The sequence below is a fragment of the Rhinoderma darwinii genome, chromosome 5 (assembly GCF_050947455.1).
Source record: "Rhinoderma darwinii isolate aRhiDar2 chromosome 5, aRhiDar2.hap1, whole genome shotgun sequence".
Taxonomy (NCBI): Eukaryota; Metazoa; Chordata; class Amphibia; order Anura; family Rhinodermatidae; genus Rhinoderma; species Rhinoderma darwinii.
Genome location: NC_134691.1, coordinates 222754325 through 222826413, shown reverse-complemented (window position 1 = coordinate 222826413; position 72089 = coordinate 222754325).

Here is a 72089-nt window from a genome sequence, read left to right as displayed (position 1 = left end):
AGAAAATTCAAAACCAGAATCCTAGAACACCTTGGTTATATCAGGAATCAAAATCTCACAAATATCTCCAATGCTGCAAAACATTTTATAACAATACACAATAGATCAATCTCCACATTCAAATGCTATGCAATAGAAAGTGTCACCACCCCTGCTCGAGGTGGTAACATAAAACATAAAATCCTTGCACGAGAAGCGTATTGGATCTATACTTTAAAAACAAGATTTCCCACAGGTTTAAACCTCAGACAGGAACTAATGTTCCACTACTAATTGTAACTGTTTTGTAGGTCCTACACAAGGTTTAAAACAAAATAAAATATTATGAAAAAGGTAGAATAATTTATTAATAATTATAACATTCATGTAGCTCATAGAATAGGGTTCAAACAAACTCATCCAGACATACCTTTAATATATACACAGAAATTCAGCTCTGCACACTTTGAACAAGTATGACACATGACTTTACAAGTAATTACTAAGTAATAAAGGTTCACATAATATCAAAATGCGATAATATAATCTCTATCCCAAGAGATACTCTAATAACATCAAATTCCCTAAAACCTCATCACTCTTTAAAGTATTGATAACCCACCGACCAGGTCTATATATATTGTTTTAAAAAAATGTTTACAAATTATATTGTTCATTCAAATGGATCCTTGTGATCCAAGCTACCATAGATTATAATTATGAACATTGTCTTCTTATTATCAAGTCCAAACATCGAAGAGTTTTTAAATATTCACACTATTATTGTTTTTGCACAGCTCCATGTATACTATTATCAGGATTTGTTCATGTTTTCTGTAATGACAGGGATAGGGAAACAGACAAGTGAGCCCTAATCTACCCGCCACTCAGTCCCTGCCTACTTGCAACGACCCGCCCTAGGTGACGGGGTACAACTGGGCGACGGTCCCTACACTCAGTAAGTGCACGACAGACAACCAGACAAGGAAACACAGAACAAAGGGAAGCGGGGCAGTTGCCTACAGCAACACCATGAGCAACAAGAAAAGTAAACGAGCCGAGTCAAACCAGGAGAGTACGAGGTGCCAAACGCAGAGCAGGAGAGTAGTGAACAAGCCGAGTCAAACCAGGAGTGTACGAGGTACCAAACGCAGAGCAGAAGAGTAGTCAGTAAGCCAGGGTCAATACGAAGCAGGGACAAGTAGTTCAAGAAGCTGCAGCAGGGCCAGGAAACCAACAGAGAAGAATCACAAGCAAGGAGAAACAGAGGGCGGGAGCTAGCTCCGTCTGGCCAGGCTGTGATAGGCTCTCCCACTCCTAAGCCTGCCATCCTGAGTGGTGGAAGATGGAGTCAGTCTCACAGACATAGAAGCAGGTGCAGGCTGATTACCTATGGGCGTGGATACAGACGCTGTGCCTGGCAGATCCTTAACATTTTCATTCAGGCTTACAGTGAAGGAAATAAGTATTTGATCCCTTGCTGATTTTGTAAGTTTGCCCACTGTCAAAGTCATGAACAGTCTAGAATTTTTAGGCTAGGTTAATTTTACCAGTGAGAGATAGATTATATTTAAAAAAAAATGAAAAAAAATCACATAGTCAAAATTATATATATTTATTTGCATTGTGCACAGAGAAATAAGTATTTGATCCCCTACCAACCATTAAGAGTTCAGCCTCCTCCAGACCAGTTAGACGCTCCAAATCAACTTGGTGTGTGCATTAAAGACAGCTGTCTTAGGGGGCGTGGCCTAGCGGTGAATATGAGAGGACGTGTGTGACCGGAGCTCCTGCTGTATTCATCCTGTAAAGTCCATATATCCCGTAAAATTCGGGGAAAACAGCTTCCCCAGGGTCCTACCAGAGTCTAGAGGTGGAGGAGCACGAGTGCCCGTCCATAATGATGCGCTCAAAGAAGCAGAAGTCGCCGCCAGCGAGTCCCGGGTCCCGCGCTCAAGATGGCGCCGAGGAGAAGGAGGGCCGCAATAGAGGCCTCCGGCAGGAAGTAGTGGAGAAGCTGGAGAGGTTCGCCCGCACGCCGAGAGCAGGGGGGGCGGCTGCACAGCAGCGAAAGTCGGCTGGAAATCAGGCAGCTGGAGGTTCATCCTATGGATCCAGGTACTCTCCTTTGGCGGGGGACATGAGAAGTGAGGAGGAGGAGGAGATGAGCGGCGCCATGCAGGATCAGCCAGGCGCTGGAGGGAAAAGTGGAGCAAGGAAGGAGGAACCCTCCTTAAAAGACATTTTGGCAGCGGTGAAGCAAAATTCTATGGTCCTTAATACTTTAGCAAGCCAGATGGGTGGATTGAAGGAGGACATTTTGCTGCTCAGGAACGACCTGCAAAAAGTAGCGGAACGCACCACTGCCGTGGAGGGGAGAGTCTCAGACATGGAGGATGCGATTCCTCACATAAAGCAGGATGTACAAGCGCACTCGCAGGCAGTGGTGACATTGCTGGCCAAGACAGATGACATGGAAAATCGGCTGAGACGGAATAACGTTCGCCTAGTGGGGGTTCCAGAAAGAGTGGAGGGAGCGAATCCGGATGATTTTTTTGAAAAGTGGCTGATAGACACATTTGGCAGAGAGGAATTGACCCCTTTATTTGCGGTGGAGAGAGCGCACAGGGTGCCGACCAGACCCGGCCCTCCTGGAAGGCCGCCGAGACCGGTGCTGATAAAGATTTTACATTACAAAGATAGAGACAAGATCCTGAGGAAAGCTAGAGAACGTCAAGACATCTCCTTTAATGGGGTGAAAGTGTCCTTCTTCCCGGATTTCTCTATGGAAGTACAACGGAAAAGATCACAGTTTATGGATATAAAGAGACGCCTAAGGGCGTTACAAGTGCAATATTCAATGATGTATCCTGCCCGTCTGAGAGTGGTGGCGCTGGGCACAACTTCCTTTTTCGAGACACCGAGAGAAGCGGTTAGATGGTTGGATAGCCATGAAAGTCAGCTGAGACCGGCGGAGGCAGAGGGACGGCGTTGATCCGGAACAGACCGGCTGACAAAAGGAGGCTGGGGATGCGGGACTGAACCAGGTGTCGTTAAAAATTGCAAGATATGGCATTGAGGGTTCCTGGTCATGTTTGGACTTGGAGTTGGAGGGCATGGTTGCGGTGAACGCGGAAGACCGGAAGCGGAGGAATGTGTTTATGGACATTGAGGGGTACAGATATGTTGAAGGGATGGTTGTTTATTTGCAAGGAAAAGGCAGCGGGAGGGATGGTCAGTTACGCGGGAAACGTGAATAGCGAGTTATGGCATTGTTGAATGTACGGTGGGCGGAGTTGGCCTGCCGACGCTTGTTATGGGTAATGGCAGATACGTTCTGTCGCCCCAACCCTTGGAAAGGGGTAGGTTTATGGGGGAGGTTACAGGGGGGGGGAGGGGAGGGAGGGAAAGAGGACCCAGCCGGTCGGATATGTAAAATTACGAGAACAGGAAAGGATGTGTTGGGATATGTTGAGGGATGATGGGATCACTTAATTGTTTGTCCTGGAATGTACGGGGCCTGCGGGACGCCAGAAAACGGCAGGCGATATTTGACTTTGTTAGGAAGCAGGAGTCAAGGGTGATAGGACTACAGGAGACACATATGACTAGGGATTCAGTCTCCATGATGCATAGGGCCTGGGTAGGACATAGTTTTCATTCTTACCATACTACATATTCAAGGGGGGTGAGTCTTCTCATACATAGGGCGGTGCCATTTATATGTCACGACTCCTTCCAGGATGGGAAGGGGCGGTATGTGGGGGTACACTGTACGCTGTATCATTGGAATTGTGTGTTGGTGGTGTTGTATGTCCCCCCTCCATTTTCTAGCGGATGTATCAAGAAAGTGGTGGAGGAACTGGCTAGATTCCCGGAGGTGCCGTTACTAGTGATGGGGGATTTTAACGCGGTATTGAATACTAATATGGATAAATTCGGCATGACAGGGGGAGGTTTAACAGCGTTTGGCCATCTTGTTGCTGAAATGGGTTGGCGGGACATATGGAGGGATAAACATCCACATAGGTTTCAGTATTCTTGTGTGTCTTCCACGTATCAGTCTCTATCTAGGATAGACCTAATCTTGTGCTCACCGGCAGCGGTACCCTTTGTAGCCCGGATAGAATACTTGCAAAGAGCTTTATCGGATCATTCTCCTTTGTTAATGAAGGTAGAGACGGAGGGGAGGACAGGGCGGGGGCAAGGGTGCTGGAAACTCAATGCCTTTTGGCTGAAGTTGATAGATCATAAACAAATTTTAGACCTCATAAAGGAATACTTTCAATTCAACTCGGGAACGGTACCGCAAGAGATACTGTGGGACGCGAAGAAGGCGTGGCTGAGAGGGGTGTTCATCCAGCACATTTCGGCAGTAAAAACACGGTCTAGACAATTAGGGGAAGCGTTGTTGGAAAGGGTAACAGAGACAGAAAGGCTACATATAGCAGATAACACACCAGACACACTGAAGCATTGGGTGGAGGCGCAGCGGTTGTTAAAAAAGCATCAGTTGGAGAGGGCAGATAACAAAAGGATGTTTTTAAAACGCCAATATTATGAGGAGGGGGAAACCACTGGACGGCTACTGGCAAGGATGGCGCAGGCTCAGAGGGAGAATAATTACATACACACTATTAGGGGGGAGGGGGGAAGTCGGAGACGGATACAGGACAGATTTTGAAAGTTTTTCAGCAGTTTTACTCAGATTTGTATGCCTCTAGGGCAGAGCACACACCTCAACAGCTGGAAGAGTATATAGGGGAGATCGACCTTCCCAGGTTGGGAGGGGAGGAGAGAGGGACATTGGAGGAGCCCATATCTCTGGAGGAGCTCCAGGCAGCCATAGGGATACTAGCCAGTGAAAAGGCGCCGGGGCCGGATGGTCTTCCGGTGGAAGTTTTTAAGGAATATGGGGAGGAACTCACACCGCAGTTACTGGCCACTCTTTTGGATAGTTTTGATAGGGGGAGGCTCCCGGAAACAATGTACGAAGCGACTATAGTAGTTCTGCCTAAAGAGGGGAAAGATCCCCAGCTCCCGGGCTCCTATAGACCAGTTTCTCTATTGACGGCGGATATTAAAATCATAGCAAAAGTATTGGCGCTTCGACTAGCTAAGGTACTGGCTGGGGTGGTACATGGAGATCAGGCCGGCTTTATGCCATCCAAATCGACGGCGGTGAATCTGAGACGGCTGTTCTTGAATTTACAAGTTCTGCCGGATAATAATGGGGGGAGAGCCATTTTGTCCTTAGACGCGGCTAAAGCATTCGATTGCGTGGAATGGAAATATTTGTGGTCAGTTCTGGAGAAAATGGGATTTGGCCCTAATTTCATAAAATGGGTAAAGTTGTTATACGTAGCCCCGACAGCAAAGATAAGGGTGAATGGGGTGCTATCGGATCGGTTCGCGCTGGAGCGGGGAACGCGTCAGGGATGTCCATTATCTCCATTGTTGTTCGCGTTGGCGGTGGAACCATTGGCGTGCGCAGTGAGACAACATGAACATATTCAGGGGTTGAGATATGGGGGGGTGGAGGAACGAATTGCATTATACGCAGATGATATGCTGCTATTCATGGCGGATACCGAGCGCACACTACCGTTAGTGATGGCCCTAATTAAGCGGTTTGGGAAATATTCGGGATTGCTCATTAATTGGTCAAAATCGGCTCTAATGCTCATGGACCCGGGGGTTATCCAGACTGGGGAGGAGGAGGTGGAGATACCGGTGGTCACGGAGTTTAAGTATTTGGGGGTTAGGGTGACGGCGAAAGCACAGGATTATATGTCCCTTAATGTAATGCCACTGTTAACAACGATAAAAGCCAAAGTAGAGGTGTGGAATAAGTTACCGCTATCGGCTCTGGGTAGGACGAATCTGATTAAAATGATCCTTATGCCCCAGGTGCTGTATGTCCTACATAACTCCCCGGTATGGATCCCCAAATATTGGTTTAGGAGGTTGCACAACCTTTTTAGGGACCTAGTATGGAAGAAGGGGGTACCTAGGATTAAACTGGAGAAACTACAACTGCCTAAAGAGGAGGGGGGCCTGGCTGTGCCCAATGCTTGGGTGTATTATTTAGCTGCCCAATGTCAGCATTTCTGGGGGTGGGAGCAGGAAGAGACATGGGGGTCCAGTGCGCGCATCCTATCATATCTGGGGGGGGGGGAAACCCGTTGGCAGGACTGGAAGCGCACAGCTATAAACGGATGGCGAGTACCAGACCCACTCTGCTTCTCATACACAAGGTGTGGTGGCAGTGCAAGCAATTGCTGGGGATAGGAGAGTGCACTAAATATACACCACTCTGGAGGAATGCTTATCTGGGGGAATTGGGTAAATTGGAAGGGATGCAGGGGTGGGAGCAGCAAGGCATAATACGATTGAGTCAGTTGTACGAGGGAGGCATACTCAAATCCTTTCAGCAAATAAGGGAGGAGTTTCAGCTGGACTCCCGCATGTTCTATCAGTACCTGCAGATTCGGCACGCTGTGCAGACACAAGCGGCCAGTGTAGATATGACAATACATGCCGCGGGAGTGTTGGAACATATTGCAAAAGCAGTAACGTCAAAAGGATTAATTTCATTGGTTTATCGCAGGTTATTGGTGGAACATCTGGGGGATCCTATGGCACCAGTGAAGGCTATATGGGAGAGGGATGTGGGTCCTATTCCGACAGAACACTGGGAGGCGGTATTGGCAGCAACATGTACTTTGTCCATTAATGTAGCACAACGAAGATCGCAGTTGTTTCTGATACATAGGGTGTATAGGACCCCGTGGGTGCTGAAACAAATGGGATTAAGAGCAGATGCCAAGTGCCCTAGGTGCCCGGAGGAAAAAGCAGACATCCTCCATATGTTCTGGACATGTGGGAGGTTGGGGATTCTGTGGACGGAAATATTGGAGCTAGTGGGGAGAGTGTTTGAGGTACAGATTCCATGGGATCCTGTGGTAATGCTGCTAGGGTATGTTGGGGATTTGGAGGGGGATAGGATGTCAGGTTTGGCAATCGCTAAAATACTATATCAAGTTAGGAAAGGAATAGCAAAGCACTGGCTGGATGCGGAGCCACCCTCAAAACAAGAAATCATAGGGGCACTTAACTCACAGGTTCTGATGGAATATAGGATATACTCCAAGAGGGGGTCCAACGTCAAGTTTGAAAAACAATGGGCTAGGTGGATTGATCAATCTGGGTATGCTTCTGTGGAGCTAATGACACTACGGTCACACGTTCAGGTATAGGGCTACTGACGGTGGGGTACATACGGAGAGCAGGCGTAAGATGGGGAATGGAAAAGGGGAAGAGAAGGAGATAGGATTGGAAAAGTGGTATCGAGAAGACCGGCTGGGGGGATACAAGGGGGAGTTGGGGGGAAGGGAATGTTTGGTTGGACATAAATAATTAGGTCTGTGGAAATTTGCTTATACACTGTATGAGAAAGTACAATGACCTGTAAAAATGTGAAGTTGTTGAATAAAATTGAACTGATTAAAAAAAAAAAAGACAGCTGTCTTAAATGGTCACCTGTATAAAATACTCCTGTCCACAGACTCAATTAATCAGTCTGACTCTAACCTCTACAACATGGGCAAGACCAAAGAGCTTTCTAAGGATGCCAGGGACAAGATCATAGACCTGCACAAGGCTGGAATGGGCTACAAAACCATAAGTAAGACGCTGGGTGAGAAGGAGACAACTGTTGGTGCAATAGTAAGAAAATGGAAGACATACAAAATGACCTTCAACCGACATTGATCTGGGGCTACATGCAAAATCTCACCTCGTGGGGTATCCTTGATCCTGAGGAAGGTGAGAGCTCAGCCGAAAACTACACGGGGGGAACTTGTTAATGATCTCAAGGCAGCTGGGACCACAGTCACAAAGAAAACCATTGGTAAAACATTACGCCGTAATGGATTAAAATCCTGCAGTGCCCGCAAGGTCCCCCTGCTCAAGAAGGCACATGTACAGGCCCGTCTGAAGTTTGCAAATGAACATCTGGATGATTCTGAGAGTGATTGGGAGAAGGTGCTGTGGTCAAATGCGACTAAAATTGAGCTCTTTGGCATTAACTCAACTCGCCGTGTTTGTAGGAAGAGAAATGCTGCCTATGACCCAAAGAACAGCGTCCCCACTGTCAAGCATGGAGGTGGAAACATTATGTTTTGGGGGTGTTTCTCTGCTAAGGGCACAGGACTACTTCACAGCATCAATGGGAGAATGGATGGAGCCATGCACCGTCAAATCCTGAGTGACAACCCCCTTCCCTCCACCAGGACATTAAAAATGGCTCGTGGCTGGGTCTTCCAGCATGACAATGACCCGAAACATACAGCCAAGGCAACAAAGGAGTGGCTCAAAAAGAAGCACATTAAGGTCATGGAGTGGCCTAGCCAGTCTCCAGACCTTAATCCCATCGAAAACTTATGGAGGGAGCTGAAGATCCGAGTTGCCAAGCGACAGCCTCGAAATCTTAATGATTTACAGATGATCTGCAAAGAGGAGTGGGCCAAAATTCCATCTAACATGTGTGCAAACCTCATCATCAACTACAAAAAACGTCTGACTGCTGTGCTTGCCAACAAGGGTTTTGCCACCAAGTATTAAGTCTTGTTTTCCAAAGGGATCAAATACTTATTTCTCTGTGCACAATGCAAATAAATATATCTAATTTTGACAATGTGATTTTCAGTTTTTTTTTAATATATAATCTATTTCTCACTGGTAAAATTAACCTAGCCTAAAAATTCTACACTGTTCATGTCTTTGACAGTGGGCAAACTTACAAAATCAGCAAGGGATCAAATACTTATTTCCTTCACTGTATATCTGCTCAACCAATCTATAGAAATTACAAAATTTTCATCTGTTCTTAAATTACTATATTTACCGGCGTCTGATAGACGATAAAACGAATTAACAAAATGTAATTACTTACCTTATTATCCTGGCACTGACTCTCACAGTTAGGCTCATTGTATATTACATAATACATGGTTGTTTTGCTTTCCAGTATAATTAAAGGAACAGTGTTACCACAAATTTTTTTTTTATATGTTAAAGATGTTAGTGCTTTATTAAAAACGTTTGGATTAATTTGTGTGTTTGTGTGTTACTTTTTCTTATTTTTACACTTTTTCTTCCCTATGGGGGCTGCCATTTTTTTTTTCCATTTCTGTATGTGTTGATTAACGACACATACAGACATGGAATACGGCAGCTCCAGTCCCATAGGGACTGCGAACGGGGCCCGTTCCATCCACTAACATGTACGCCGCTGTGTGGGAACGGCGCATGCGCCACTCCCACACAGTTCAATTTGAAATGCGCGCCGTCCGGCGCCATTTTCCTGTGGACCGGAAGTCGCGGCCGGACAGTAAGATTACTACTTCCGGTCGCGGCTTCCGGACTTGTGCACATGGAGCAGCGGCAGCAGACGGAGCGGATGGACCGGAGGGAGCGGCGGCGACTGGAGCAGGTAAGGGATTTCTATGTATGTTTGTGTTTCAGTGTGTGTTTACTACTGTATGTAAACCTTCTACACTGTGTGTTAGCTCAAAAAATGGCGACACACAGTGTAGGAGGTTAGACCGTTCAAACCCCTCGTTTCTCCCGTCACTAGCCAGGATAAAGGAGGGGGGGATGCTGAGAGCTCACTAGAGCGAGGGCTTTTTACCCAATTTTGCAGCATAAAGCAATGTGGTTGCTTTACCACATGCAATGCTGCAATTTTGGGAATGGCTCCATCTAGTGACCAGCAATGGGAAATATTATAAATTAGAATCCAATTGAATCCAATTTATAATATTTCCTCGCTCGTGAAAAAAAAAATAATAATTAGAACAATGTTTAATCACCTATACACTAATTGTTTAACAAAAAAAAAACAAACATGTTTTTGCTGGCAACACATTCCCTTTAAGCTGAACCGCAACTTACCTCACCTGTGATCACCGGATATAAGCCTCTGGTTGTCTGTATTCCCTCATTGACAAGCCATGAGGAAGGACGCAGTGCGCGTCTGAAACGTGTAGGCAAACATCCCTGATTCATCTCCCTGTACCTGGAAGCCATCTTCTGTTTTTAAGAAGTTTTGAATAAAATTGAAACTAATGTTTCATTTTTAAAAGTCTAACAAGCGCTGGATGATCGCCTCTTTCTTCTTTCTAGTATCAGTATTATATGTAGCTCAGTTGCGGTTGCAGCCCGCAGTGAGACTAATAATTGAAACTAGGAACATCACATTGCTATTAAAATCAAGATCTTGTTCTTGGATTTTAATATCAATGTAATGTTCCTAGTTTCAATCTGTACAGAGATTGTCACCATTTACATCAATTCCTGTCCACAGTAGGGCTCTCAGTCTAAATTCCATACCACACACATACACAGTAGAGCAAATTTCTTGGAAGCCAAGTAACCAATCAGTATGTTTCTTAAAGCACGAGATGAAACTGGAGTACCCATAGTAAAACCACCCAAACATGAGGACAACATACAAACTTCATTCAGATGTTCTCCTTGGTCTGATTAGAGCTCAGAATCCCAGCTCTGGTTAACCACAGAACCACCATGCTACCCCCAAGCATTAACCCCTCACTACCCTAAACCACCATGAAAGAAAGCACCACCTCATACCTCCTTAGATTTAAATCTCATATCAAGGGACATTTTAAGCCCATCCCACTTTGCTTAAGAAGGCCTTCAAAAGCCATACTCATTTTGAGTTTAGCTGGACAGTCCCAGGGACTGTTGACAGGTATGATTAATCCCTTCACTACCCTAGGACACCATGATATTTACAACTAAACAGTTAATTGTGTGAAAGTGTTGTTCATGCACTTAATGCCGGTATATAGCTTCTCCATGATTAGCAATTTTGCTCTCTTGTTTGACGTTTTTTATCACGAGTTGAAAAGGATCCCAGCACAATCTTTGCTTCTCCCTTGTGCTGGGTTCCATTCCTTCTTTTGGTTTTAAAAAGTACAGAAGAGCAGATGTGTGAAACCAGACGTGTTTAACCACTGCAAGGCATTATTCATTGTAGATAAAATGTATCTAGTTGAATAAAATCGTTAATGTGCATTGAAGGAGGGGGTACTTATCCTCTGAATAAGGTCCCCGGTATCACACTTCATGTACTTGATTCTTAACCTTAGTAACCAAAGAGCTATAGGCTCCTGTTATTTTTCATTAACTATTTTGGCCCATTTATAGATGGTTTAAAGCTAATGTACTAATCCATCCCAAAAATAGCTGAAATATTGGCCCTGTGTTAACCATATCTGTTATTTTTATTGATTAACCCCTTAGTGACCAGCCTATTTTAGGCTTTAATGACCAAACAATTTTTTACGTCTTTCCATTGTCGCATTCTAAGAGCTATAACTTATTTTATTTTTGTGCCAACATAGCTGTATAAGGACTTTTTTTATGTGACAAGTTGTATTTTTTAATAGCACCATTTTGAGGTACATATAATTTATTGGTAATATTTTGGAATACTTACAACTTTTTGATCACTTTTTATAAAAAATGTTGATGGTAAAATGAACAGAAAACAGCAATTCTGTCATTTTTTTTATTTTATTTTTTACGGTGTTCACCGTCTGGGTTAAATAATGTAATAATGTTATAGTTGGGGTCGTTACGGATGTGGCGATACCAAATATGTGTAAATTTTTTCTTGTTTTTTCATAATAAAGCATTTTGTAAGCGGAAAAAGTGGGTGTTTAATTTTTTTACTTTATTTTTTAGATTTTTAATTTACTCTGGCATGGTTTAGCAGGCATTCACTAAAGGCTGACCTGGGGGCCGTTCTTAGGCCGCTGGCTGCCATAAAAACCATCGGCACATACCCTCAATCCCATCGCGGGTGTGTCGATTGCGGTGAGAGAAGGAGCCCCCTCCCTCTAAAACCACTGAGAAGCGGCGGTTGCTACTGACCGCCACATCTGAGAGGTTAAGCGAGTGGGATCGATACTAATTTTGATCCCATCCGCTCGAGCAGGTCTGCTAGAAGCTCTCAGCTACCAGAGGTAGCTGAAAGCATGGAGCTTTTACTGCTCCTGGCGGTACTGCTTTATTCTGATGCAGCGCCGTGAGAAAACTAATGCATAAGAATAAAGTCCATTGTTGAACACCGTAAAACACCTATGGGCGGTCACTAATGTGTTAAAATAGCACAAAAGTAGCATACATTATACACTGGCCAGCTCAAATCTACTGGAGGCAGCCACGATTGAACATTAGCAAAAGTTAGTGGAGAGAGCATCTAAGTACTTTAAGGGTATGTTCACACGGGCTATTTTCGGCCTTTTTTACGTTTATGGCCCGAAAAACGGCTGAATCGTCGGAAGCAGAACGCCTCCAAACATCTGCCCATTGATTTCAATGGGAAAATTGGCGTTCTGTTCCGATGGGCCGTTTTTTACACGGCCATTTTTCAAGTGCATGTCACTTCTTCAGCCGTTTTTGGAGCCATTTTTCATAGACTATAGAAAAACAGCTCCAAAAATAGCCGTAAAAAAACCCTGCGAGAATCCCGAGTGGCTTAAAAAACGTCTGAGAATCAGGAGCTGTTTTCCCTTGAAAACAGCTCCGTATTTTGAGACGTTTTTTATTTTGTGTGTGCACATACCCTAAGTCTTTTATGTAATTTAGGGTATGTGCACACACAAAGTCTTTTATGTAATTTAAAGGCTAAAGGCACCATATTTCTTATTGCACCAATGTACTGCATCTAAGCAAATATGATTTATGATGAAAACTACTCTACTGCTTGGTGTACACAGCTCCTATCTGGACCTTGTGTATTTGTCTACAAGACATAGAGGGTTTACCCTTTCATTTGCTACCTCTAGGACTACACTTAGTTGTTTGTAACTTGTATATTTTTTATCTTGAATATTTGCAAAGTTGCTTTATCTTTTCATTTATAATTTTTTCGGCAATAATGTAAATTAAATACTTTAAACTAAAACAACGCCTCACACAGCTATATTGCTAAAAATAAAAATGTTCTGACTGCTGGAAAGCAAAAAGGGGAATAAAATGAAAAAAATATTCTTGTCCTTAGAGGGGTTGTCTCATCAAGACAAACCCCATTCATGGAAGCCAAAACTGGGAGTGGGTCCATAACACGGAAGAGGTACAAATATTTTCACTATACTTCTTCTCTGTGCAGGATCCACTTCTGCTTTTGACTTACCAATATTGATGCAAAATACTGACCAATATACTGCCGTATGAAAGTGGCCTGAGGCTTTCGTCACGTATAGTTTTCGTTTGGCGTTTTAAACTGCATGATAAAAATGCATTTTTAAACGCCTGCTTTTTTTGAAAAATATTACAGCGATTTTCTATGGCATTTTCCATTTAGTGTCATTTTGTGCATCCTATAGACAAACCCAGAGGAAAACAATGCCAGAAAAAACACCTCACTCAGAACATGTTCCGTTTGTAAAATAAACACCCCATACCACAAAAATCCAACAAAAATGCCACAAGCAAAAACGCAGTGTATGTAGTGGTTTTTATAATTTACAATAGACTTTAATGTAACATCTGGCTGTACTACAAAACGAAAATAAAAACACCATGAAAAATTACAAAAAAAACACATGGGTCTGTGAGCGCTGGCCCCCATCTCCTCCTTCCGCTTCTCTCAGCCGGGTCCCGTATGGTGCGCGCGCACGCTCGTGCCCACTCTTAAAGGGCCAGCGCGCGCACCTGAGTTAAAGTGCCAAATTACCCCATGAGCACCCTGGACTATAAGGGGAGCCCAGCCCCTTCCGGCCTTGCCTGAGCTTTGTTGTCGTTACCCTAGTTTGTCTCTGCAAATGGTCTGCTAGTGTCTTCCAGTTCCCAGTGTTTCCCGTTCCTGCTACCTGTAACCTGTATCCCATGGTATCCTGATCAAGCTCCGTATTGAGTTGGAGTCGTGCTGTGCTGTGTACCACACCTGTCCTGTTACACCACGCCTGATATCCGCCTGCTGCCAAAGTCCCTTCCGAGCCTGCCTCGCTACTGTCTGAAGCTACCACAAATACACCTATACGAACTATAGACTTTGACCTGTGTCCTGTTGGCCAGCAGCCATACCGTTAAGGTGGTACGACCCAGTGGGTCCACGTATCCAATGTGACAATAGGATCTATCAACTGATCCATCAAAATGATTTTATTCTTAATAAAAGACATACTGCAAAAAAAGTGTGAACCAAGCGTAAATAGTAGTCCATGCCATTTTGGACATGTACATATAAAACAGCATTGCTATAGTCATAGTAATATTCATTAGACTCCCTACCAAATTATTCGAATTGGAAATTCTTGTTTTAATAACTATAAAAATATATTATGCATTAGTGAAATACAACACACATTGTGCTAATTATTTGATTTCTAAAAGCGTTACTAGAAGTTCAGGTTAAAGTATCTCTCACTGAGACCTATAAAAATCCAAATCTCAGAATGTCTCAGTACCGTACATTGTGTTATGGTTTTACATATTGAAACATTATATGATCTGCTTATTGAATATGCATTATGCCTTGAGAGTAGTCTAAAAAAAGAACACTTTCCCCAATTTGCAATATACTGCAGGTGTTAGATTCATTCATAGAATGACACATTTGTCTTGCAGCATGCCAGCTATTTTTGGTGTATATGGTAATGAGCCGCATCTCCTATCTGCCTAAAATACTCTTGCTAAAAATTTCTTACTCCAATCTGGAGATGAATAATGACTAAATTCAGTTTTGTTTCTGCTACTAAATATGATTGATATGTGTTGGCGTGTTTAAGAATATACAAGAAAGGAAGAGAACCGGGAAATGATGATGCTAATATATGACTGACTTGACTATAGTTTTAATTTAATGTATTCTACATTGATAGCTACCTTCCTATTTAAACTGCCACTTTCATGAGAATGTCACCCAAATACAGTGAAAAAATATGTGAAAAAAAAACAATAAAACTCATTGGTTGCAAAATTGAGCCTGTTTGACTGGGGAACTCAGTCCCAGAGTGAGACATAGAGTCCCAGCTCTATGTGTGGACAAATATTTTTAATGTTGAATTCCCATCATACAAAGTGATGGTATATCTCTTGGATAATTTCCTGGTTGGTGGGGGTCTTACTGCTGGGGCCCCTTATCAATCCTCAAAATAAAGGATCTGACGGCTCCCCTTCACAACCTGTGGATAGATTGACAGACCCATTCATTGTCCAGGACCATCGGGGGTCCCAGAGGTTTTCCCTGCACCAATAATGAATTGAATATATATCCTAGTGTTATGCCATCACTTCTTATGATGGGAAAACTTGTTTAAAGATAGAGCTTAAATGCAGAAATGTATTTATAGTGCGTGTTAAATGGCATAAAAAAGATTTGCAAAATTGCTCATTTTTCTGCATTTCTCCAATACTATAATGTTGTAGTTAAGGTTCTACAAAAGGTACCTAAACAAATTAAAACTTTTCCTGCAAGAACATGGTTTTAGACAGCTACAATGACATAAAATTAAAGAAAAATTAACTATCAAGATTAGTATGGGCTAAAATGAAAAAAATTCTCCCTGTCCTTAACGGGAATGTATCCCCCATATTTTTTTGTTCTCTAAGAAAATAATAGATTTGAAACATCATTTTTTTTTCTAATCTGATAGTGAAACATAATCTAATTATTATTATTTTTTTTAAATGCTTTCATTTTTTGATTGTACATTTTTTTAATTCTATTTTCTGTATATGATTATGGGAGAAGCCATCTTGCCTGAGCTGCTGTTAACAGCATTTAGAGCAGGACCGCACCATCCATGAGGCAAGATGAGCATCTCGCCTCAGGCGGCGGCCCGCTTCTTCTCTGAAACCAGCCGCCCCCACCCCCTCCTGCACTATAATTGTACTTGGGTCTATAGGACGCAGATACAATTACATGCATACGCACTGAATGGTGAGGCACGGAACGTGCCCCGCTGTTCAGCGCTTTTAATGGCGTAAGTGGCACGATGTTTTTATCCCGCCACTTACGTTGTTGATTGACAGGGCAAGGCAGTCTGCCAATCAGCGAAAGCAAAATCATTTATAGACCTTATTTACACAAGCAGATGGGTGTAACGTGCTTGAAGAGACGCTTTCACTGTCTCTAGCAGATGTAGTATGTGTAATAATGCACATAAAGAATTAGAAGCAATTTATTGGAAAAAACGTATCAAAAAACACTTTCTTAGTCACGCTTGAGAAAGGGGGCAGACCCCCGAAATGTCGCACCAGGCGTAGTAAGATGCCGACTATTCCTCCACGTGTATTGTCTCTGCCGAAGTCCTAGAAAGATACTACCCGGGAAAAGAGATGTCTAACCGGAGCTTCTAATGGACTCTAGCATATTGGGTGATACACCTTTATCTATATATACTATTGTAAAAAAATGTGTTTTTTGATACATTTTTTCCACTAATAAAAAATTTTAATTTTTGAAAAAAAGAAATTTCTTCTAATTCTATATGTGCTTTATTACACATACTAATTCTGCCATTCAGCGCCTTTCAACAAAAAAACATTGAAAGGTGCTGATTGGCCAGGCAGAATTACTTGCCCTGCCACTCAGTGCCTTTTAAGGACGCAAGCGCGCGATGACGTTATCGCGCCGCTTGTGTCGTTGAATGACAGGGCAAGGCAGTCTGCCAATCAGCGCCTTTCAACGACACAACATTGGAAGGCGCTGATTGGCCAGGTAGAATGAATTGCCCTGCCACTCAGCGCCTTCCTTCTTATAGGGGGGGGCTGTATGTGGGGGCTATATGTGGAGCATTATCTACAGGGGGGCTGTATGTGGGGTCTGTATGTGTAGCACTATCTACAGGAGGTGGAGGCTGGATGTGGGGGCTATTTGTGGAGCACTATCTACAGGGGGGCTATATGTGGAACACTATCTACAGGGGTGGCCATATGTGGGGCACTATTTACAGGAGGGGCCATATGTGGGGCACTATCTACAGGGGCTACTATCTACAGGGGGATCTATGTAGGGCACTATCTACAAGGGCTTTATGGGGGCAGTATCTACAGGAGGCTCTATAGGTGCACTATTTATTTGAGGCACTGTCTACAGGAGGATCTATGTGGGGCACTGTCTACAGGGGCCTCTATGTGAGGCACTGTCTACAGGGGGAACTTTAAGGGCACTGTCTACATGGAGCACTGTCTACAGGGGGAACTATATACAGCCGGCACTATATACAGGGGGCACTATCTACAGGGGGCACTGCGTGTGTGTGTGTGTGGCACAGTGTATTGTGCTATTATAATCAGGTACACAGTGTATGGTTCTATTAGCATTAGAGGTGCAGTGTATGGCACAATTATATTATAGTCATAGTAATATTCATTAGACTCCCTACCAAATTATTAGATTTGGAGATTCTTGTTTTAATAATTATAAAAATATATTCTGCATTAGTGAAAAACAACACACATATTGATTTCTAAAAGCGTTACTAGAAGTTCAGATTAATGTATCTCTCACTGAGACCTATAAATATCCAAATCTCAGAAGGTCTCAGTACAGTACGTTGTGTTATGGTTTTACATATTGAAAATTTATATGATCTGCTTATTTAATATGCATTATGCCTTGAGTGTAGTCTAAAAAAAGAACACTTTCCCCAATTTGCAATATACTGCAGGTGTTAGATTCATTCATAGAATGACACATTTGTCTTGCAGAATGCCAGCTATTTTTGGTGTATATCGTAATTAGCCGCATCTCCTATCTGCCTAAAATACTCTTGCTAAAAATTTCTTACTCCAATCTGGAGATGAATAATGACTAAATTCAGTTTTGTACCTGCTACTAAATATGATTGATATGTGTTGGCGTGTTTAAGAATATATAAGAAAGGAAGGGAACCGGGAAATGATGATGCTAATATATGACTGACTTGACTATAGTTTTAATTTAATGTATTCTACATTGATAGCTAGCTTCCTATTTAAACTGTCACTTTCATGAGAATGTCACGCAAATACAGTATGTGAAAAAAAAAATCAATAAAACTCATTGGTTGCAAAATTTAACCTGTTTGACTGGAGAACTCAGTGCCAGAGTGGGGACGCTCTATGTGGGGACAAGTATTTTTAATGTTGTATTCCCATCATACAAAGTGATGGTATATCTTTTGGATCACTTCCTGGTTGGTGGGGGTCTTACTGCTGGGGCCCCTTATCAATCCTCAAAATAAAGGATCTGACGGCTCCCCTTCACAACCTGTGGATAGATTGACAGCCCAATTCATTGTCCAGGGCCATCGGGGGTCCCTGAGGTTTCCCCTGCATCAATAATGAATTGAATATATATCCTAGTGTTATGCCATCACTTCTTATGATGGGAAAACTTGTTTAAAGATAGAGCTTAAATGCAAAAATTTATTTATAGTGCATGTTGAATGGCATAAAAAGAAGTGCAAAATTGCTAATTTTTCTGCATTTCTCCAATATTATAATGTTGTAGTTAAGGTTCTACAAATGGTACCTAAACAAATTAAAACTTTTCCTGCAAGAACATGGTTTTAGACAGCTACAATGACATAAAATGAAAGAAAAATTAACTGTTGAGATTAGTATGGGCTAAAATGAAAAAAAATTCTCTCTGTCCTTAACGGGAATGTATCCCCCATTTTTTTTTTTGTTCCCTAAGAAAATAACAGATTTGAAACATCATTTTTTTTCTAATCTGAAACATAATCTAATTATTTTTTTTTTTAAATGTTTTACATTTTTGATTGTACATTTTTTTAATTTTATTTTCTGTATATGATTATGGGAGAAGCCATCTTGCCTGAGCTGCTGTTAACAGCATTTAGAGCAGGACCGCACCATCCATGAGGCAAGATGAGCATCTCGCCTCAGGCGGCGGCCCGCTTCTTCTCTGAAACCAGCCGCCGCCACCCCCTCCTGCACTATAATTGTACCTGGGTCTATAGGACGCAGATACAATTACATGCATATGCACTAAATGGTGAGGCACGGAACGTGCCCCGCTATTCAGCGCTCTTAATAGCGTAAGTGGCACAATGTTTTTATCCCGCCACTTACGTTGTTGATTGACAGGGCAAGGCAAAATCATTTATAGACCTTATTTAAACAAGCAGATGGGTGTAACGTGCTTGAAGAGACGCTTTCACGGTCTCTAGCAGACGTAGTATGTGTAATAATGCACGTATAGAATTAGAAGCAATTTATTGGAAAAAACTTATCAAAAAACCCTTTCTTAGTCACGCTTGAGAAAGGGGGCAGACCCCCGAAATGTCGCACCAGGCGTAGTAAGATGCCGACTATTCCTCCACGTGTATTGTCTCTGCCGAAGTCCTAGAAAGATACTACCCGGGAAAAGAGATGTCTAACCGGAGCTTCTAATGGACTCTAGCATATTGGGTGATACACCTTTATCTATATATACTATTGCAAGAATGTTTTTTTTTATACATTTTATCCACTAATAAAACATTTACATTTAAAAAAAAAAAAAATTTCTTCTAATTCTATGTGTGCTTTATTATACATACTTATTCCGCCAATCAGCGCCTTTCAACAACAAAACATTGAAAGGTGCTGATTAGCCGGGCAGAATGACTTGCCCTGCCACTCAGTGCCTTATAAGGACGCAAGCGCGGGATGGCGTCATCCCGCCGCTTGTGTCGTTGAATGACAGGGCAAGGCAGTCTGCCAATCAGCGCCTTTCAACGACGCAATGTTAGAAGGCGCTGATTGGCCAGGCAGAATGACTTGCCCTGCAACTCAGCACCTTCCTTCTTATAGGGGGGGGGCTGTATGTGGGGGCTATATGTGGAGCATTATCTACAGGGGAGACTCTATGTGGGGTCTATATGTGGAGCACTATCTACAGGGGGTGGGGCTATATGTGAAGCACTATCTACAGGTGGTGAGGGCTATATATGGAGAACTATCTATAGGTGGGGCTGCATGTGGCGGCTATATGCAGAGCACTATCTACAGGGGGCTGTATGTGGGGCTATACGTGGAACACTATCTACAGGGGGTGGGGGCTATTTGTGGAGCACTATCTACAGGGGGGCTATATGTGGAGCACTATCTACAGGGGGTGGGGACTATTTGTGGAGCACTAGCTACAGGGGGTTGTTCATGGGGGCTATATATGTGGAGCACTATCTACAGGGGTGGGGGCTGTATGTGGGAGCTATATGTGAAGCACTATCTACAGGAGTTGGGGGCTATTTGTGGAGCACTATCTACAGGGGGGCTGTATGTATGGGTTATATATGTAGAGCACTATCTACAGGTCGTGGGGGCTGTATGTGGGGGCTATATGTGGAGCACTATCTACAGGGTGTGGGGGCTATTTGTGGAGCACTACCTACAGGGGTGCTATATGTGGAGCACTACTTACAGGGGTGGCCATATGTGGGGCACTATTTACAAGTGGGGCCATATGTGGGGCACTATCTACAGGGGCTACTATCTACAGGGGAATCTATGTAGGGCACTATCTATGGGGGGCACTATCTACAGGGGCTTTATGGGGGCAGTTTCTACAGGAGGCTCTATAAGGGCACTATTTATTTGAGGCACTGTCTACAGGAGACTCTATGTGGGGCACTGTCTACAGGGGCCTCTATGTGGGGCACTGTCTACAGGGGGCACTATAAGGGCACTGTCTACAAGGGTACTATATACAGGGGGCACTATCCACAGGGGGCACTGCGTGTGTGTGCGTGTGTGTGTGTGTGTGTGTGTGTGTGTGCGTGTGTGTGTGTGTGTGTGTGTTTGTGTGTGGCATTAGAGGTGCAGTGTATGGCACAATTATATTTAGGGGCTTTGTGTGTGGCACCAAATGAATTTTATCTTCGTTTATAGATGCAGAAATGTTTGAAAAGTGAGAAGCGAAAGACATCTGAGCGGAAAACTGCAGAAATTGGTCATGGCCGGGAGAAGTCATCATAGAGGTTTGGACCGGATGGAGATGTCACCTGTGAGTCACTTAATGTAAATGTTTATTCTGCCTCTAATCAGACCTGTAGTCACTGTATGATCTGCAGCGAGGTAATGGTTGGTATGATTTTTTAAAACATTTCTATTGTGAGGCTGCTAGTGATGTAGAACAGCTATGAGGATGTCAATCAAGATCTGGGGGTGCCATTTAAATTTTCACCTTAGGTAGCAGAAAAGCTAGAATCTGTCCTGATTTAGAGATATTCTTTACAGCAGACACATTGGCCATAGCAAACTGTGAACAGGAGGGGACTCGTTGACTTCTATGGGAGAATTTTTTAGTCATGCTCTGTGACCTGTGCAGGAAGGGATAGGAGGGGAGATTTGTCCATCACCTTTTGTCAATGGTGGTTCCTGGGTTATCTATAAAGAGGTGTAATTATGCCTATGATGACAATGAGATGATGATTGAGAAGTGATCTCTACAGAGCAGGAAGTATCAGTCTATCGTGGGGCTCAGAGGCCAAAGTGAAAACTGCAAGATTTTATGTTTATTTTTAAATATAGATAATAACATAGAAAATTGGAAAACAAAATCACCAACAATTCCTAAAAAATGTTTAACATAAAAACTTGATTTAACCCCTTCAGGACTGAGCCTGTTTTGGCCTTCAGGACGAAGCCGATTTTTAAAACGTGTCACTTTATGTGGTTATAACTCCGGAATGCTTTTACCTATCCAAGCGATTCTGCGATTATTTTCTCGTGGCATATTGTACTTTATGTTAGTGAAAAATTTGGTGAATAAATTCAATATTTCTTTGTAAATCCACCAAGATTTAGAGAAAATTAGCAAAAATTTTCATTTTTCTAAATTTTAATGTATCTGCTTGTAAAACAAATGGTAATACAACACAAAATACTTACTAGTTTATATTTACCATATGTCTACTTTATGTTTGCATCATTTTTATGAACATCCTTTTATTTTTCTAGGACGTTACAAGGCTTAGAACATTAGCAGCAATTTCTCATATTTTAAAGAAAATTTCAAAAGGCTATTTTGTCTGGGACCAGTTCAGTTCTGAAGTGGCTTTGAGGGCCTTATCTATTAGAAAGTTCCCATAAATCACCCCATTTTGAAAACTGCACCCTTCAAAGTATTCAAAACAGCATTCAGAAAGTGTTTTAACCCTTTAGGCATTTCACAGGAATTAAAGCAATGTAGAGGTGAAATTTACAAATTTCATTTTTTTGGCCAAAATTAATTTGTAATACATTCTTTCTGTACCACAGACCGTTTTACCGAAGAAACGCAACTCAATACTTATTGCCCAAATTCTGCAGTTTTTAGAAATATCCCACATGTGGCCCTAGTGTGCTAATGGACTGAAACACCGCCCTCAGAAGCAAAATAGCACCTAGAGGATTTTGGGGCTTAATTTTTTTAGAATATATTTTAGGCACCATGTCAGGTTTGAATAGGTCTTGTGGTGCCAAAACAGTAAAGACCCCCCAAAAGTGACCCCATTTTGGAAACTACACCCCTCAAGGAATTTATCTAAGGGTATAGTTAGCATTTTGAACCCACAGTTTTGTTGCTAAATTTATTTGAATTAGTATGTGAAGATGAAAATCTACTTTTTTTCTGAAAAAACATAGAAATTTGTAATTTTTACAAGGAATAAAGTAGAAAAAACACCGCAACATATGTAAAGCAATTTCTTCCAATTATAGCAATACCCCATATGTGGTAATAAAATGCTGTTTGGACCCACAGCAGGGCTCAGAAGGGAAGGAGCGCCATTTGGATTTTGAATTTCTGATTTTGCTGGAATAGTTTTCAGTGCCGTGTCGCGTTTACAATGCACTGGAGGAACCAAAATATTGGAAACCCCCCAAAAGTGACCCCATTTTGGAAACTACCCCTCTCAAGGAATTTTTTTCGGGGTAAAGGTATCATTTTGACCAAATAGTTGTTTTGCGGAATTCATTGAAATTAGTCTGTAAAGGTAAAAATCGATTTAATTTTTACAAGGAATAAAGGAGAAAAAGCACCCCAACATTTGTAAAACAATTTCTCCCGATTACGTAAATATGCCATATGTGGTAATAAAGTGCTGTTTGGACCCACAGCGGGGCTTAGAAGGCATGGGGTGCTATTTGGCTTTTGGAGCTCAAATTTAGCTGGAATAGTTTTTGGGTGTCATGTCAAATTTGCAAAGCCCCCGAGGGACCCAAACAGTGGATGCCCCCCAAAAGTAACCCCATTTGGAAAACTACACCACTTAAGGAATCCATCTAGGGGTATAGTGAGCATTTAGACCCCACATGTCTTTTGCAGAATTTATTAGAATTATGCCATGAAAATTAATATCAACATTATTTCCACTAAAATGTAGAATTTTTTAAATTTCACGAAGGATAAAGGAGAAAAAGCCACCCAACATTTGTGAAGCAATTTCTCCCGAGTACAGCTATACCCCACATGTGGTCATAAATGCTTTTTCATTAGAAAGTAATTAACCCTTTCCGGACTGATCCATGTTTTGCTTTTTCTTTTTAATTTTTCCCTCCCCGCTTTCCGAGAGCCATAACTTTTTTTTCCGTCAATTTAGCAGTGTGAGGGCTTATTTTTTGCGGGACGAGCTGTGGTTTTTATTGGTACCATTTTTTGGTACATACAACTTTTTTAGCACTTTATATTACATTTTTTGGTAGAGCCAAGGTGACCATATCGGTGGACGTAAACGGCTGTTTGGGCACGCTGTAGGGCTCAGAAGGAGGGAGCGGCATTTGGCTTTTGGAGCACAGATTTAGCTTGGTAGTAGCTCTGGCGTTTTGCTGGTATTTCAGTTTATAATGTGGGGGTACATGTAGGCTGGGCAGAGTACATCAGGGGCATAATAAGAGGGTATAATAATGGGGTAAATAAATAATAATCTGCAGATATGTGGCCAGTGTCGCACTTATAAATGGCTCCCGATCTTATCCGCTTTTGGAACACTTAACATTTTGCATCGCTATATTCTGGGAGCTAGAACTTTTTTTATTTTTTCACCACCGGAGCCATGTGAGGGCTTATTCTTTGCGGGACAATCTGTAGTTTTCATTGGTACCATTTTGGGGTACATGCGATTTTTTTTTTATCACTTTTTTTTCCATTTTTCGTCAAGCAAGGTGACCAAAAACCATCAATTCTGTAGCAGCATCAGCGTTTGCAGGTAAGTAGCTACATCGACTTACCTGCTAACGCCGATGCTGCTGCAGAATCAACTGAAGCCTCTGGTGCCGGTGTCCTCGCTCGTCTGACACGATGCAGGACCTGTGAGTGACGTCACAGCGTGATCTCTCGAGAACACGCTCTGTCTGTTCACTGCCAGAAGCTGGGCGTTCTGAAGAGAAGTGGATGATACTTCTCATCAGACCGCCCAGCAAGTAAAAGTATTAAAAACGCCCCGATGTACGCACCTAATACACGCCCACTTGGACTTTTACTTTTAAACACACCCACTTGGACTTTTGCAAGCCTCATTTGCATAACTACAAAAATGGTCATAACTTGGCCAAAAATGCTTGTTTTTTTTAAAATAAAAACGTTACTGTAATCTACATTGCAGCGCTGATCTGCTGCAATAGCAGATAGGGCTTGCAAAATCTGGTGACAGAGCCTCTTTAAGCCCCATTGGCTCCATTCAGCTGTAAGTCCATCTGTACACTCCTCTTGCATTCCAGTGGCGGTGTCTTCCATAGGCGTGTTTCTCATACATTCTCTATTTTGTTTCATTTACAAATCTTTGTGTAATATACAGATTTTTAGTTTATATAAAGTAATAATGTTTTTGCAAACAATATACATGGTAATGATCCCTGACAGTCCCCCCTAAAAATATTATTACTCTATCCCTGAGACTTGCCTAGCAACCTACCACTGACCACTTGAACCAGGCGGGTAGGGGTTTTGATTTCTTCACCAGCTTGAGACGAGCTACTCCTGATGAGTAACCCCCTTTGTACCTGGACTTCCAAGGTTTTGGAGTGGTCCTAACTGTCCCTATTCTCCTCAGTATACAGGATGGTTGTCTTGGTATAATCTACAAACCGCTGCTGGTTGTAATATATATATATATATATAATTAATCCAGTCTACATTTTTATTAATGGTAATAATTGCTGCACTGTCACTTACTGTCCTAATTGGACTTTTACCCCTGCAGATATAACAGGTCATGGGCAGCATCTTCCCCAAACCTAAAGACACCCGGGTAACATGACCTCCGGGCTGTCATTGCTGCCATGTACTTCTCACATATGAGTGGCAACAACCAGTGACCTCCACATAAACCTCCTCAGATCGTAATTTGCAGTGCCGCAGCATATTTACACACATTATAATTATAAACCTCAGACAATATAAACAATAGGGCCTCAACTAATAATATAATGCTATCACCAATCTCATGCTATCACCCTCAGGTTTTGGGTCCCATCAGTTCATTGCCAGTCATGTACATCATCGTCCTCTTCTTCTTCTGTCTTCTGTGGAGTCAGACTGTACGGTGGTGTCCAGTGGGGGATTTATTACTATCCTCCACTTGTTAACTTACTTATTAGAACACTTGATACTGCTGACGGATTCACTCAGGTCTTTGCTCTTTACTTTGATCTTTGCTGATGTCATCAGGACTTGGCTTGGTCCTTCTCATCTGTCAGACACCGTCTCTTTTAGTATATGTCACCGGGCTGTACATAGCACCTCATGCTGTGAGCCTGGGGTGAGATCCCAGGTAGACGGATTAGCTGACTTTTATTGTGACTACCACAAACCCTCCGCATCTGTCCTCTTCCTCTGGCAAGTTACTTGTCTGGGCGGCCGCTTAGAATTGTGACACTGCCGTCAGTTCATGATAAACGCGTTGTACTGGCTCCGGCTGCGCCTGCCGCATCTCAGTGATGGAGTTCATCGTATTAAAAGTCTTTTAGTTCATATTTACTGGCACTTGCCGGGGACCCCCAACCCTTGTCAATTGTTAAAATAAATACTAATCTGGTGATATCATTTACGTAATATAAAAGTTTTTCTAAGTACATACAATAGCAATGTTAGGCCCTTAAATTAAATCAAACAAACACCTTTATATAAGAAAAATTTCTCTGTTCCACTGGACATGGCACCTAGAAGATGTGTATTTACTGGGTACATTTCATTTGCACTTGGTGTTACTATTTCCAGCAGGATTTGTACCTTGATCTGAGCTGATTACCTGGAACATCTTCTACCCACAGAAATATACACAGATTCCACATGTTTATCTGACAAATGTCGCAAACCAATTTTTCTTACTCTAATTTGTATTGCATGGGAAGGCCTCTCAAGGTCTGTTCTATTCGTTGGAGGCGGGTATGATAAGGTTGGCACCGGTCTGCCAGGACTGTTCTGTAGGCAAATCAAACAGCTCTAACAGAATTTAGCAGCAACAGCTGTAAAGCCTGGGACATATCAATTGGATCTTACCACATCGATCCTTGCAGTCTTGGGGCATATGTGAGGTCATACACCATCAATGCAAGTGCCATAAAGAGTGACTTGGGTGCTACCGGTTCACCTTCCTTTATCCGTCCACATTCTGTCAGAATCTGGTTCTCACGCCTTCCACTCCCAGTTGGACTCTTCCTGTGGAGAACAAGCTTTTTCATTGTATAAACATTAATTGATCGAAGAAACGCAACTCAATACTTATTGCCCAAATTCTGCAGTTTTTAGAAATATCCCACATGTGGCCCTAGTGCGCTAATGGACTGAAACACCGCCCTCAGAAGCAAAATAGCACCTAGAGGATTTTGGGGCTTAATTTTTTTAGAATATATTTTAGGCACCATGTCAGGTTTGAATAGGTCTTGTGGTGCCAAAACAGTAAAGACCCCCCAAAAGTGACCCCATTTTGGAAACTACACCCCTCAAGGAATTTATCTAAGGGTATAGTTAGCATTTTGAACCCACAGTTTTGTTGCTAAATTTATTTGAATTAGTATGTGAAGATGAAAATCTACTTTTTTTCTGAAAAAACATAGAAATTTGTAATTTTTACAAGGAATAAAGTAGAAAAAACACCGCAACATATGTAAAGCAATTTCTTCCAATTATAGCAATACCCCATATGTGGTAATAAAATGCTGTTTGGACCCACAGCAGGGCTCAGAAGGGAAGGAGCGCCATTTGGATTTTGAATTTCTGATTTTGCTGGAATAGTTTTCAGTGCCGTGTCGCGTTTACAATGCACTGGAGGAACCAAAATATTGGAAACCCCCCAAAAGTGACCCCATTTTGGAAACTACCCCTCTCAAGGAATTTTTTTCGGGGTAAAGGTATCATTTTGACCAAATAGTTGTTTTGCGGAATTCATTGAAATTAGTCTGTAAAGGTAAAAATCGATTTAATTTTTACAAGGAATAAAGGAGAAAAAGCACCCCAACATTTGTAAAACAATTTCTCCCGATTACGTAAATATGCCATATGTGGTAATAAAGTGCTGTTTGGACCCACAGCGGGGCTTAGAAGGCATGGGGTGCTATTTGGCTTTTGGAGCTCAAATTTAGCTGGAATAGTTTTTGGGTGTCATGTCAAATTTGCAAAGCCCCCGAGGGACCCAAACAGTGGATGCCCCCCAAAAGTAACCCCATTTGGAAAACTACACCACTTAAGGAATCCATCTAGGGGTATAGTGAGCATTTAGACCCCACATGTCTTTTGCAGAATTTATTAGAATTATGCCATGAAAATTAATATCAACATTATTTCCACTAAAATGTAGAATTTTTTAAATTTCACGAAGGATAAAGGAGAAAAAGCCACCCAACATTTGTGAAGCAATTTCTCCCGAGTACAGCTATACCCCACATGTGGTCATAAATGCTTTTTCATTAGAAAGTAATTAACCCTTTCCGGACTGATCCATGTTTTGCTTTTTCTTTTTAATTTTTCCCTCCCCGCTTTCCGAGAGCCATAACTTTTTTTTCCGTCAATTTAGCAGTGTGAGGGCTTATTTTTTGCGGGACGAGCTGTGGTTTTTATTGGTACCATTTTTTGGTACATACAACTTTTTTAGCACTTTATATTACATTTTTTGGTAGAGCCAAGGTGACCATATCGGTGGACGTAAACGGCTGTTTGGGCACGCTGTAGGGTAGTAGCTCTGGCGTTTTGCTGGTATTTCAGTTTATAATGTGGGGGTACATGTAGGCTGGGCAGAGTACATCAGGGGCATAATAAGAGGGTATAATAATGGGGTAAATAAATAATAATCTGCAGATATGTGGCCAGTGTCGCACTTATAAATGGCTCCCGATCTTATCCGCTTTTGGAACACTTAACATTTTGCATCGCTATATTCTGGGAGCTAGAACTTTTTTTATTTTTTCACCACCGGAGCCATGTGAGGGCTTATTCTTTGCGGGACAATCTGTAGTTTTCATTGGTACCATTTTGGGGTACATGCGATTTTTTTTTATCACTTTTTTTTCCATTTTTCGTCAAGCAAGGTGACCAAAAACCATCAATTCTGTAGCAGCATCAGCGTTTGCAGGTAAGTAGCTACATCGACTTACCTGCTAACGCCGATGCTGCTGCAGAATCAACTGAAGCCTCTGGTGCCGGTGTCCTCGCTCGTCTGACACGATGCAGGACCTGTGAGTGACGTCACAGCGTGATCTCTCGAGAACACGCTCTGTCTGTGCACTGCCAGAAGCTGGGCGTTCTGAAGAGAAGTGGATGCTACTTCTCATCAGACCGCCCAGCAAGTAAAAGTATTAAAAACGCCCCGATGTACGCACCTAATACACGCCCACTTGGACTTTTACTTTTAAACACACCCACTTGGACTTTTGCAAGCCTCATTTGCATAACTACAAAAATGGTCATAACTTGGCCAAAAATGCTTGTTTTTTTTAAAATAAAAACGTTACTGTAATCTACATTGCAGCGCTGATCTGCTGCAATAGAAGATAGGGCTTGCAAAATCTGGTGACAGAGCCTCTTTAAGCCCCATTGGCTCCATTCAGCTGTAAGTCCATCTGTACACTCCTCTTGCATTCCAGTGGCGGTGTCTTCCATAGGCGTGTTTCTCATACATTCTCTATTTTGTTTCATTTACAAATCTTTGTGTAATATACAGATTTTTAGTTTATATAAAGTAATAATGTTTTTGCAAACAATATACATGGTAATGATCCCTGACAGTCCCCCCTAAAAATATTATTACTCTATCCCTGAGACTTGCCTAGCAACCTACCACTGACCACTTGAACCAGGCGGGTAGGGGTTTTGATTTCTTCACCAGCTTGAGACGAGCTACTCCTGATGAGTAACCCCCTTTGTACCTGGACTTCCAAGGTTTTGGAGTGGTCCTAACTGTCCCTATTCTCCTCAGTATACAGGATGGTTGTCTTGGTATAATCTACAAACCGCTGCTGGTTGTAATATATATATATATATATAATTAATCCAGTCTACATTTTTATTAATGGTAATAATTGCTGCACTGTCACTTACTGTCCTAATTGGACTTTTACCCCTGCAGATATAACAGGTCATGGGCAGCATCTTCCCCAAACCTAAAGACACCCGGGTAACATGACCTCCGGGCTGTCATTGCTGCCATGTACTTCTCACATATGAGTGGCAACAACCAGTGACCTCCACATAAACCTCCTCAGATCGTAATTTGCAGTGCCGCAGCATATTTACACACATTATAATTATAAACCTCAGACAATATAAACAATAGGGCCTCAACTAATAATATAATGCTATCACCAATCTCATGCTATCACCCTCAGGTTTTGGGTCCCATCAGTTCATTGCCAGTCATGTACATCATCGTCCTCTTCTTCTTCTGTCTTCTGTGGAGTCAGACTGTACGGTGGTGTCCAGTGGGGGATTTATTACTATCCTCCACTTGTTAACTTACTTATTAGAACACTTGATACTGCTGACGGATTCACTCAGGTCTTTGCTCTTTACTTTGATCTTTGCTGATGTCATCAGGACTTGGCTTGGTCCTTCTCATCTGTCAGACACCGTCTCTTTTAGTATATGTCACCGGGCTGTACATAGCACCTCATGCTGTGAGCCTGGGGTGAGATCCCAGGTAGACGGATTAGCTGACTTTTATTGTGACTACCACAAACCCTCCGCATCTGTCCTCTTCCTCTGGCAAGTTACTTGTCTGGGCGGCCGCTTAGAATTGTGACACTGCCGTCAGTTCATGATAAACGCGTTGTACTGGCTCCGGCTGCGCCTGCCGCATCTCAGTGATGGAGTTCATCGTATTAAAAGTCTTTTAGTTCATATTTACTGGCACTTGCCGGGGACCCCCAACCCTTGTCAATTGTTAAAATAAATACTAATCTGGTGATATCATTTACGTAATATAAAAGTTTTTCTAAGTACATACAATAGCAATGTTAGGCCCTTAAATTAAATCAAACAAACACCTTTATATAAGAAAAATTTCTCTGTTCCACTGGACATGGCACCTAGAAGATGTGTATTTACTGGGTACATTTCATTTGCACTTGGTGTTACTATTTCCAGCAGGATTTGTACCTTGATCTGAGCTGATTGCCTGGAACATCTTCTACCCACAGAAATATACACAGATTCCACATGTTTATCTGACAAATGTCGCAAACCAATTTTTCTTACTCTAATTTGTATTGCATGGGAAGGCCTCTCAAGGTCTGTTCTATTCGTTGGAGGCGGGTATGATAAGGTTGGCACCGGTCTGCCAGGACTGTTCTGTAGGCAAATCAAACAGCTCTAACAGAATTTAGCAGCAACAGCTGTAAAGCCTGGGACATATCAATTGGATCTTACCACATCGATCCTTGCAGTCTTGGGGCATATGTGAGGTCATACACCATCAATGCAAGTGCCATAAAGAGTGACTTGGGTGCTACCGGTTCACCTTCCTTTATCCGTCCACATTCTGTCAGAATCTGGTTCTCACGCCTTCCACTCCCAGTTGGACTCTTCCTGTGGAGAACAAGCTTTTTCATTGTATAAACATTAATTGATCTTAATCAAATAATTAACTTGAAGAAAAACATTAACAAATAACACCTTTACATCAAACGTTCACATTGAGCAATAACTAGAAGTGATACATGCAAACTCATGTTTCTTCTTTATATATATCTATACATACACATATACACAGAATTCTCTGCTCTAAAATTTTCCTTTACGAACAGGAATATTTTCAAATGGGAATAGTCCAATGCTAAGGCTGGTCCAGAACTTTACATAAAACTTAATCTCAGTATTTAATATTCCCACTAAACTTTTTGAATATTGTTATTAAACAAACTTTGGGATAACATCTGGAGAACTGCTGACATCTTATCATTGTACAAACACCAGTTCAATACTTGGGATAACGCTGTTCCCCTGTCACTACACACAACGTCTGCAGTGGGGAAGATACCGGCCGGGCTTCAGGCCACCCTGAGAACAGGTCTACACATATGAACACATTGTCATACACTTCTACCTCGGGTAGTTGTATGCTCTGCAGTCGCTGGGACGGGTAATCTGGCCGGGCTGTACTTTTCACAGGTACCTTTGCTGTTTTACCTATGTCATGCCGTGCGCACATCATCCCGGCTGCTACAAACCTAGCGGTGGCATTATTGTATCCAGGGACAAGCCAATTTACTGACACCTGGCTGCACATACCCTTGTTGTCAGGTCTGTCTTCTCTTGCTCTCTCATTTGGCTTACCCGATGATCCAATAAAATTCCTACTACCAATGGGCCCATAATTGTGGGCGATGCCAAAAGCGTACCTAGAGTCAGTGTAAATGTCGGCCGTCTTACCTTTCGCCAGGTTACAAGCCTCAGCGAGCACCTCCAGCTCCGCTCCTTGAGATGAACAAGAAGGTGAGAGTGGTTTTCGGATAATTTACCTGGTGCCTCGTATCCTGTCTTGTACATACTGTATATGATTAAGTATTTCTACATTACAAATTTACATTAAAACCCATGTCACATATAGATAGAACATCTCAAAGGGGTGGCGTCTTCATCCTCTAAAATAAAAAACAAATGTTATACACTTCTCCACACTCATCTGATAATCCGGAACACTTTGAGAATCTCACTTTTATCAGGGTCTGTAAATACTTGATTAATACAAAAACAAATAAAAATATGTTACTGAAATCTGGCATAAAATAAACAATGTTCAGACAATTTTATTGTTTTGCCTTCTCCCCCATCTAAATCTATAAAGACTCATCAGTGAGTGACGTCACCTCGCCTCCTGTGTAAATTTGCTGGAGGGGGATGCTCTTTTACACAATACCTCATATTGGGTTGAGACTACAGCACAGCTTACCCAGTGCCATATTCACCGTTCTGGAAAGATCTGGAAACATCTACACAGAAATACCTCAAAATGTAGGTTACTGTCATACACATTTAATCTGGATTACTCATTGGGGTCTCATACACATTTTTTAGATCTCCTGAAACCAAATTCATTAATTCAAAACAAACCAAAATTGTACCTGATCAGTTTCTTCATCATCCCCCCCTTTTTGGACTCTGCGAAAGTAATGTAGCAGAGTTCAAAACTACATCTCAACATAATAAGGTCGGGCACTCTATCTGGGGGGCACTAGTTTAACCCCCTATAGTACACAACAGCCTGGAACAAAAATGACTTTCTCCTGACAAAAATACATCTTATCTTTAAAATGACTTGCAACCATTTACATGTAAAACATTTCACATTTTCCAAAATAACATTTAGGCCGCACCATAGCACGTGCCTCATGTGTAAAAACAAAAACAAAACAATTGTAATTAGTTATTCAATAAAACGGAAAATATTATATCTGGTAATATTAATTACTGCAAACCAATAAACTGTATATAAAAATAGTGAACAGTGGGGGCACATACATTTTCAAGACCCCGTGTCTCACAATATCTGTAGTTTAATACATTTGAATTAACATCAAAACACATTAAATCTTATCACATCAACAGCGCATGCGCAAAGATAAGAAACTTTCCTGTACACAGGAAAAAAGAAACTGATTATAACCCCATACTCAAAACACTAAGAATTTTTGTTTTTAGACATTACTGCTGTTAACAATAAGAGCATAGAATATAGATCCAAAATCAGTTCATGCCCTGTATACCACTGCAGACAGCACACAGCCCACAGCCCACAGCCCCCCCCCAACCGAATTCTACAGGAGGGGGTCACACACTCACTCCTCACAGCTTCTATTCTCACAATCTTAACAATTTCAATCCCGGCAAAACAACGTACGTATCTGCAATCATTCATCACACTATTGTATAGGAATTTTCTACGTTCAAAACATCAAACACATAATCTGTAACAGTGTCCAATCTGTCGGCCACCATCTCTATATTATGATGACGTGTCTCCTCACCAGTGCACAGCGTCCTGTACAGCTGGGACGGAAGCTAGAATAGAAAAAAAACACTGCAGCATGTGTTACTGAGGGAAATGAGAAAGTTAACAAGGCTATCATTTCATACTGATTTGGTTGGGCCGGGCGTGACCTCATCAGGGGTGGGGGGGCAGCCTTTCCCACAGGAAGCACATTGCTCAGCTGTGAGGGGGTTTTTGCTGCCCACAATGAGGACACACTCAACATGAGGTACGGCCGCCATTACAGGGCGGCGGTTGGTCCTGTGTTTTCTAATACATATAACATACAATACCTTTCTTATTCCTAACTTCCATTCGCTTCACCAAATCATACGAATAGGATCGTCCGGGTACGGGTGATCCTGATGATTTGAATATTGACTGTAAACCATCCATTCTAACAGTCTATATTATACACATAATTTATATAACAATTTTCGGTCTACAACTCTTGGTCTGGCCGGAAATATTACAATTTCGCAGTCTGCAACTCTCTCTAAGTCTCGCCGAAATATTACAATCTCCCAGTCTGCAATGTATTACATCTCGCTAGAATATAACAATTTTCCAGTCTGCAATTTTTTTATTAAATCTCTCTGGAATATAACAATCTCCCAGTCGGAAATTTTTTTATTAAATCTCGCTGGAATATTACAATCCCCCAGTCTGCAACTCACAGGTCTTGCTGGAAAATTTCTCATGACTTATCGTGCTCCTGTATAAAACAGGTTATATTTTCTATCTAGTCCCTAATTACCCAGAGGATGGTTACTCGGGCGCGACTAATTTCTTACGGGTTCGTGACCACACAGCGGGGATGTCTCTCCTGTCGCATGAGATAATCCAGCTAACCGACAAGGGGGTTACACAGATTCCCACAAGACCGTCCACTAACACAGATAAGTCAAAGATTTATAAAATCAACTGACTTACTGTGTTTATTATGGAGGTGATCAGGCTCCCTCAGTGGGCAGTCCTGGGTCGTCTGTTTCACCCTGTGATTATCGGTTGTCCGGATTCCGACATCCCCTCAAGTGTGTCTCCACGTTCGGGCGCCAAATGTCAGGGTAGCTTCCTTCTCCCTGTTATTTCACACCGAATAACCACCTCTGTAAATTGCAAAGTGAATGCATGTATGGAAAAAGTACACCACACAGACAAGTTGGTAGACATCTTCCCTCAGTCAAGTAGGAAGTGAACTAACTTTATTTGAACAAAGAACACAAATAAATCTTCTCTGTAGGAAGGTGGGACGTGCTTAAGCCCCATTGGCTCCATTCAGCTGTAAGTCCATCTGTACACTCCTCTTGCATTCCAGGGGCGGTGTCTTCCATAGGCGTGTTTCTCATACATTCTCCATCTTGTTTCATTTACAAATCTTTGTGTAATATACTGATTTTTAGTTTATATAAAGTAATAATATTTTTGCAAACAATATACATTGTAATGATCCCTGACATCACCATATCCTGAGAGCCATAATTTTTTATTTTTCAGTAAAAAAAGCTGTGTAAGGGCTTCTTTTTTGCGGGATGGGATGTAGTTTGTATTGGTACCATTTTGGCGTACATGCGACTTTTTGATCACTTTTTATTGTATATTTTGGGAGGGGTGGTGACCAAAAAATAGTGTTTCTGGCATTGTTTTTCGTTAATTTTATTTGCGGTGTTCACCATGCAGGAAAATAATATTATTGTTTTATAGTTGGGGTTGTTACGAACGCGGTGATACCAAATATGTGTACTTTTTTTTTACGTGTTCATTTTTTTTTCTATAATAAAAGACTTATTATAGGAAAAAAAGCATTTCTTGTTTATATCACTTATAACTTTTATTTTTACACTTTTTTTAAAATATTTTTATTATTTTTTTTACTTTCTTTACTTGTCCCACTAGGGGACACTTAGACTTGCAGCTCTGATCGCTGCTGGAATACATTACACTACCTACGTAGTGTAATGCATTCCAACTGTCATTGTGACGTGACAGTCACCCTCCGGCTGGTCCTCATAGGCTTCTTGTCTGGTGTCCGGTTGCCATGGGTACCATCGCCAGCCCCCGTGATTTCATGTGGGAGCTGCCGATCGGCGCTAAACTCCTTAGATATGGCGATCAGAATCGACCGCCACATCGAAGGGGTTAACTGCCGAAATCAGCGGCGATGGGCCGCTGATCGGCAACAGGGAATGCAGGGCAGACACCCTGCACAGTTAACCGCCGCTGCGGTGTAGCGCCGCGCTGCGGTTAACTGTCAAAGCACAGACGTGACTGCACGCCGAGGTGCGCAAAGTTACTGCTCACCTCGACGTGCATTAACGGCAAGGTGTGGGAAGGGGTAAACAATAGGTCATATTTTGATGACACATTCCTTTTAACCTCTTGCTGTTGCAGCCATTTTTTTTCCTCACCGCCTTTCAAGATTCATCTTTTTCTATTTTTCTATCTACACACTGTAGCCATATGAGGGCTTGTTTTTTGTAGGACGATTTGTCATTTTTTTAAATGGCACCATTTAATGTACCATATAATGTACTGGGGAATTGAAAAATATTCTTTGTGGATTGGGATAGAAAAAAACAGCAATTCCTCCATTGTTTTTGGGGTTTTGCTTTTACAGCATTGATCATGCAGTAAAAATTACATATTTACTTTAGCCTGTGGGTTCATAGGATTACAGAACTTTATATAGTATTATCATGTTTTACCACTTTTACAAAATAAAAACAATTTGATAAAAAAAAAATTGTTTATGTAGCCATATTCTGAGACCTAAATCTATAACTTTTAAAATTTAAGCTGTGTGAGGGCTTGTTTTTGCAGGGTGAGCTGTAGTTTATATTGATTTCATTTTAAGGTGGATTTGACTTTTTTTAATCACTTTTTATTACATTTCTTTGGGAGGCCACACGGCATAAATAATGTTATATTGTAATAATTCAGATTTTTGCGGACACGGCCATATCAATTATGTTCTGGTTTTTTTTTTGCATTTCTTTAACCCGTTAGTGACCGCCCCATAGTGTTTCTACGTCGGTCACTAACAGGCCTTATTCTGATGCAATAGACTTTTTACGTCGATGCATCGGAATAAGTAAACAGAGCAGGGAGCTGTCAAATCTCCCTGCTCTCAGCTGCCAGAGGTAGCTGAGGGCTGGGGGCGTCCCTGCTCGAACATGTGAGATCGATATTAGTATCGAGCTCACCCGTTTAACCATTCAGATGCGGTGCTCAATAGCGTGTGCCGCATCTGAGTGGTTTTGGAGAGAGGGAGGGAGCTCCCTCTTATCCCACTGACACCCGGCGATAAGGTCGCCGAGTGTCTGTGTCTCCGATGGCAGCCGGGGGCCTAATAAAGGCCCCCAGGTCTGCCTGTAATGAATGCCTGCTAGATCATGCCTCTGGCATGACCTAGCAGATGCCTGTCCGTTTTACAGAAGTATTGCAGTGTATTATAAATGCGATCGGATAATCGCATAGTGAAGTCCCCTAGTGGGACTAGTAAAAAAGTTTAAAAAAAAAGTTTAATAAAAAGTGAAAAAAAAAAATGAAAAACCCACTTTTCCCCCATACCAACTGATTTATTATTAATAAACAAAATAAAGTAAAAAAGTTACACATATTTGGTATCGCCACGTCCGTAACGACCCCGACTATAAAGTTATTACATAAGTTAACCCGCACGGTGAACGTCGTAAAAAATCAAATAAAAAAAATGCGATAAAAAGGGATCAAAAAGTCGCATCTACACCAAAATGGTACCGATAAAAACTACAAGTTGTCCCGCAAAGAAAAAGCCCTCCTACAATTGCATTGGCAAAAAAATACTGTGTAAAAGTAGTAAAACATACAAAAACTATACAAATTTTGTATCATTGCAATCGCAACAACCCACTGAATAAAGTTTTTGTGTTATTTATACCACACGGTAAACGGTGTAAATTTAGGACACAAAAAAGTGTGGCGAAATTGCTGTTTTTTTTTCTATCCCCCCCAAAAAAAGTTAATAAAAGTTAATCAATAAATTCTATGTACCCCAAAATGGTGCTATTAAAAATGACAACTTGTCCCGCAAAAAACAAGACCTTATACAGCTATGTCGACGCAAAAATAAAAAGTGTATAGCTCTTTGAATAAGGCCTCATGCACACGACCGTAAAAACTCCCGTTATTACGGGTCGTGATTACGACCCCTAATAACGGGCTCATAGACTTCTATTGGCGACGGGTGCCTTCCCGTTTTCTCACGGGAAGGTGCCCGTGCCGTTTAAAAAGATAGAACATGTCCTATTTCAGGCCGTAATAACGGCACGGACAGTCCATAGAAGTCTATGGAGCTCTCGTAATGACGGGTGGCTACATGTGTGCACCCGTCATTACGGCAGCGTTGCTAAGCGACGTCAGTAAATAGTCACTGTCCAGGGAGCTGAAAGAGTTAACTGATCGGCAGTAACTCTTTCAGCACCCTGGACAGTGACTACCGATCAGTATAAACCTGTAAAAAATAAAAATAAAAGACGTTCATACTTACCGACAACTTCCTGCTTCCTCCAGTCCGGTCTCCCGCCCGTTGCCTTGGTGACGCGTCTCTCTCGACATCCGGCCCGACGTCCTGGATGACGTTTCAGGCCATGTGACCGCTGCAGCCAATCACAGGTCAATCACAGGCTGCAGCGGTCACATGGACTGCCGCGTCATCCAGGGATGTCGGGCTGGATGTGAAGAGAGGGACGCGTCACCAAGACAACGGCCGGGTAAGTATGAATTTCTTTAACTTTTATTACAGAAAAGGCTGTCCCTTCTCTCTATCCTGCACTGATAGAGAGAAGGGGCTGCCGATTAGTGCAGTGCTATTTTGCCGCCAAAAACGTGCTCGTAAATACGGGTGGAATACGTGTGACACCGGACCCATATTTACGAGCACGGGTTCGTAAATACTGGTGCAAAACGGGTGGAATACGTGTGACACCGGACCCGTATTTACGCCAGTATTTACGGGTGGGAAAAAATACGGTCGTATGCATGAGGCCTGAGACGATGGAAAAACATAAAAAATGGCTTGGTCATTAAGGTCTAAAATAGGCTGGTCATTAAGGGGTTAAGGAAAACATGAGAAAAGTGTGTTTTTGAACTTTTAAAGTGTAGCTAAATGTTTAACAAACTTCTGACATGTCATAATGACATGTCAGAAGTTTTGATTGGTGGGGGTCCCAGCACCAATCGTTAAAACTAGGCAGTGGAAGTGCTCGTGTAAACGCTCAGCTGCTTAGTGTCTGTTCGGCTTTTTCCGGAAATGATTGTATCGGAGTACGGACTCCATAGAAAGTCTATCAGCCTGTACTCTGATACATTTATTTCCGGAAAAAGCCGAACAGACACAAAGCAGCTGAGTGCTCACATGAGCGCTTCAGCTGCTTCATTTTAGCGATTGGTGGGGGTCTCAGTTCTCAGACTCCCCCCCCCCAATCAAAATTGCTGACATGTCAATATGACATGTCAGAAGTTTGTTAAACATTTAGCTACACTTTAATATTTTTCCTATGTTAGTGTAAAAATGAGTTGGACAAAAGTTTTTACTAAGGGATTTAAACATGCAATTGTTTGATAGCTTGTACAATACACAGCAATACTTACACTTTTACCACTCTCCAATTATAACAGGTGGATAAGGATGGCAGACCTGAGGGCCCCAGGCTGCCATGCCAACCATCGGCACTCCGCAATCTCACTATGGAGGGGGCGATAAGATGATGGAGGGGCCCTCTCTACCTCTTTCTGACGGCTTACATGCCACGGTCGCTATTGACCGTGACATCTAAGTGGTTAAGAGGCCGAGATCGGAAATAAATCTGATCCCGACCATTATAGTCAGCCTCTGAGCCCGTTCCATACTCCCCCTTCCCGGCCATCATGTACAGTTATATCAAATGTGGAAAAGGGGTTATCTCATTCAGACAATCCGTGTCCATATGCTCTATATGCCACTCAGGGCCCCCCTTTATTAATCAGAGTAGAGAGTTGCTAAAAAACAGCGGTTCTCACTCTAGCGACAGGTGATAGTACACTATCCTTGCAGTCACAACATTGTTCCCAGGCAAAAACAGCTGAAGAGAATTTGGACCCAGGTAACATACTAATCATATTTTTTTTCTTTTTTTTTCTATAACTTTTTTATTATAGAAAAAAGTTATAACTTTAGTCTTCCCTGAAAAAAAAATATTTGTGGTTTTCTAATGCACATGTACTACTGAAATACATATTCTACTGTATAATACAAGATTATACAATGAAATACTTATGAAATCTAATTAATGAGCTAAATTGCACACTACGAGGAAACTAATTGTATTATTACTAATTATCAGAACATTCAAATTGTTAGAAAATTCAGGAACCTTCTTACATAATTCCTGGTAAAGCACTTAATACATAACAACAGATATTCACCCCATTGCCAGTACTATTGTATTGCCTCTAGATATTCATTGCCCCTAGATATTCAATGTTATCTTCTAATGGTGCAGGATGTTCTTTATTTGGCCCCTTTTTAGTAGTTTTGAATTCATCAAACCTCTTTTTATATTTCCTTTGGACAGGATTGTAACTACCAGGATAGTAGGATTAGCAGCAGCTGAGGGTTTGACGAGGGCTTGTTAAGGATTAGGGGTGTAGAGGTAGCAATCAGAGTGAGATAAGGGCCCTATTGGACACTATGATGATTTTGCTATGGGGCGCTATGATGATTTGTCTTGCCCCTTCTCTTGGACCATACCTCTTAGGTGTTTTTAAATCATTATAATAGAAGTAATAAAAACAATTATGTTCTAATTTAAAAATGTTAATTCATATTATCAAACACCCTAGTAGCATCTGTGTTTCAATTAAAATTTTCTAGATTAAGGGTATGTGCACACGGCAGCGTCCGATACGGCTGAAATTACGGAGCTGTTTTCAGGAGAAAACAGCTCCGTAATTTCAGACGTAATTGCTCGTCCTCGCATTTTGCGAGGCGTCATTGACGGACGTAATTTAGAGCTGTTCTTCATTGAATTCAATGAAAAACGGCTCAAATTACGTCCAAAGAAGGCAGTCATTTTACGCGTCGTCGTTTGACAGCTGTCAAACGACGACGCATAAATTACAGGTCGCCGGCACAGTACGTCGGCAAACCCATTCAGATGAATGGGCAGATGTTTTCTGACGTATAGGAGCCGTATTTTCAGGCGTAAATCGAGGCATAATATGCCTCGTTTACGCCTGAAAATAGGTAGTGTGAACCCAGCCTAAGGCTTGTAGCTTTGGTAACCTCTTCATGAGGCCTTTGCATATCCCACAAAAAAAATTATATTTCTATATATCCCCCCCACCCGGATTCTGTTCTTCCTTTCTATCACTACAAAAGGCCATACTTACTCACACAATGGCAGGTTAAAATACAGATTTCCAGCAGGATGCAGTCCAGCCACAATGTTATATGGAGGGAGGTCACACAGGTGTAAAATACTGATGAACATCCACCCACCAACCTAGTATTCATGAGAGGGGTGGCTGCTTAGTATACTTATTGCACACAGCTAAGGCTTTCATAAAGTGCTAGTCACAAACAGGGCCGGACTGGGACTGAAATTAAGCTCTGGCATTTGGAAGCACACAGGCCAACTTCCTACCTTCCAACTTTCAAGAATCACAAAGAGGGACCAATGTTGCGGCGCGCCCCCACACAGTATAATGCCCCCATAGCTGCCACCATACAGTATAATGCCCCCATAGTTGCCACCAAACAGTATAAAGCCAATACAGATGCCCCCATAAAGTATAATGCCCACAAATATTCTCCCATGCAGTATAATGCCAATACAGATGCCCCCATGCAGTATAATGCCCAAAATCCCCCATACAGCTTAATGCCCCCTAGCTGCCCAATACAGTATAATGCCCCCTTAGCTGCCCCTAGTGCCAGTGCCCTTGCAGATAGTGACACAGTGCTCATGTATATAGTGCCCATGTACCTAGCGCCAGAGTGTCCCCTGTAGATAGTGCCCCTATATAGTGCCACAATGTCCATGTAGATAGTGTCACACCCCCATGAAAATAGTGCCAGCCCACTGTAGATTGTGCAATTGGGATTCCCTCTAGGAGTGGAATCCTCAGCCAAAGCATAGGCCTGGGATTCCGCTCCTAGAGGGAATCCCTGATGTCACTGTCCATATATGGACAGTGACGTAAGTGGCTACTCCTTGAGCGGAATCCCCGTTGCCGACTCTGGCTGGGGATTCCGCTCCAGGAGGAGCCACTGACGTCAATGTCCATAAATGGACAGTAACCTCAGTGGTTTCCTCTAAGAGCGGAATCCTTGGCAAGACCATCGGCAATGGGGATCCCGCTTAAGGAGTAGCCACTAATTCTGAAGCAGGGAACCATCAGCTCCCTGCTTGAGAATTAGTTCAGAGCGGAGGAGCAGAGGGAGCTCCTCCACTCGCCGAGGCCTCCACAGGCACAGCGTTACTGTAAGTGCTGTGCTCGGGGAAGCCCTTGATGGTACTGTTCATATATGACGTCAGTGGCTACTCCTTGAGCGGAATCCCCATTGCAAACTCTGGCCGGGGATTCCTCTCCAAGAGTAGTCACTGTCCACATATGGACAGTAGCATCAAGGGCTTCCCCGAGCACAGCGCTTACAGCAGTGCTGTGCCTGCAGAGTCCTCGGTGAGCAGAGGAGCTCCCTCTGCTCCTCCGCTCTGAACTACTTTGAAGCAGGGAGCTGATAGTTCCCTGCATCAGAATTAATTTGACAGCACGACATAAGCCCGGCTGCCCGGGACAGCGGGACACCGCAAGGAATCCAGGACTGTCCCTTTGGATCCGGGACGGTTGGGAGGTATGCAACTTGCCACATTGTTCACTCAAAAATATTGGGTGGATGACAAAGGGGTCCGGATTTGAGGATGTGGCTTCACACGAGTATGATTTGTCACTTATATCTGGTATATCATTGTTGTCAAGACGAGTGTTCTCTCTGTTTCATTAAATATGAAGTCAGGGATAAATGGTTAAAATCAGCCATAGCATCCTATCTTCAAAGGAGCATTTTACATAAATGTCTGATAGATGCAGGTCCCACCTCTGGGACATGCAACTATCTCCCGAACGGGGGACCCCCAACCCTGTCCCAACTGATGAGTTGGTTGCTGACTGCTGCATCCTGGTGGAGAATCAGTGAAGAGGTGCCCAGTAATTCCGGGAACAGCCAAACTCACAAATTGTAAATATTGACCATACAATCTTAACCTACCCGACATCCGCCATATATATGCGGTGCATGTGGGGGGAGCATGGAGCGAGCTCACAGGCTGAGCTCGCTCCATAGAACAAACGTGTCGGCTGTAGCTTACAGCCGACATTTCAGTGTAACTGTCAGGGATCATTGCCATGTATATTGTTTGAAAAATATTATGCTCACACATATGTATATACATTTCAGTTCTTGTGTAATATACTGATATATAACAAGTTCTTTGTTCATGTCGGACACGCCTATGGAAGACACCGCCCCCTGGAATGCAAGAGGAGTGTACAGAAGAACTTGCAGCTGAGAAGCCGGTGGGGGCTTTGGCACTCCCACATCTAGGGAGGGGGCATGTGTCTTTTTCTGTGTTTCTTTGTTCTGAATAAAGTTCAGTGTTGGCTTCCTGTCCTATCTGAGGAAAGCTGTGTACCAACATCTCTGGCTGGTTTACTTCTTTCCATGCATGCATTCAGGTTTCAATTTACAGAGGTGGTTATTCGGTGTGGAATAACAGGGAGAAGGAAGCTACCTTGAAATACGGACCTGACATAACGAGCCTGATCTAGCTCGAGCGTGATCCCTCTTGTTTAACCCGTTAAATAAATTCAAATTATTGGATGACCGAGCAAGTACTTATTGTAAATATCCACACCTACTTCCACTATGTGAGCAATAATCTAGCCCTGACCCTGAGGAGCAGACACTCCTTCTATAGGGCCGTCCTATCGCCTCCCTTGCAAGTGATCACATAACCAATTTCTGCTCCATATTTTTTTACCATAAATCTAAATGCACTAAGTATACTATACATTTAAAAAAATAACACAATGCAGGCATTTATTTGTACATGTTACAATAAAATGGTAACAAATGTAAATTACTTCAACCTAGCAAATTTTATATGCACTTTTCTAAAATGCAATAGCTCAGTTGTGCTCTATGCATGTAGACACATTTTCCAACACTAGGGGTGCTGTAAAAAAGGATTCAGAGCTTAGGCTTCACTAGTGGTGTTTGTTACCAGGGCACATTATGATACATGGATATAGCCACTGTCCATGAGATTACCTTTCCCATGAGTATGAATAGCAACTCTGTATCTAGCGCAGCATGGGATTGCTGCTTATGAGTGAGCAGAAACTGTTAACAGCCTGAGTTGTAGGTATAATGTAGTAGTGTGGGAACCTTATAACAGGGTAATTTTGCTTATTGGATCCAGTCTGCGACAAAGAACTACAGATAGGCATTAAAAAGGTTTTCTACCCAAAATTAAAACATTAGACATATATAAGGGGTCTTTCACACTAGCGTTACTATAAGTTTACCTCTCTTCCATCACAGTAAGAGAGGATCGATACATTAAACAGAAAGTAACGGTTTTGTTAGAATTACCATTGATGTCACTGGTAATACTTTTGTATCAGTTGCTTTCAGTTTGTCTCCGTTCGCTAGGTTCCCATTTTTTTGAACGTAAACAAAAGTGCAGTCTGCAGAACATTTGTGTGAACTTAGCCTTAGTAAATCAGAAGTTAGAGCTGAATGGAAATGCGCCTTAAAGGGTTTGTCTCATGAAACCCCATTTTAAATGGAAGCCGAACGGACCATCAGCTGAGCACTGTGATTACGGCTTCTCTAATGCTCAGCAATCAGTTGTTATTGCCAGGGGAAGCCGTGTTTAGCTATAATAGAGCAATTGCATAGGGGTGCCAAATATCTCACAGTTTTTCTATAAGGACTAAAGGTGCCAGATAGCAACACCTATTGTGCAGAGCACTACCATGGTAATGTGGCACCACCCCATTGCTTGCAGTTCTCAGATATTCAAGCTATGTTGCTCTGCTATCTTCTGTTGCCTAGTATTGTATCCTGTAAAGAATAATTATACAATATATATTATCGTTAGATTAGTTAGATGGAATCAGCTGCAATTAAATCATTAGGGATAGTTAAAAAAGAATTACACCTTTATGATTATTTTTCATGGTCCTGAAATTCAGGGGCCATAATTCTTATCAGGGAAAAGCCATGTTTAAAAGCTATGAATTCCTTTGAGGGCATTTTTTTTTTATATAAATATATTAATCAGTGTGATTAGTGTAACTTTGTAATTAATAAACTTTTGGATATAAAGCGATTTTTTGCTTTATACTGAATCCGTCAGTCCCGCGGATCTGACAGGTTCAGTGTTGGCAAATCCTGCGTGTCTGTGACAAGCAGGTTCCACCTGTAATCGAACACATCTAAGTTCATAACTTAGATGTGATCGATTACAGGTGCATCCTAAGTGTCAGAGACACGCAGGACCTGCTGACACTGAAGCAGTCAGGTCCGCAGGACTGACGGATTCAGTGTCATGCAAACAATAAAGCTGTTCTGTGTAGACAATACAGAACAGCTGTATCTCCAAAAGTAAAACAATTTTTTAATAAAGACTTTAAAAAAAAAAAAATCCCTCAAAGGTGTTCATAGCCTTTAAATATCTGTATCCTACCCTTGGCAGGTTTTCTTTTCCTGTTCCTCTTCACTGCTGTGTTTGATTGGGAAGTGTACTCGTGACACAAAATGATGCCTAGAGATGTTTTTATCCTGTTACCCAAGATTGACTTTGCCCTTAACCCCTTCCCGACATTTGCCGTACATGTACGTCATGGAAAGCATTGACTTCCCGCATCTTGCCGTACATGTACGTCAAATGCAGAAGGGGTTACCGTATCAAAAATAAAAGTTTTAAAGTAAAGATGGCTGCTGTTCATAACAGCAGGACATCTGTACACGATGCCCAGGGGGGTGTCGCCTCCCCCCCGCATCGGCGATCGCCGCCATTGGCCGTTCAATTCAGACCGGCCAATTGCGGCTGTTTGCGGCTTTTGCCAATCACTGTGCCACAGGGCACAGTGATATGGTGGTGATTGGTGCTGTCTAGGACAGCACCAATGACTACCATGTTCCATATAAAAAATGGCGGTGATGCCAGCCCCCAGATCGCTATGGTTGGTCGGTCAGCACCGACCGACCAATCGCAGCCATGGCGGGTGTTTGAAACACCCTACACCAGCCCTGCCCACCTCATTCCGGTTAGGAACGGTGAGCAGAGCTGGTGTGACCGTCTGTGAAGCCAACTTACCGAATCTGAGGCCTTCTGTGCTGCGATCCTGCTGTGACGTCTTCATCCGACTGCTTCCTGCAGAAGAGTGAACCGTCATCATCATCAACTGTGCTGCTGCTGATTTTCTTTTTTTTTAGCAGCAGCACTTGTTTTTTTTCCTAAACTTCTTATCCCTGTACCCTCCCCCCCCATCCCACCCTCCCCATCTTTCCCTTTTTACGTCCTGCGGCCGCCGAGTGCGGATCAGTGACCGCCATCACTGACCGCCAATTTTTGGCACAGGACTTCCTTTTTTTTTGTATTTTTGCACCTCCCTGTGTGTGCCCTGCGGCCACTGAGTGCTGATCAGTGACCGCCATCACTGATCAGCATCCGTGGTAATTTTTTTTATTTTTTGGCCTTTTTTATTACTGCACCTTTTTTTTGCGTGCGCCCTGCGGCTACTGAGTGCTGAGTCTAATAATCAGCCTCAGTGGTAATTTGTTTACGCAGGTTTTTTTTTGGCCTTTTTTTCTTCATTTTATAAAACTGTAAAAAAAAAAGACTAGCATTAGAGTAGCGGACGTTTACTGACGTCCGTTTTGTAAAAAAAGATATATAGCAGAAGTTCTAGCTATATATTTTTTTATACAGTTTGAATAAATTGACTTCTTATAGTTAGCGTCCATTTAGTGACGGACATTTAGTTCGTTCACTAAATTTTTGATAGCGTAGCGACAGTTAGTATAAATTTATAGCGTTATAGTCAGCGTCCGTTTAGTGACGGACATTCAGTTTTTTTTAACTGAAGTTCGTTCACTAAATTTTTGATAGCGTAGCGACAGTTAGTATAAATTTACATCTTATAGTCAGCGTCCGTTTAGTGACATACATTCAGTTTTTTTTAACTGAAATTTGTTCACGAAATTTTTGATAGCGTAGCGACAGTTTTAGTATAAATTTACATCTTATAGTCAGCGTCCGTTTAGTGACGGACATTCAGTTTTTTTTTAACTGAAGTTCGTTCACTAAATTTTTGATAGCGTAGCGACAGTTAGTATAAATTTATAGCGTTATAGTCAGTGTCCGTTTAGTGACGGACATTCAGTTTTTTTTAACTGAAGTTCGTTCACTAAATTTTTGATAGCGTAGCGACAGTTAGTATAAATTTATAGCGTTATAGTCAGCGTCCGTTTAGTGACGGACATTCAGTTTTTTTTAACTGAAGTTTGTTCACTAAATTTTTGATAGCGTAGCGACAGTTTTAGTATAAATTTACATCTTATAGTCAGCGTCCATTTAGTGACGGACATTCAGTTTTTTTTTAACTGAAGTTCGTTCACTAAATTTTTGATAGCGTAGCGACAGTTAGTATAAATTTATAGCGTTATAGTCAGCGTCCGTTTAGTGACGGACATTCAGTTTTTTTTAACTGAAGTTTGTTCACTAAATTTTTGATAGCGTAGCGACAGTTTTAGTATAAATTTACATCTTATAGTCAGCGTCCATTTAGTGACATACATTCAGTTTTTTTTAACTGAAATTTGTTCACTAAATTTCTGATAGCGTAGCGACACAGTTGTAGCTCAGTTTTTTTTACAGTTCTATATTGAACGTTCAATAAATTTCTTTCTCCTAAATTTTTCTTATTCTTCTCTTCTTTTTCTTTTTTTTTTCCTATAAATTTCATATTACACGTGTAAAAGCACAACATACAAAACCACCTCTATAAAGAGTATTACACGTGTTGAAGCACTACATACCCCCCTAATAAAAATGGCCCAATCATCTCAAAGGCTCTACTCCGCTGAGGAGGCATACGCCATCCTGGCCTCTGACACTGAATCGGCCAGCGAGGGAGAAGAGGAAATTGCCCCATTCATCTTGACCTCATCATCCTCATCCAGTGATGAGGAACCCCCGCAAAGACGCCCCAGGACATCAGCTGAGGCAACCCCCCAAATGAGCGATACCCTGTGGAACCCACCCCCTGATAATTATGAGCCTCACATTCCAGATTTCACAGGGAGCTCTGGAATTCTATTTGAGACTGTAGGCCTCGCAGAAATTCACTATTTCAATCTGTTTTTCACTGAGGATTTTGTTAATGTAATGGCGGCCCAAACAAATTTATATGCCCAACAATTTTTAGCCCAAAACCCCACGTCATCATTTGCTAGGTGGACCCCCATAGAGGCAGCGGAGATGATGAAATTTTGGGGCCTTGTCCTACATATGGGCCTAGTAAAAAAAACAGAGATTAGGCAATACTGGAGTGCGGACATTTTATACAGCACCCCATTATACCGCATGGCAATGACCCGGGCACGATTTGAAATTATTCTGAAATTTTTGCATTATAATGATAATGCACAGTGCCCGCCCCGTGATGACCCCACATACGACCGCCTATTCAAAATCAGGCCAATGATTGATTATTTCTGCACCAAATTTCAGGAAGTGTACACCCCCGAAAAGAACATAGCAATAGACGAGTCCCTTGTACATTTTAAGGGGAGACTAAAATTCCGCCAATACCTGCCAAGCAAGAGGGCGAGGTATGGAATTAAAATGTACAAGCTGTGCGAGAGCAGCTCAGGGTACACCTACAGGTTTCGGGTTTATGAAGGGAAGGACACCAGGATAGAACCTCCAGAATGCCCCCCTGTCCTGGGAGTTAGTGGAAAAATAGTGTGGGACTTGATGCACCCACTTCTGGACCAGGGTTATCACCTTTACGTGGATAACTTCTATACCAGCATCCCACTATTTAAATGCCTCTCCACCAGAAGTACTGTAGCATGCGGCACCGTGCGCAAAAATCAGAGAGGCCTCTCTAAAAATCTGATTGGGCAACCCCTAAGAAAAGGAGAAAGCAGGGCACTACACAGCGATAACTTGTTGCTGGTCAAGTATAAGGACAAGAGGGACGTCCTTATGTTGACCACAATACACGGTAGTGGCATCACCCCTGTCCCTGTCCGAGGTAGCACCACAATGACCCCCAAGCCAGACTGCATCCTCGGCTACAATAAGTACATGGGAGGTGTTGATCTCTCTGATCAAGTACTGAAGCCGTACAGTGCCATGCGTAAAACAAAGACGTGGTACAAAAAGCTGGCCGTGCACGTGGTACAGATGGCATTGTATAACGCTTACGTGCTATACCGATGTGCAGGCCGGACAGGGACATTCCTTCAGTTTCAAGAAGCGGTTATCAAGGCCCTTGTATTTGGGGACCAGGAAGGGGAGAGCCCCAGTACTTCTAGAAGCGATGGTCCACGTATTGTACCAGGGCAACACTTTCCTGGCGAAATCCCCCCCACTGGTAAAAAGGGAAGGAACCAAAAAAGGTGTAAAGTGTGTTACAACAGAGGGAGAAGACGAGACACAACTTATCATTGTGAAACCTGTCCCGACAAACCTGGCCTGTGCATAAAAGAGTGCTTCAAAGTTTATCACACATCCATGGATTTTAATTGAAACATTTTTTTAAATGCTCACTATACCCCTAGATAATTTACTCAAGGGGTGTAGTTTCCAAAATGGGGTCACTTGTGGGGGGGTTCCACTGTTTTGACCCCTCAGGGGCTTTGCAAATGCGACATGGCCACCGCAAACCATTCCAGTTACATTTGAACTCCAAATGGTGTTCTTTCCCTTCTGAGCCCTGCCGTGTGTCCAAACAGCCGTTTATGACCACATGTGGGGTACTGTTTTACTCAGGATAAACTGCTCTACAAATGTTGTGGTGCTTTTTCTCCTTTAGTCCTTGTGGGAATGAAAAAAAATTTTGCTAAACCTACGTTTTATTGGTTAAAATTTACATTTTCATTTTCACGGCCTACTTCCAATAAATTCTGCAAAAAGCCTGTGGGGTCAAAATGCTCACTATACCCCTAGATAATTTCCTCAAGGGGTGTAGTTTCCAAAATGGGGTCACTTGTGGGGGGTTTCCACTGTTTTGTGCCCTCAGGGGCTTTGCAAATGCGACATGGCCTCCGCAAACCATTCCTGCTAAATTTGAGCTCCAAAAGCCAAATGGGGTTCCTTCCCTTCTAAGCCCTGCCGTGTGTCCAAACAGCAGTCTATGATCAAATGTGGGGTACTGTTTTACTCGGGACAAACTGCTCTACAAATTTTGTGGTGCTTTTTCTCTTTTAGACCTTGTGAAAATGAAAAAAAATTAGCTAAACCTACGTTTTATTGGGAAAAATGTAGATTTTCATTTTCACATCCTACTTCCAATAATTTCTGCAAAAAATTTGTGGGGTCAAAATGCTCACTATACCCCTAGATAATTTCCTCAAGGGGTGTAGTTTCCAAAATGGGGTCACTTGTGGGGGGTTTCCACTGTTTTGTGCCCTCAGGGGCTTTGCAAATGCGACATGGCATCCGCAAACCATTCCTGCTAAATTTGAGCTCCAAAAGCCAAATGGGGTTCCTTCCCTTCTAAGCCCTGCCGTGTGTCCAAACAGCAGTCTATGATCAAATGTGGGGTACTGTTTTACTCGGGACAAACTGCTCTACAAATGTTGTGGTGCTTTTTCTCTTTTAGACCTTGTGAAAATGAAAAAAAATTAGCTAAACCTACGTTTTATTGGGAAAAATGTAGATTTTCATTTTCACATCCTACTTCCAATAATTTCTGCAAAAAATCTGTGGGGTCAAAATGCTCACTATACCCCTAGATAATTTCCTCAAGGGGTGTAGTTTCCAAAATGGGGTCACTTGTGGGGGGTTTCCACTGTTTTGTGCCCTCAGGGGCTTTGCAAATGTGACATGGCCTCCGCAAACCATTCCTGCTAAATTTGAGCTCCAAAAGCCAAATGGGGTTCCTTCCCTTCTAAGCCCTGCCATGTGTCCAAACAGCAGTCTATGATCAAATGTGGGGTACTGTTTTACTCGGGACAAACTGCTCTACAAATGTTGTTGTGCTTTTTCTCTTTTAGTCCTTGTGGAAATGAAAAAAAAATTAGCTAAACCTACGTTTTATTGGGAAAAATGTAGATTTTCATTTTCACATCCTACTTCCAATAATTTCTGCAAAAAACCTGTGGGGTCAAAATGCTCACTATACCCCTAGATAATTTCCTCAAGGGGTGTAGTTTCCAAAATGGGGTCACTTGTGGGCGGTTTCCACTGTTTTGGCACCGCAAGAGTCCTTCAAACCGGATATGGTGCCTAAAATATATTGTAATAAAAACAAGGCCCCAAAATCCTCAAGGTGCTCCTTTGCTTCGGAGGCCTGTGTTTCAGTCCATAAGCACGCTAGGGCGACATGTGGGATATTTCTAAAAACTGCAGAATCTGGGCAATAAATATTGAGTTGCATTTTTCTGGTGAAACTTTCTGTGTTACACAAAAAATGGATTCAAAATGAATTTCTGCAAAAAAAAACGAAATTTGTAAATTTCCCCTCTATATTGCTTTCATTCCTGTGAAACGTCTAAAGGGTTAAAACACTTTCTGAATGCTGTTTTGAATACTTTGAGGGGTGCAGTTTTTAAAATGGGGTGACTTTTTGGGGGTTTCTAATATATAAGGCCCTCAAAGCCACTTCAGAACTGAACTGGCCCCTGTAAAAATAGCCTTTTGAAATTTTCTTGAAAATGTGAGAAATTGCTGCTAAAGTTCTAAGCCTTGTAACGTCCTAGAAAAATAAAAGGATGTTCAAAAAACGATGCCAAACTAAAGTAGACACATGGGGGATGTTAATTAGCAACAATTTTGTGTGTTAGAACTGCCTGTCTTACAAGCAGATACATTTAAATTGATAAAAATGCTATTTTTTGCAATTTTTCACTATATTTTGGTGTTTTTCACAATTAAATACTGAATGTATCGGGCAAATTTTGCCAGTAACATAAAGTCCAATGTGTCACGAGAAAACAATCTCAGAATCGCTTGGATAGGTACAAGCATTCCGACGTTATTACCACATAAAGTGAAACATGTCAGATTTGAAAAATGAGGCTTGGTCAGGAAGGTCAAAAGTGGCTAAAGAGGGAAGGGGATAAAGCCAACTGGCACAAGATATTATTTTTAGCCATAGAATGGGCTACAACAGTGCAGGATATTGTAAAATCACCATGTAGCACCATCTCATAATTACTGAGTAAGGGTCTTTGCACACAGCCCATGGACTGCTATGCTACATGAGAATATGATGCCTCGTGGAGGCATTATACATCATAATAACCTTTCAGTTAAAACTGGCGCACACAGATGACATCAGTCCCCGCAGTTTATTTAAAATGAAATCCAGCCTGACATCCTTTCCTGCATATTGAGGTACTTTTGACTCTGATCTTGACCTTAGCTTTGTTCCTGGATTCTGCCTTTGTCTCACACCTTTGGATAGTTGCCTGGTATCTGTAGTTCGCCCTTTTGGTTTTAACCCCTGGCCCACCCTTTGACTCCATCCTCTGGCTTGTCGCATCCTGACCGCTCTCCTATTAACAACATCTGGCTTTGTTACTGGCTTAACTTAGCCGCCTCTAATTGGTGACTACTCTGGGGACCGTGACTTGGGAGTCCGAACAGGAAAGTCCATACCTCCTTGAAGGTTTGAGGGTGAAGAACGAGGAGAATTCTTAGATGGCGTTTAGTCAATGGTGGATATTTCTTGACTCTATAACTTATGTAGGTTGATATTAACAAGGTAAGGCACTATGTGGCACATTGTCTGTTAGGGCGGATTTACACGAGCGTGTGAGTTTTGCGCATGCAAAAAACGCGGCATTTAGCGTGCGCAAAAGTCACTTAACAGCTCCGTGTGTCATCACATAGGATGTGCGGCTGCGTGATTTTCGTGCAGCCGCCATCATTATGACACTCCGTTTGGATGTTTGTAAGCAGAAAAGCACGTGGTGCTTTTCTGTTTGCAAACATACTTTTGACTGCTGTTGCGCGAATCACGTGCATCCCATGGAAGTGCTTCCATGTGGTGCGCGTGATTTTCACGCACCCATTGGCTTCAATGGGTGCGTGATGCGCGATCAACTCAGAGATATAGGACATGTCGTGAGTTTTACGCAAGTAGAACTTGACGAACATGCCTCCGATGAGTCGTCGGATCTGGAAAGAAAATCAAAATGTTATCGAGATAAACCACAACACAGACATAGAGGAGATCTCGTAATATATCATTGACAAATTCCTGGATGACCATGGGAGCGTTAAATAGACCGAAGGACATCACCAGGTATTCGTAGTGCCCGTCTCGGGTATTGAATGCCGTCTTCGACTCGTCACCTTGATTGATTCGGATCAAATTGTATGCCCGTCACAAGTCTAGTTTCGAAAAAATCCTGGCACCTCATATACGGTCAAACAGTTTGGATATTAGTGGAAATGGGTATTTGTTCTTGACCGTGATCTGGTTGAGACCACGATAGTCAATGCAGGGTCGAAGAGATCTGTCCTTCTTTTTAACAAAGAAGAACCCGGTTCCAGCTTGGGAGGAAGACTTTCATATGAAACCCCTCTCCAGATTCTACTTGATATAGGCTGACATGGATTGAGTCTCTGGCAAGGAGAGAGGATATACCCGTCCATGGGGAAGAGAAGCATTTGGAACCAGTTCAATCGAACAGTCGTAAGACCGGTGTGGAGGAAGCATCTCAGCCTCCTTTTTGCTAAAGACGTCTGCAAATTGAGAAAAATTAGTAGGCAATCCCGCTAATGACTGAGGCAGAGAAGGCTGGGACTGGATGGATCTGTAACAGGCAGTGATGGGAGCATGTGGGGCCCCGTTGGAGAACCTCTCCGGAACTCCAATACAGGACAGGAGCATGCAGCCGGTGCCAAGGCAGGCCCTGTAGAACTGGATTGATGGCTTTAGGCAAGACTAGGAAGGTAATCAGTTCAGTATGAAGGACACCAACTTGGAGCCTCAGTGGCTTGGTTTCAGACACGATTGGATCGGGCAGAGGAAGACCATTCACCGAGGTAACAACCAAAGACGTCTCCAGAGGAACGGTGGGCAACTGGAGATGAACCACTAGTTCTTGCTGGATGAAGTTTGCCGCGGATCCTGAGTCCAGAAAGGCAGAAACCTGGTGCGTCTTCTCGCCACTATGGTCACAGGAATGGTCAGTTTGGAAGAGAATTTTTTATTTAATGTCGTTCCGTCTAGGGTTGTCTATCCAACCAATCCTAGGCACTGGGGTCTCTTTGGCTTCTGGTGACACAATCGCACAACATGGCCTCCGAGGCCGCAATACAGACAAAGTTCTGAAGTGCATCTGTGTTGTTTCTCCTGGGTAGACAATTTGGCATGGTCCACCTGCATAGGCTCCTCTGGTGGAACGACTGAAGAGGACAGTAGGGATTGTAGGAAAGTAGAAGCCAGCCTAGGACTTTTGTTTGGTTGGCAGACAGGAGAAAAATTCTCCACTGGGCACACAGCACTAAACTGGCTGGACACGCTAGTGTTTGTAAGACCTGATAACTCGTCATTTTTGGTGGCCCACGCTACCCAACGATGTTGTAGACTTTGTCACTTCCTGCAACAAGGTTGCTCACTCCATGCCTGCCGGCCTGCTCCAACCTCTGCCTGTACCCAATGTCCCCTGGCAGCACAATGCGATGGACTTTGTCACAGACCTTCCTCCCTCAGCAGGATGCAACACTGTCTGGATGGTGGTGGACCGGTTCTCGACGATGGCACATTTTATCTTGCTGACCGGCCTTCCATCTGCTCCTATACTGGCAAAACTCTTTATCCAGCACATCTTCCATTTGCATGGCTTGCCCCTTCACATCGTGTCCGATCGGGGGGTTCAGTTCACCTCAAAATTCAGGAGAGCCCTCTGTAGACTCCTGGATGTGAAATTGGACTTTTCCTCAGCTTATCACCCCAAGTCCAATGGTCAAGTAGAGAGGATTAACCAGATCATGGAGAATTATCTCCGCCACTTCATCTCCATGCAGCATGATGACTGGGTACAGTTTCTTCCATGGGCCGAGTTCTCATACCGCAATCACACAAGTGAGTACACCACTTCCACACCATTCCACATTGTGTAGGGTCAACATCCTAGAATCCCTCTTCCAGTGTCGGCTACATCTCAGGTACCCGCTGCTGACTCTGCATTTGGCGATTTTCTGAAAATCTGGCAACAGACCCGGTCCTCTATTCTGCTAGCGGTTGATCGCATGAAGCAAAAAGCGGATATAAAAAGAAGAGAGCCACCTAGGCATCTTCCAGGTACGAAAGTCTGGCTTTCCTCATGGAATATTCGTTTAAAGTTGCCTTTGTACAAGTTTGCTTCCAGGTTTCTCGGACCCTTTGAGATACTACAACAGATAAACCCTGTCTCCTATAAGCTTCGGCTGACTTCTACCCTCAGAATCCACAACTCCTTTCATATGTCCCTCCTGAAACTGGTGGTCCTGAACCGCTACAGTAAAAATCCTAGTTCCGCAGTTGCTCCCAGCAGGTCATCTGATGTTTTTGAGGTCAAAGAGATCCTGGACTGCAAGAAGGTAAGAGGAAGGACTTTCTATTTGGTGGACTGGAGAGGGTTTGGTCCTGAGCAGAGGTCATGGGAGCCAGAAGAGTACCTTAATCCCCCATACCCTCATTAAGAAATTTCTGTCTTGCTCTGGTCCCAAGAAGAGAGGGCGTAAGAGGGGGGATACTGTAGCGTCCATGGTCATGGACTGCCGTTCCTACTCACCCCTCGGCGGCCGTGGCTATGGATCTGTGAGTGCTGGCTGGCATCTCCTTCCTAGGAGACACCAGCACTCACTACCGCTCCACTCGGCACTGTCCCGTAGTGTGCGCGCGCGCACGCTCGTGCCTGGCCTTAAAGGGCCACATGAATAATATTTTAAATTAGCCCCAATCACTCTGGACTATTTAAGGGGCCCTGCCCCTACACTCCCTGCCTGAGCGTTGTTAGTAATTCCCATGTTATTCTATGCAAATGGTCCTTCAGTGTTCTCCTGTTCCCAGTGCTCCCGTGCCCTGCTACCTGTATCCTGTGTCATGCGTTGTTCCTGAGCCGGTCTAGTGTTGGAGTCGTGTCCTGCTGCATCCACTGCCGTCCTCCGCATCTCGCGCAAACTGCCACACATACTGTAGTCCGCTGCGTCTGGCACAACCTGCTGCACCTGCTGTCATCCGCCACGTCTGGCGCAACCTGCTACATCCAGCCCCATCCGTGCTAAAGCCTCTGCTACTGTCTGGACTATTCAGGTACCCTTGTGCTGGGCTTTGTATTGATTGGGTGCTTTGTTGTTTGGCCAGCTGCCTCCCCGCTACGGCGGTGCGGCCTTTTGGGTCCACATACCCACAGTCTGTGACAGAACTGTTGTCTCTGGTTCATCTGCACACTACATCAAGGGCACCCCGACCACCATCAGCCAGAGATACACTAAACAGGGTGTGCCCTGGGGGAACAACTACCACCATCATTTACAATAGTGCAGCCCCCCTTTCACTGTACCAGCCCAGGAGGAGTGGAGGAGGAAAGGTCGAGTTATATTTATTCACCGGCTACACCATTGACACTTAGGAGGCCAGATACTACAACTCCCAACCTCTCAAGCACAGCACACATTACCTGCAAGGGTTGGCATCATGAGCTACATTTTATATCTACCGTGTGCTGGTGCTGCGCTCGGTCCCGGGGTGCTACACATACATTTCCTAATTGGAGCATTCCCCTCAGCTGATTGGCCAAGAGAGATATTATTGCCTCTTCCATGGCACCTCTAAAACAAAGGAGTCGAAGATCAGGGCGCAGTGATGAGAATCCAGTCCAAGCTCCCTAATGGAACCCCCCAGGAGTTTAGGGTGCTATTCAGTGGCACTCTATTGTTTACTTTTATTTGGACATCAAATAGATGCCCTAATTCAGGGAGGCACAAACTTATTTTGGTCTAAGGGCCAGATAATAATACCTAAGGCTATGTTCACATGGCTTGGATACCCTACGGAAACGTCCACAGCATATCCAACCCAGAACACGCAGGCAAATACATGTGAATATTCGCACCAAATAGTGGTTTAACTTGGTGTGTATATTCGGAAAGGTTGACCGCTGCAGAAAACAGCCGCAACAAAAAAAATAAAGCCGACTGTTCTGTGTCCAGACGGCCTCCTGTTATGACTTTTAATCACATGTGACCGATGCCGCATATACACTATTTACACATAGGCGAAATGACACACATACACCATTCAAAAATAGGACACAGAACGCACATGCACCACTCACACATAGAATACACCAACGTTATTTACACCTCACTCACATGCTGGACACAAGCCACAAACACATAGGACACATGCAGCACATGCACCACTCAGACAGCACAAATGGCGCATAAGTGCCCTGCACATACCACACACAGGCACACAGGACACTGACCACTTTCATTACACATTAATCAATCCATCTTACCAGGTCTCTTTTTTCCAATTGGTAAACCTTGGTAGAATACTTACAAGCTGCAACAAAACCTTTCCCTCGAGTGAGGTTAGCCCTGTCCACTTTGCAATTAAGCCACGCCGCTCCGGACATCACAACTTTCTAAAAAAACATGACTTCAGTCCTTGGCTAACTTAGCATCTGTTTCTTAATCTAACTGTGGTAGAGAAGTGCCACCCACCGCTTGGGGTCCCTGTGCACCTGCACCTGCTTCATTGGCGGTATGTCTGCCCAAGATGCAGAGATAGAGGTCAAAGGAAGAGGAGACTGCATTGGCTGAGTCATACCTCCCAACCGTCCCGGATCCGGCGGGACAGTCCTGGTTTCTCACCGCTGTCCCGCCGTCCCGGGCGGTCTGTAAATGTCCTGCTGGGCGCTGCATCAAAACAGCTGATCACTGCTGACTGCAGCAGCGATCAGAAGAAGGCAGGAGTCTTGCGGCGGTGTTCTCACTGGGATCGATGCCGGCCCGTGAGTGGACCAGTCCAGTCATCTGACCTGTCACCTGACCTCACCGGTCAGGTGACTGGACTGGTTCACTCCCGGGCCGGTATCGACACCAGTGAGAACACCGCTGCAAGACTCCTGCCTTCTTCTAACGGTGAGTGACGTGTCCCGAGTGATGGCTGTGTCTTCCGTTGCTCGCGCTCCCTCTCCTCCTCACAGTGCAGAGTGCATGTGAGGAGGAGGAGGAGGGTCTTTTTTTGCTCCCTGTAGGAGTCGGAATCCCCAATCCCCGGCCGGGGATTGGGGATTCCGCTGCAGGAGAAAGGAGTGACTACACTGTCCATATATGGACACAGCAACGTCACTCACTTCTGAAGCGGAATCCCCGACCCTGTGGCCGAGGATTCCGCTACAGGAGAAGTGAGTGACTACACTGTCCATATATGGACACAGTGACGTCACTCACTTGTGAAGCGGAATCCTCGACCCTGTGGCCGGGGATCCGCTACAGAAAAAGTGAGTGACCACACTGTCCATATATGAACACAGTGACGTCACTCGTCACTCACTTCTGAAGCGGAATCCCCGACATTGTGGCCGGGAATTCCTATCCAGGAGAAGTCAGTGACTACACTGTCCATATATGGACATTGAAGTCAGTGACTACTCCTGGAAGGGGGGGGTGCAACCTACAGGGGGCTGTGTGGCACTACCTACAGGAGGCTGGGTGGCATTACCTACAGGGGGCTGGGTGGCATTACCTGCAGGGGGCTGGGTGGCATTACCTACAGGGGGCTGGGTGGCATTACCTACATGGGGCTGTGTGGCATTACCTACCAGGGGGGCTGTGGCATTATCTACAGAGGGCTGTGTGTGACAACAAATTTAAATGAAATTCATCCGATATTAAAACGGACAGGGAAAAAAAACGGATGCAAAACGGGTCAAAATCGGCCGTTAAAAACGGCAACACGGCCCGGAACAGAATCGGAACGGATGCAAAACGGCCGGGAAAAACGGGACCCTGTCGTGTGAATATACCCTACCTCTACCGCTCTGGCGACAATGTGACACCTACAGGGGGACTGTGTGTGGAGCTATCTACTGGGGGGCTGTGTGTGGAGCTATCTAAAGGGGTGCTGTGTGAGGAGCTATCTACAGGGGTGCTGTGTGTGTAGCTGTCTACAGGGTGGCTGTGTGGCGCTATGTACAGGGGGCTGTGTGTGGCGCTATCTACACGGGGCTGTGTGTGGCACTATCTAGGGGGGGCTGTATCTGACGCTATGTACAGGGGGGCTGTATCTGGCGCTATGTACAGGGGGGATGTGTCTGGCGCTATCTACAGGGGGCTGTATCTGATGCTATGTACAGGGAGGCTGTGTGTGGAGCTATCTACAGGGGGCGGTGTGTGGAGCTATCTACAGGGGGGCTGTGTGTGGCACTATCTACAGGGGGGCTGTGTGTGGAGCTATGTACAGGGGGGCTGTGTGTGGAGCTATCTACAGGGGGCTGTCTGGAGCTATCTACAGGGAGCTGTGTGTGGCGCTATCTACAGGGGGGCTGTGTCTGACGCTATCTACAGGGGGGCTGTGTGTGGAGCTATCTACAGGGGGTTTGTGTCTGGCACTATCTACAGGGGGATGTGTGTGGAGCTATCTACAGGGGGGCTGTGTGTGGAGCTATCTACAGGGGGGCTGTGTGTGGAGCTATCTACAGGGGGGCTGTGTGTGGAGCTATCTACAGGGGGCTGTGTCTGGCGCTAAGTACAGGGGGGCTGTGTGTGGAGCAATCTACAGGGGGGCTCCGGTGGATGATTTTTCCATTGACCGGTAGCAGAGTTACACAACTGGAAAAATAAAATCCCCATCATGTAACTCTGCCACCTGTCAATTGAAAAGTCATCCACCACAGGGTCTCCCTCTTGACTTTCATTGTTCTCAGCCTTTTGGTTTGTCCTGTAGCAGCCGCCGTGATGAGCAAATGTTATACCAAAGTTAGGAAAAGTAACATAAAGACGATATAACCTGATCCACAATATCTGTGATATCCAGACAGTCTAGAGATCCGCAGTGACAATGTGCATGTGTTATTTGCAGAAGGATCTGGCCGTGATTTGATGTGTTTATGCGGGATATTGGGCGTGGTTAGGGGCGTGGCTTAAAATGTCCCTCTTTTCTAAATTCAAAAGTTGGGAGGTATGGCTGAGTGACTGAACTTGTAGCATGCAGAGACGGGTCAGACTGGAGTGGGAGAAGCTACAGAAGCCTGTCGGTATGAAGAGGAGAGCGGCCCACTGCATACACCAGCCCATCTGCCATTTACCAGATGGGCAGTCCGGCCCTGGTCACATGGTTATGTGTAGAGCACAATAGCAGCCTATTTGTTATGCGTATACTAAAAGATCAGGTGGGCTGCCCTGCACATTCTAGGTGTACCACACAAAGTACTAACACCACAAAATTGACATTAAAAAGTCAGTGTCCAACAACTGGGCTTTCTGTATCTTGGTTCCTTTATAAATAATAAGAAAATTGTACATAGCCCATTAAAAAACATACATTTGCCATAGGCAACTGACAGGTTAAGGTCTATGCAGCTAGCCTCGCCTGCCAACATTTTCAGAAATGAAAGCTGTCATCGTATCCTAGTGCCAGATTTTGCAGTTCATAAACTAAAGAACTTACAGTAGTTTGAGCAAAAGTAATTAATTGAAGTCGTAATAATATTGGAATGTAACATACAGTAATTATATTTTAGTCACTGATGCCTTTGGCGTATATGTTTAGAATCTTCTTGACCATGTTTTAAATCAGAGTACTGGCCAAGAAATAATATCTCATGAATTCATATTTTTAATTAAGCAGCAAATTTGAATACATTTGCCTCTCTAAAAATAACATCTATTTCTGGATTAGCATATTTTAATCACGGCACCACGGACTCTTAACGAAAAGGAGATTTCATATTAATGGCAAATCCTTCACTTTTACAATTATATATGAGCTATAGGTAAACCTAATGCAAAATCAGGCAATGCAAATACAAAAAAAATACAAATTATAATGAATAAACAGGGGTATACACAAGTATGGGTAAAAACCTGCCCCTTGTTCCCCCTCTCCTTCTGACACACCCTCTGTATGTAATGTTGTATGCCATCTATTGGTGAAAGGTGAAAATTAGATGGGAGATGTTCACTTTTCACCAGCAGATGGCTATCAGCATTACACACAGACAGCAGTCAGGTCAGGTCAGAAAGGGAGGAGGAGAGCTTCACAGATCCGGTGTCTCCAATTCATTGCTGGCTGGAGCAGTCCTGTCCTGATGTGCTCACCTTTCTCTGTTAGGGTATGTGCACACACACTAATTACGTCCGTAATTGACGGACGTATTTCGGCCGCAAGTACCGGACCGAACACAGTGCAGGGAGCCGGGCTCCTAGCATCATACTTATGTACGATGCTAGGAGTCCCTGCCTCGCTGCAGGACAACTGTCCCATACTGAAAACATGATTACAGAACGGGACAGTTGTCCTGCAGCGAGGCAGGGACTCCTAGCATCGTACATAAGTATGATGCTAGGAGCCCGGCTCCCTGCACTGTGTTCGGTCCGGTACTTGCAGCCGAAATACGTCCGTCAATTACGGACGTAATTAGTGTGTGTGCACATACCCTTATAGTAACCGTCTTTGCCCATTCAGGCAAAATAGCATTTGTGAGTTCGGGCACTGATGTTGGACAAGAAGGTCTGGCTCGCAATCTGCATCCCAATTCACTTCCAAATGTGTTCGATGGGGTTCAGGTCAGGGTGGACCACTTGAGTTCCTCTTTACCACACTTGTCAAACTATCTTTATGGACCTTGCTTTGTGCACAGGAGAACAGTCATTCTGGAACAGAAAAGGGCTTTCCCCAAATGATTGCCACAAAGTAGGAAGCATACAATTGACTACAATGTCTTTGTATGCTGTAGCATGAACATTAGACCTTCACTGGAAATAAGGGTCCTAGTTGAAACCTTTAAAAAAACATCCCCAAACCATTATCCCTCCTCCAGCAAATTTTACAGTTGGCACTATGCATTCGGTAGGTGGCGTTTTCCTCGCATCCGTTAAACCCATATTTGTCCATCAGACTGCCAGATAGTGGTAAGTGATTTACAGAGGCAGACATAGACTGCAGAGGGCCCCTGTGCAAAGAATGTGCCTGGGTCTCCTATAACCTAACCACGCCCAGGCACATATAAAACTATACAAATCGATATTGCACATTTTATTACTAGTTTAAAACACAAGTAACAAACATAAATAATGCAAATAATGGAAAAATACCCCCATACTGTTACGGAATAGTACCACCACACCATAACCGCATAGTGACTGAATAATACCGCTACACCATAAACACATAGTGACTGAATAATACCTCCACACAATAACCGTATAGAGACTGAATAATACCCCCATACTGTTAATGAATAATATCGCTACACCATAACCACATATTACCACCACCTAGTGACTGAATAATACTCCCATACTGTTACTGAATAATACCGCCACACCATAACCACATAGTGACTGAATAATACCCCCATACTGTTACTGAATAATACCGCTATGTCACAACCACATAGTGACTGAATAATACCCGCATACTGTTACTGAATAATACTGTCAAACAATAACCACATAGTGACTGAATACCCCCACTCTGTTACTGAACAATACCACCACACCATAATCACATAGGGACTGAATAATACCCCCATACTGTTACTGAATAATACCGCCACACCATAACCATAGTGACTGAATAATACCCCTATACTGTTACTGAATAATACCGCTACACCATAACCACATATTGCCACCACATAGTGACTGAATAATACACCCATACTGTTACTGAATAATACTGTCACACAGTTATTTCATGGTGACTAAATAATACCCCCATACTGTTAATTAATAATGCTACCACACTATAACCACATAGTGACTGAATAATACCCCCATACTGTTACGGAATAATACCACCACACCATAACTAAATAGTAACTGAATAATACCACCATACTGTTACTGAATAATATCACCACACCATAACCACATAGTGGCTGAATAATACCCACATACTGTTACTGAATAATACCACCACACCATAACCACATGACTAAATAATACCGCTATACTGGTACTGAATAATAGTGCCACACCATAACCACATAGTGACTGAATAATACCTGCATACTGTTACTGAATAAAAAATTTGGTAATAACTTCAGGATGCTTTTACTTATCAAGCGATTCTGAGACTGTTTTCTCGTGACACATTGGATTTTATGTGACTGTTAAATGTTGATCGGTACATTTAGTATTTAATTGTGAAATTTTAGTGAAAAACTGCAAAAAATTGAATTTTTCTAAATTAAATGTATCTGCTTGTAAGATAGGCAGAAAAATTGTTGCTAATTATTAATTAACATCCCCATATATCTACTTTAGATTGGCATTGTTTTATTTTTCTATGACATTACAAGGCTTAGAACTTTAGCAGCACATTTTCAAGAAAATTTCAAAAGGCTATTTTTTCAGGGACCAGTTTAGTTGTGAAGTGGCTTTGAGGGACTTATATATTAGAAACTCCCAATAAGTCTGACACACAGACCTCAAAAGCAAAGGAGTACCTAGTGGATTTTAGTCCTCCTTTTTATCTGAATATATTTTAGGCAGCACCTTGTCAGGTTTGAAGGGCTCTTGCGGTGCCAAAACAGTGAAAATTCCCCAAAAGTGACCCCATTTGGGAAACTACACACCTCAAGGATATTATCTATGGGTATAGTGAGCATTTTGACCCTACAGGTTTATTGCAGAAATTATTGCAAGTAGGCCGTGAAAATGAAAATCTACATTCTTTCAAAGAAAATGTAGGTTTAGCACATTTTTTCTCATTTCCACAAGGACTAAAGGAGAAAAAGCACCACAACATTTGTAAAGCAATTTCTTCCGAGTAAAACAATACCCCACATGTGGTCATAAACTACTTGGAAACACAGCAGGGCTCAGAAGGGAAAGCGCGTCATATGGCTTTTGGCTTTTGGAGCTCAAATTTAGCAGGAATGGTTTGCGGAGGCCATGTCACATTTGCAAACTCTGAAAACACCCAAAACGTGACTCCAGTTAGGAAACGCACCCCTTGAGGATTTTTTAGTAGTGAGTAATAATGAGCATTTTGACCCCACAGGTGTTTTATAGATTTTATTAGAATATGGCAGTGAAAATAAAAACAATCCTTTTTCTTCAATAAGATATAGCTTTAGCTCAAAATGTTTCATTTTCTCAACTAATAAAGGAAAAAAAGAACCCCAAAATTTGTAAAGCAATTTCTTCCGAGTACGGCAATACCCCATATGTGGTCATAAACTGCTGTTTTGGCACACAGTAGGGCTCAGAAGAGAAGGAGCGCCATTTGGCTTTTGGAGCACAGATTTGCTGGATTGGTTTCTTGACATCATGTCGCATTTGCAAAGCCCCTAAGGTACCAGTACAGTGGAGACTACCCAAAAGTGACTCCATTTGGGATACTACACCCCTTGAGAAATTAATCTAGGGGTGTAGTGGGCATTTTGACCCTACACGTGTCTCATAGATATTGTTATAGTTTGTATTTGCAACAATATACATGCAACTTTTTGATCACTTTTTATTCCAATTTTTGTAGGGCAAAGTGACCAAAAAACAGAACTTTCGGCATTGTTTTTATCTGCGTTTTTTTATACTCCGTTCACCGCGTGGAATAAATAACATAATATTTTTATAGTTCAGGCTGTTATGGATGCGGCAATACCAAATATGTATGGTTTATTTATTTTTTTCAATAATAAAGGACTTGGTACGGGAAAAAGGGCAATTGTGTTTTATTTTATTACTTGAAACTTTTATTATATTTTTGACAACTTTTTTTTTACACTTTTTTTACACTTTTCTTTAGTCTCACTAGGGGACTTGAAGGTCCAACTGTCAGATTATTTTTCTAATACATTGCACTACCTATGTAGTGCAATGCATTAGATTCGTCAGCTGTTCACTGACAGCAAGCCGTTTAGGCTTCGCCTCCGAGCGGGGCCTGATCAGCTTCCGTAATGGCAGAGCAGGGGGCCATTGTTAGGCCTCCTGTAGGCCTCCTGTTGCATATAAAGGGTTAATGGCAGGAATCGGAGAAAGCTCCTGTGCCTGTCGTTACAAGTGGATGTCAGCTGTAACATACTTCCGACATCCACAGCTTCTGAGCCGACGCCAACTTGCCAGCGGCTACGGAAGCCTTTTAGACCCCGCCTCCGGTCGGGGCCTGAAAGTCTTCAGTCCTAGGCATACGGTTGCCTTTGCAGCCAGCGGCACCCCGGCAATTTCATTGCCGGGGTGCCAATGAGCTGCAAACACCTTAAATGGCGCGATCGCATTTGACCGCTGTATATAAGGGGTTAATGGCGGGCATCTGAGCAAACTTCGGTCCTCGCCATTACCCCAGGGTGTCAGCTATAGCATGCAGTCAACACCCGGGGATGGTGGTACCGATTTCTGAGCCTGTGTCCACCATTTGTCATATGGATACGGCAAAATGCGGGAAGCACTAGCTTTCCATGACGTATCTATACGACAAATGTCGATAAGGGGTTAATATCTCAGCTATCTCGAATGGAAGCCATAAGATGTTCCATAACGAGGACATATAGCAATGGGGACAGTGTGCATCCCTGTCTAGTGTAATTATGGATGGTAAATGGCGCAGAAAGTGAACCATTTATTTTTAATTGGGCGAAGGTAGATTGATAGAGGGCTAATATTTTATTAGTGAGGGAAGGGCCCAGTGCTATATGTTGATATACAAAACAAGATGTGGTTATAACTAAATCATACCTAATAGAATTACCCAAAAATGCAATATGAATATAGCACGGTGCCATTTCTGATAAAATATATGTAAAAACTAAAAGAAGAGAAAAGAAAATATTCCAGAAATATAACTAGGCACTCTTGGGTAGATATAAATTTATAAAAAGTATTTTATTTTTAAACTCCAAATAATTCAGGAAATATTAATATATACATACATTTATTTTAAAAAAATCACCTGGCCAGGGAAAAGGTAACATACAATTGGAATCAATCCTCTATACATGAATTCAAAACCCCTCAAGGATACAGATTGTTGGTAATCAATATATATTTGATCTCAAAAGATTATTTCCAAAAACCGCAGGGTTGTGTTCACACTAGCGATTTCTGACAAAAATATTTTTCATCCTAAGGGTGGCCAGAGTTCCTATTGCAGATAGTTGGTAATGATTTCTCTTGACAGAAAGCTTTCTATATAGTGCAATTCACATCATAAGAGGATAGCCATCATATATTGAGGAAACATATCATACAGCGTGTTTTGTTTTACTCCCTTCCCTTCGGTAATCAGATCCTTATTATTATAGGGATCAAAGGTATTAGGCAGTCCATTCTTAGACCCTTAGGTCAATCCATTGCCCTCCCGATCTCAAACTTTTTCAAAGGCCCATTTCATAAAGATTTTTGTATGTGACAAGCACAATTTCATTAGATCATACAGGTTTTACCTCTGACTTTCCAGTGAGTATCGGGGAGCCAAATCAAGGGTCGATCAATCCGACAGGCGGAATGGAGTGCCTTCACCAGGTAACTTCAAATATATATGAGAGCATGTATCTCTTTCACCGTCACTCCAGGTAATTCCTTCTTTTTCCAGTGGATTAGATCATTCCACGTTAGACCTCCAGAGGCAGATAATCCGAGAGGGTGAGAGCACACGCCGGAAAAAGGGTAAGTTCCAATGTCATGAAATGTCCCTTTCCAAGTAGTGTATCCAGCCTGGTCAGGGATTTACAGAGCAGGGTTTAGACGTCATTACCCGCCCCATTTGATTGAATCAGCTGACGCGTTTCATCCCGCAACGGGATTTCCTCAGAGCTGTTTGGCAAGTATGTCCAGGTACGCTGTATTTATAGTGTCCCGACATTCAATTATTGATTATTTAGTTTAGAACATAATATTCCATAGAAAGAGACAACATTGTTGCAAATTATGCATAACAATCTTCACAAAATATGTTCATAATAGTTTCTCTTTAAATAACGGAAAACATTCAATTGACCCATGTTTCCAGAGCCTTGTAGTTAGTATTCATATGCATAAGAGATCGTCAAAGGTGTGTCTACATCTAGATTGATTTTATCAATTCCTTGAGAGGTGACCATAATAGCATTTTGCTATGTGATTTGATTTATTAATCTCTATTCTTAATTATATTTCATTCCAATTTGACACGGTATTAATATTTAGTTATCTTTAAATGCAAAAAGTGTCTTTTAGTTAGAAAATATATTAATTTCCTCAAAATTAGAAGATTTTGTCATATAATTTAACCTTCACTTTTTGATACAGAGTTAATATATGGTTAGAGATCGTGAGATATTACGGGAGTGGCAGGGAGAGAGATTCCATGCCTAAAAAGGCAGTAGAACCCGGGTCCCCACCAGTCCCGGAAGTCATCACGATCAAATATCACAACACAAGAGATTTTCAGAAGAGACATGAGACGCTAGTTTATCCAATGGATTAAATCTTCCATATTTAGAGGCAAGCTTGATTAATTTTATTTCACTATTTTTCACTTGATTTTTCATTCACGAGAAGCGAGATGCTCAGATCTAGTGCATATTGTCTTTGCCAAGAAGGGAGATTTCATTATCTGTGGTATATTTCATGTTTCATATAAGAAAGAAAGGATTGGCCATTCATTTCCAATCTCAGTTTTTTAGTTTATTATATTATGTTTTAGCATAATAGGATGTTTGAGTGCAATCCATATTATCTATATTCAATCCAAAATTCTCTTGACAAAGGGAAATTCGAAGGAAAAAGGACATCAGGGCAGCAAATCTAAATAAGTGGAACGAGTATAGCCTAATCCGGAAGGAAAGGGAGCATGTGGAGACCACTATAGACGCTGGAAAACAGCCATCATAGTAGAAATCCACATGCTCCCAAAAGATTTGGTCTTAGAGAAACATGTTAAATTTTATTTCATTATTTAGTCCCCTAGGGTTCAAAGTCCCCAATGTGTAAATCCACATGGTTTCTTTTTGTAACAGTATACGGTTACGATCACCTCCCCTCCTATCTCCAAGGAGTTGGTAAATCCCCATAAATCTTAAGCCAATTGGTGATTGTCCATGGTGTGTTTTGAAATGTGCTGCTAATGGATTTTTCATTTCTCCCTTGGAGATATCTAAAATATGTTCATTTATAAGAATGTATAATTCTCGCTTAGTTTTCCCAATATATTGTTTCCCACATGGGCAAATGATAGAATACACCACCATAGTTGAGCGACAATTAATGAAATTATGGACTTTGAATTCCTTCTTATATTCGCTATCAGAGAAGGTATCCGACTTCAAAACATATTTGCAGCATCTACATGAACCACACATGAACATTCCTTTTGGACGTTTCTGTAGCCATAGGTCCTTTTCTGGAGTCCTTCTCTTGAACTCCGAGCTAACTAGCATGTCCCTCAAAGTAGGGGCTTTTTTGGGGACCATACTAGGTATATTCCCCACTATTGAGTTAATTCTTTTGTCCAAGGTTAAGTGTGGCCAATTTTTTATCATCAGGTTTCGTAATATGTCCCAATGGGATCCATATCTTGAGATAAATCTAACTCTATTATCACTGTTCTTTTTTTTCCCCCTTTTGAGGACTTCCTCTCTATTCTGCCTAAGTGCTCTGTTGTATCCCCTCTTTATTAGTTTTTTAGGATATCCCCTTTTTTCAAAACGAGATGACAGATCTTGAGCTTCATTTTTGAATTTTTCAAAACCAGTGCAATTGCGTCGAATTCGAAGAAATTCACTTGTAGGGATCCCTCTAATTTGGGAGGGAAGATGATGACTACTCGCTATCAATAATGTATTACCTGCTGTAGGTATTCGATATGTAGTTGTTTTCAATCTATTCACCTCTTTATAGATGTTGAGATCAAGGAAACTAATGGTATCTTTACTATAAGTAAAGGTCAAAAGAATATTTAGTTTATTGATATTCAAGTCTTTAATGAAGTCTTCCAAAGATTCCAGGGGTCCTTTCCAAACTAGGAGAATATCGTCCATGTATCTAAGCCAAGTAGAGGCACACCTCCTGAAGAGGGGATGCGGGTATACAATGAATTCCTCCCACCATCTCAGATGTAGACAGGCATACGATGGTGCACAGGAGGATCCCATGGCTGTTCCATGGGTCTGGCGATAAAATTTGCCATCAAAAGAGAAACAGTTATAATTCAAAATGAATTCTAACATCTCTATAATGAATTCATTTTGATGAGCCCAGCTTCCTCCTCTCCAGGAAGTGTGCCACAGCTCTTAGGCCAATATCGTGTGGGATCGAGGTATATAATGATTCCACATCTAGTCCAACCAAAAAGACATTCTCCTCGATTGTCAAGTTCTCAATTTTGTTTATAAGGTCACCTGTATCTAACACGAAAGAGGGAAGCATACGAACAAAGGGCTTCAGCTTTTCATCTATGTGCTTCCCAAGGTGATCTGTTGAGCCATCGCAACCTGAGATTATCGGTCTACCCGGGGGAGTATTCCTATTCTTATGCACCTTGGGAAGCACATAGATAGTAGGCATACGCGGTTCCTTGACCTCCAAATATTTGAACTCATGTTTATTAATTAGACCCTCATCCAATGCGAAGACCAATTTCCTATTTAAGATCCCCATTATGTTTTCAAGTGGATTGTTCATTAGGAGAGTATATGTATCCATATCTAATTGTCTTCTGATCTCATCGACATAGTCCTCCTCCCTGAGGATGACAACATTTCCACCCTTATCACTAGGTTTTATCACAATATTTTTTGCATCTTGCAATTCCTTTAGGGCTTTACGTTCTTTTTTAGTTAGGTTGTCCTCACACAGGAAGGAGGACCAGTCGACGAGACCAATATCTCTAAGCATTGCCTCCAAAAAGGCCTGTGTATATCTAATTGAATGAATGCTTGGCATGGTACTACTCTTTTTTCGCAATCCTGTATATTCTGGTATAATATCAATAGGGTCTTCCTTGGGTTCCTCCGTATCTTCAAGCTGATTGCCCTCCCTCCATAATTCCTTCAAATCCATCAAGGTATTCCAATCTGACAATTCTAAATTGGAGACCATTTCTCTCTGTGATGCTAATTCTATATCCTCATTTTGACTATTCCCCTCGTTTCCTTCCCCATGCCAAACTCTCAATAAGATCTTTCTCAAAAAAAGATGAAGATCTTTACATATCTCAAATTCCTTTCCAGGGGTAACAGGTGAAAAACCCAAACCACGATTCAATAGGGAAATATGATCCATTGATAAGGGAAAATCTGTCAAATTAATTATATTATTGACATTATTTTCTATCTTCCTCTGCGCTGTCTTGTATTGGGTCCTCCTTTTTTCTCTGCTATTCTTTCCTCTCCGTACTTTCCTCTGTTTCGATCCCCTAAAAAAGATACCTTTGATTGGAATTCCTCCGTTCTAGTATATTTCCCTGTTTCATTGTAACTAGATGGGTCACTAGTCGTTTCCCCATCTGTTGACATGAAAGTATTTCTTCTTATTCGCGGTCTCCCTCTATTTTGTCTCTCCTTACTTTTTGAAAAGGAGAAGATTTGTTTTTGTTCAAAATCAAAGGTATCCCTTTGGAATTTTTTCCTTTTGCGAGTTGATATTTCCCGAAGTTCCATTTCAACCTCTCTTTTAAAACTATCATTTAATTTTTCAAATTCCGGATCGTTACGAAATGCATCCAGTTTTTTAACACTCTCCTCGATTTCAATATTGAGTGAGCCCAACATATTTTTCTCCTCCTCTATCAATAAATCCATCAGATTTCTTGAGTGTCTCAAGCATTCCTCATCCCACTTCTCCAGAAATTGCTCACCCTTAAAATGTGACGCTGGAGTTGTGCGTCTACGTAAGCCTCTTGGTGTTATTTTAGACATTTTATATGCTTCTAAACTCTGAATGTCCCATTTCCGTCTTAAATGGCTTAATATTAGCCTACGGTGATTTTTAAAAAGACCGAATATGTCTCTTCTCAAGTCCTCTGTGTTTTTATTCATTTCACAGTTTAACAGTGCAGCAATTTGAGCATCTACCTCTGTGTCTAAACAATATGCCATGATAGAGACACACCTCTGACCATCCCTAGGTCCAAGGAAAAAGAGAAAAAAACAATTTTAATTCTCAAGGTATATAGAAAAAGAGAGGGAAAGCAAAAAAACACCCTCCAAATAACTTATACAAAACAAGATGTGGTTATAACTAAACCATACCTAATAGAATTACCCAAAAATGCAATATGAATATAGCACGGTGCCATTTCTGATAAAGATATGTAAAAACTAAAAGAAGAGAAAAGAAAATATTCCAGAAATATAACTAGGCACTCTTGGGTAGATATAAATTTATAAAAAGTATTTTATTTTTAAACTCCAAATAATTCAGGAAATATTAATATATACATAAATTTATTTAAAAAAAATCACCTGGCCAGGGAAAAGGTAACATACAATTGGAATCAATCCTCTATACATGAATTCAAAACCCCTCAAGGATACAGATTGTTGGTAATCGATATATATTTGATCTCAAAAATTTATTTCCAAAAACCGCATGGTTGTGTTCACACTAGCGATTTCTGACAAAAAATATTTTCCATCCTAAGGGTGGCCAGAGTTCCTATTGCAGATAGTTGGGAATGATTTTTCTTGACAGAAAGCTTTCTATATAGTGCAATTCACATCATAAGAGGATAGCCATCATATATTGAGGAAACATATCATACAGCGTGTTTTGTTTTACTCCCTTCCCTTCGGTAATCAGATCCTTATTATTATAGGGATCAAAGGTATTAGGCAGTCCATTCTTAGACCCTTAGGTCAATCCATAGCCCTCCCGATCTCAAACTTTTTCAAAGGCCCATTTCATAAAGATTTTTGTATGTGACAAGCACAATTTCATTAGATCATACAGGTTTTACCTCTGACTTTCCAGTGAGTATCGGGGAGCCAAATCAAGGGTCGATCAATCCGACAGGCGGAATGGAGTGCCTTCACCAGGTAACTTCAAATATATATGAGAGCATGTATCTCTTTCACCGTCACTCCAGGTAATTCCTTCTTTTTCCAGTGGATTAGATCATTCCACGTTAGACCTCCAGAGGCAGAGAATCCGAGAGGGTGAGAGCACACGCCGGAAAAAGGGTAAGTTCCAATGGCATGAAATGTCCCTTTCCAAGTAGTGTATC